The sequence below is a fragment of the Gossypium hirsutum genome, chromosome D06 (genome assembly GCF_007990345.1).
Source record: "Gossypium hirsutum isolate 1008001.06 chromosome D06, Gossypium_hirsutum_v2.1, whole genome shotgun sequence".
Lineage (NCBI taxonomy): Eukaryota > Viridiplantae > Streptophyta > Magnoliopsida > Malvales > Malvaceae > Gossypium > Gossypium hirsutum.
This window is the reverse complement of record NC_053442.1, coordinates 57,104,522-57,175,756: the sequence shown is the minus strand read 5'-3', so window position 1 is coordinate 57,175,756 and position 71,235 is coordinate 57,104,522. Positions and strand designations below refer to the sequence as shown.

Below are 71,235 nucleotides of genomic sequence, written 5' to 3'. Positions count from 1 at the left end.
AGAACAATCTAATAATATTAGAAAATGATGAATGATAAAAAGAATTTTCAAAACTTGTTGGTGTAATTTCCAAATGAATGTCTCTTCATAGAGACATCTTTCAATAAGTGTCTTTTCTAAATAATAACATATTTAAAAAGACATAATTATTCATCTAATATTATAACTATTCAAGTTGTAATACCCAATTTTAGCCCGGGCTCACAAAAAAAAACCCAAAGTAATATCATTTGGCCCGATCGGAATTGCCCATTACTTGAAAAGGTTGAAGGTCCATCTACAAGCTTATGGAAACATAATCTTCAGGGATATGCAATCTTAGATATGATATGCAATCTTAGATATCATATATAATCTTAGATATGATATATAATCTTAGATATGATATGCAATCTTAGAAGATATGATTTTGTAATCTTAGAGATTTAATTTGTAGATACCCGTTAATCTCAGTCGTTGATGTAATTGATCTGTACCGTTGGATTTGGGGAGGCTCAACTATAAATAGAGGCCTCTCCCTTCATTGTTGAAAAAAAGAAGAAGGGAGGAATAAAAAAAGAGAACGATTGGCAGTTTTTTAAAGGTGGCTTACTATTGTTTTCTTTTGATTATTTTTTACTTATTTACGATTTTAAAAAAGGGAGAAGGTGATACCACTGCAAATTTTATTTATTTTATTTAGCCCCTCTGCCTTTTAATGTTTTTGTAATTAAGTTTTTTTTTAATTTTTTTTAATTTACCCTTTTATTTATTTTTATTTCAATTTGGTCTAATTTGAACGGCGTCGTTTAGAGGAGAAGGGAAAATTGCCCTTCCAGCCCCTCTATGTAATTCGAGCGTTCAATTAAGTCCTCCAGGCTTTATTTATTTGCGAATTTACCCCGGATCTTTACTGGCGATCCAATTTAGTCCATTTTCATATTTTTTTTAAAAATCAATATTTTTGATAATGCAATTGTATTCTTTTAATTTTCATTTTATAATTCTCATATGCAATTACTATTATTTTTTATATGTATATTTAAGCATGTATTTATGTTTTTTTATACTAAAATTTTTGCATACTTATATTTTATATACACATGTTTAATTTATTTAATTAATTTTAATTTTATATTAATTGTTTAAAACTTATGTATTTTTTTATGTGTACAGGTATATTTTTTTATTCGCTTATTAATTAATGTTTGCATATTTTTATTATTATCTTGCCTATTTATTTGAAATTTTGCATGTCATTATTTTGTTTATTTATTTGTTTATTCATATTATTTCTATGAAATTGTTGTATTTATTATTGATATTTGTTTAAGGGGCATTCATTCACATATTCAACATAACATTACCCTATCTCTTATTTAATTTTAAAATAAAATGCTTCAAAATAGAGGTAATACTCGTATTTAGGATTTCTCAAGGAAATTGAGCCCTAACGTATTGGGTTTCGATTTTTTTGAAAATCTAACAATCGAGGATTTCTCTTTAATAAAAAAAATAAGAACTCATTATTGGGAATTCAACACGTTGTGTCCTAACGTATTGGATGTGACGCATTGATTTCTCGAAATGAATATTTTTTTAAAAAAATAATAAAGGAAATATTCCGAGTTTGGGATTTTAGAGGAATTGTGCCCTAACGTATTGGGCCGCGATTTCTTAAATCTTGAATGAATGAATATTCTTTTACATTTTTTATTGCACTAGTATTTTGCCCTAATTCATTTTTGGAGAAAATTAGAATGTCGTGCCCTAACGTATTGGGTGTGGTATTTTATTTCTCTGAAATGATAAGGGTCTTAATACGTAACGTTTTAAGTTTCTGCTAAGGATTACGATTTTCAAATTTTCGACATTAAGACATTAATTAATTAACTAGGTACCAATTTTTGGGCGTAATTAAGGGTGCTAATCCTTCCTCATACGTAACCGACTCCCGGACCCGTTTTTCTAAAATTTGTAGACCAAAGTCATTTTTAGGTGACCCAATCACACCTTAATAAAAGATTGGTGGCGACTCCCAATTTTCATTTTTTAAAGTCGACAACCTAAAATTTTTGTTTTTCAAAAAAATGGTTTCGACGGCTTAGCGACTCCACTAGGGAATTTTTTAAGAGAGTCGAGCCATAAAGTTGATTAATTCTTGTCTTATAGTCGAGAAAATATTTTTTATAAAAAACTCATGACATCCTTCATTATCTTCTTGTTTAAATATTGTTTGCATTATACATTTCATGAGTTGAACAATTTTACCCTTTTAAGTGGGAGTGAGAAGCTATGCCTTCGTGAGGTTTTCACCTCCGTGTAGGGTAGTGGATTGCTTCCGGGATACATCCGTACCTATGTCTTCATGAGATTTTCATCTCCGTGCAGCCATAGGGAAATGTATTCCCCTGAACTGAACTCGGTTCATATGAGCCTATAATGGGTGAAGATCGAGGAATCTGCTGGTTCGGGTACCTTTGCCCTAGAAGCCGAACTTCATATGGTGAACTTTAGGAATCCACCTTAGGTAGAACTATACTAAACCCTAGTAGATATCCTAGTAGGTGTTTTACTCTTTCTTGATTATATTCTATGTTTATATTCGATACTGACTTTTTGTGTTTTATTTTGATTGCATGACATGACATTTCATTTCATCATAAAAAAGGGGGTGTTGATTCACGTTCAGTTGCTAAATAGAGAGCTTGTCATAAGGAAATGGGTTTGTTGATAAAGCGGATGACAATATGATTGTCCGAATATGGTCCAAGAACACGTGATAAGAGAAGGATGATAATTTAATGGAACACTACACAACTATGGCTCCGTTGCCCAAGGATTCAAGATGACAAAGATTATTTGAGAGTTGCTGAACCTTCTTAAAGAGAAGCCAACGAGCATCACGAGGATGAGTGAGCAACAAGTTACAACCTGGATCGAGCAAAAAAGGAGATAGAAGAGACGTTTTTTTAAAGAGTTCATGAGATTTATCTTAATGCTCAAATGAAGAAGAGGATCGAATATCTCCACCTATGAGGGCAAGGCCATATAAATATCCATTTTATGTAAAGAGATTTGTTTTCTAGTAAAGTTTTCTAAATGGAATTGAATCAGAATCAACGTCTCTTTATGCATTCATTTCATGCATTCGCATTACATGATATCATAGCATTAAAATTCATCAAAAATTCTAATTAATTTAAATCACTGCTCAGTTAATCTGGAAACCAACCAGCCAACTAAACACCGCTACGGTACTCGATCGAAAACTAAGGATATGGATCAAAGGATGGAAAGACTAGAACAATCCCAAAAGGAAATGCAGGAGCAGCTTCAAAAGCAAATGAATGAGCAGCAAAAAATGATAGACAAAATGATGGAATCTCAAGGGAGTATGATGGCTCAGTTAACTCAATGGTTCAACAAAGGAACTGATAAAGGAAAAGGCTCTGTGCTCAATATTGAAGAAGGAGACAATGAGGGACCTGTTTATTCCCCAGAACTTACCTCTCAACAAGCGGAGGTATATCTGCGCAAATCCTCCATTACCATCAACCCTCAGGGCGGTGCTGTAACACCAATGAACTTTCAAGCTAGATCAGGCTCTAACCCTGGAGACAACCTTGCTAATCCCGCTATCCCTGACTTCGATGAGACAGTTGAGAAAATGAATGGTGAATTGTCGAAACAGCTCGAAGAAAAGTACAAATGGCTGGAGGAAAAACTTAGAGCGATGGAAAGTACTGAGGGCTACCATGGAATTGACGCTAAAGAATTGAGCTTGGTTTCGGATTTAGTACTCCCTTATAAATTCAAAATACCTGAGTTTGAGAAGTACAATGGAACTAGTAGCCCTGAAGCTCATGTTACCATGTTTTGTAGGCGAATGACTGGGTATGTTAATAATGACCAATTACTGATACATTGTTTCCAGGATAGCCTCGTAGGGGCAGCATCCAAGTGGTACAATCAATTGAGCCGTATCCAGATTAATTCATGGAGAGATCTAGCACAGGCGTTCTTAAAACAGTACAGCCATGTGACTGACATGGTACCTGATAGAATTACTCTTCAGAACATGGAGAAGAAGCCTGGTGAAAGTTTCAGGCAATACGCACAGAGATGGAGGGAGGTTGCCGTCCAAGTTCAGCCATCTCTTCTAGAAAGAGAGATGACGATGCTTTTCGTTAGTACATTGAATGCCCTATTCATCACACATATGTTAGGGAGTGCAACAAAAAGCTTTTCTGACATAATCATGAATGGTGAAATGATTGAAGCGCCATAAGGAGCGGAAAGATTGATGCTGGAGGAAATAACAAAAGGCAAGCCTCAAAAGAAAAGGAAAATATGGTGAACAACGTGAATACGTACGGAAAACCGATTGCTAATCAACAGAGTTCATCAAGACAAGAATTATGTGTGAAGCCATGTACTGAAAAGCTCCAGTTCACGCTAATTCTAATGTCGTACAAAGAGCTGTATCAAAGCTTATTCAATGCGCATGTTGTTTCTCTTTTACATGTGAAGCCTCCACAGCCCCCGTATCCCAAATGGTATGATGCAACTGCACAATGTGATTATCATGCAGGAATTATGAGGAATTCTATAGAAAATTGCATTACCTTTAAAAAAGTGGTTGAAAGGCTTATCGGTATGGGCGTTGTCAAATTTGGCGATTCATCCAGTGCAGAAAATCCGCTACCCAATCACCTTTGATAATGGGGGTGAATGAGATGTATGAAGAAAAGTTGAGAGGCGTTCACATCAATGCCATTTTTGAAGACACAATTTGCAAGGGTCCTTGAAGATATTTGTCCTTATCAACTTAGAAGTGTTCTAAGTAATTGAACTGCGGAAGAAATCTCTGTAGTTTTTTAGAGCTTATTTAGAGTAATGTTCAGAACAATTTTGTTATTTTTAGCCTAAAAATGATAAAAATTCCTTTGCGAAATAGGCTCATGTCTGAACGTCATTATTCTAATAAAATACATCTTTGCATTCATTTTTGAGCCAATATATTTTATAATCATTCTTTTGGATTTTCTTCCACATTCATAATTATATTGTACAAATAATCATTCTTAAATTCGTACATTCTTTGTATATTCTTTTGTACTTACTATAGGTTCTTGGATATCAACGACATGAGTGACGCTGCTACAGACTCAAAATCTCCTTTTGAGCGAGACATGTGTTTAGAGGGATCTCATGACTTTGAAGATGACATAGATTGTAGCCTATTTCCGGACCTGTTAAAGATGGTAGAACAAGTCGAGAAATGGATCTTACCCTACAAAGAATCATTGGGATACTTGACTTCTCCATATGTGGGGTATAAAGGTCATTTGGTCAATCTAGCCAAAAGAGTTTGACGATCATTGATTCATCTTTGTGGTCGTCAATTACTTTACTAAATGGGTGGAAGCTGCTTCATATGTCAATGCCACAAAGTCGACAGTTAGCAAATTCGTGAAGAATCAGTATGGAACGCCAAAAGGATCATATCTGACAATGTACTAAACAACAGCACAATATCAAAAGTTTGCAGTCTGTTCATGATTAATGCCATATCGCCAAAAAGGGGATGATAAAAAAAAAACAAAATCTACCAGGGCAATGTCTTTCTGTTGGGTCCATTGCGGTTTTGCCTATTGAAGACAAGATTCTTTCTTTCTGAGTTTTTGGATCCAATACCGATTGAGGAAGAATGTTCAAAGTTATCCGTCATGGTCAAATGCGCCAAAAGTAAATGATGCGAGCTCACAAAAAAGGTCCACCCTAAAGAATTCCTTGAGAGGGACCTGGTATTGAAGAAGATCCTTCCCATACAAAAAGAACTTCATCCCAAGCTAGGAAGGACCTTATGTGGAAGGCCTTATCCAGAAAAGCATCAACTTTGATCAGAAGGGATAACAAGGACATGCCTAATCTTACGAGTTCAGATTCAATAAAAAATATTTCAAAAAAAAGGGAGAGGCCAAGGTGAAAATTTGCAAAGGACGCCTTGAGACCAAAGGGGATTTGAGTTGAAAACCCGAAAAGGGCAGCTCAAATATTGATCAAAATGGGGCATGAGGTGATCAGAGAAACAAAAAACTTGATCAGATTGGGGCATGTGGTGATCTAGTTATATCTGAATCAACAGGAAAGAGTAGGCAAAATTTTGGGGCATTGGCAGAGTACTTTGGATCTCCTAAACACATGTCAAACTCAGAAGGATCTTCAAAAAGTTTGTACAGAGAAGTTCAAGCTGTGATATCTGGGGCACCCAATTTTCATACTATTGAATTTGTTATTCTTGGAATACTTCATTCTTTTCAAAGATACACATTCCCAATCAATTTCTTTGTTATCTTTTTTACTATAATTTATTCTTATACCTTGTTATGACCTTTTTGTAAGCATGTTGCATTGGAATAATGATCAATGGACTAATAAAACTTTCACAAGGAAAGTTTTGCATATTACTCTAGAAGTTTCTAAATAATACAGGAGCCTGAAACATGACTATTATTTAGAACGCACCAGGTTTAAAGGTTGGAAATCTGAAAAGGAAGAGTCTAAACTAGGACTTTTGCTTTGGATTTTGTTGTCAAAAACATTGGTTGAACAAAATAATAAGATGTCATGTTGATGACAAAGCCTAAATCAACAAGCAAGTAATGATCACTAGGCAATAGAAAGAGGTTGCCTCGGGAAGAGAGCCTTCATTTGCACATGAGCCTTTGGTACGACACCCTGGGAATGGTGTAAGAGACTAGAAAGATTTAGATCATGTATCCCTGAATTGTGATAGGAGAGGATTGAAGAAAAGCCATATACTCTTGGGTTACAGTGGGAGAACGATGGTATGAATTTTTGCGCCCCAATGGATTAAACTTGGAGGTTCATAGTGGGGGGCAACCTGGCTAAACGTTTCTTCAAAAAAGCCAGTCAAGCAAGAAGGCGTTGTAGCACGCCAGTCACAAAGCCTTAATAAACTTCGAGTAATGACAACCTAAGCGGAATCATTCTCGGAAAAATAAAATTTTGCGTTCATGCAAACACCATTCACACATGTCTAGTTAGGAGCATTTGATGCATTTTGATCATACCATCCTAATCATTAGGCATAATTAGGTTCATTATACAGGTCATGTTCCCCAGAGAATAGATCCGTGAAAATAGTAGATTTTGCATTCCTACATCGACAGCAAAGCAGATCGAAAACAAAGCTTTGCCCTCCTCGGTTGTAGTGGAGCAGGTTAAGGATAGCAGATCTTGCCTTCCTGCATTGACAACGAATCAGATCGAAGATGGCAGATTTTACCTCCCTGTGGTTACAATGGAGTACATTGAAGCCAGTAATTCTACTTCCCTGGACAACAGTGGAATAGATTGAAGATTTCATATCTTATCTCCCTAAGCAGTAGTGGAGCAGATCGAAGATGGCAGATTTTACCTCCCTGTGGTTATAGTGGAGTACATTGAAGCTAGTAATTCTACTTCCCTCGGCAATAGTGGAATAGATTAAAGATTTCAGATCTTATTTCCCTAAGCTGTAGTGGAGCAGATCGAAGATGGTGGATTTTACCTCCCTGTGGTTACAGTGGAGTACATTAAAGCCAGTAATTCTACTTTCCTGAACAACAGTGGAATAGATTGAAGATTTCAGATCTTATCTCCCTAAGCAATAGTGGATCAGATCGAAGATGGCGGATTTTACCTCCCTGTGGTTATAGTGGAGTACATTGAAGCCAGTAATTCTACTTCCCTGGACAACAGTGGAATAGATTGAAGATTTCAGGTCTTATCTCCCTAAGCAGTAGTGGAACAGATCGAAGATGGTGGATTTTACCTCCCTGTGGTTATAGTGGAGTACATTGAAGCCAGTAATTCTACTTCCCTGGGCAATAGTGGAATAGATTGAAGATTTCAGATCTTATCTCCCTAAGCTGTAGTGGAGCAGATCGAACATGGCGGATTTTACCTCCCTGTGGTTACAGTGGAGTACATTAAAGCCAGTAATTCTACTTCCCTGAACAACAGTGGAATAGATTGAAGATTTTAGATCTTATCTCCCTAAGCAGTAGTGGATCAGATCGAAGATGGCAGATTTTACCTCCCTGTGGTTATAGTGGAGTACATTGAAGCCAGTAATTCTACTTCCCTAGACAACAGTGGAATAGATTGAAGATTTCAGGTCTTATCTCCCTAAGCAGTAGTGGAGCAGATCGAAGATGGTGGATTTTACCTCCCTGTGGTTATAGTGGAGTACATTGAAGCCAGTAATTCTACTTCCTTGGACAACAATAGAATGGATTGAAGATTTCAGAGCTTATCTCCCTAAGCAGTAGTGAAGCAGATCGAAGATGGCAGATTTTACCTCCCTGTGGTTATAGTGGAGTACATTGAAGCCAGTAATTCTACTTCCCAGGACAACAGTGGAATAGATTGAAGATTTCAGATCTTATCTCCCTAAGCAGTAGTGGAGCAGATCGAAGATAGAGGATTTTACCTCCCTGTGGTTATAGTGGAGTATATTGAAGCCAGTAATTCTACTTTCCTGGACAACAGTGGAATAGATTGAAGATTTCAGGTCTTATCTCCCTAAGTAGTAGTGGAGCAGATCGAAGATGGCGGATTTTACCTCCCTGTGGTTACAGTGGAGTACATTGAAGTCAGTAATTCTACTTCCCTGGACAACAGTGGAATAGATTGAAGATTTCAGGTCTTATCTCCCTAAGCAGTAGTGGAGCAGATCGAAAATGGCGGATTTTACCTCCCTGTGGTTACAGTGGAGTACATTGAAGCCAGTAATTCTACTTCCCTGGACAATAGTGGAATAGATTGAAGATTTCAGATCTTATCTCCCTAAGCAGTAGTGGAACAGATCGAAGATGGTGGATTTTACCTCCCTGTGGTTATAGTGGAGTACATTGAAGCCAGTAATTCTACTTCCCTGGGCAATAGTGGAATAGATTGAAGATTTCAGATCTTATCTCCCTAAGCAGTAGTGGAACAGATCGAAGATGGTGGATTTTACCTCCCTGTGGTTATAGTGGAGTACATTGAAGCTAGTAATTCTACTTCCCTGGGCAATAGTGGAATAGATTGAAGATTTCAGATCTTATCTCCCTAAGCTGTAGTGGATCAGATCGAAGATGGCAGATTTTACCTTCCTGTGGTTATAGTGGAGTACATTGAAGCCAGTAATTCTACTTCCCTGGACAACAGTAGAATAGATTGAAGATTTCAGGTCTTATCTCCCTAAGCAGTAGTGGAACAGATCGAAGATGGTGGATTTTACCTCCCTGTGGTTATAGTGGAGTACATTGAAGCCAGTAATTCTACTTCCCTGGGCAATAGTGGAATAGATTGAAGATTTCAGATCTTATCTCCCTAAGCTGTAGTGGAGCAGATCGAACATGGCGGATTTTACCTCCCTGTGGTTATAGTGGAGTACATTAAAGCCAGTAATTCTACTTCCCTGAACAACAGTGGAATAGATTGAAGATTTTAGATCTTATCTCCCTAAGCAGTAGTGGATCAGATCGAAGATGGCAGATTTTACCTCCCTGTGGTTATAGTGGAGTACATTGAAGCCAGTAATTCTACTTCCCTAGACAACAGTGGAATAGATTGAAGATTTCAGGTCTTATCTCCCTAAGCAGTAGTGGAGCAGATCGAAGATGGTGGATTTTAGCTCCCTGTGGTTACAGTGGAGTACATTGAAGCCAGTAATTCTACTTCCCTGGACAACAATAGAATAGATTGAAGATTTTAGAGCTTATCTCCCTAAGCAGTAGTGAAGCAGATCGAAGATGGCGGATTTTACCTCCATGTGGTTATAGTAGAGTACATTGAAGCCAATAATTCTACTTCCTAGGACAACAGTGGAATAGATTGAAGATTTCAGATCTTATCTCCCTAAGCAGTAGTGGAGCAGATCGAAGATAGAGGATTTTACCTCCCTGTGGTTATAGTGGACTATATTGAAGCCAATAATTCTACTTCCCTGGACAACATTGGAATATATTGAAGATTTCAGGTCTTATCTCCCTAAGCAGTAGTGGAGCAGATCGAAGATGGCGGATTTTACCTCGCTGTGGTTACAGTGGAGTACATTGAAGCCAGTAATTCTACTTCCCTGGACAACAGTGGAATAGATTGAAGATTTCAGGTCTTATCTCCCTAAGCAGTAGTGGAGCAGATCGAAAATGGCGGATTTTACCTCCCTGTGGTTACAGTGGAGTACATTGAAGCCAGTAATTCTACTTCCCTGGACAATAGTGGAATAGATTGAAGATTTCAGATCTTATCTCCCTAAGCAGTAGTGGAGCAGATCGAAGATGGTAGATTTTACCTCCCTGTGGTTAAAGTGGAGTACATTGAAGCCAGTAATCATATCTCCCTGGACAGTAGTGGAATAGGTTGAAAATTGTAAGTCTTATCTCCGTGAAGTTGCAGTGGAATAGATTGAAGCACTAGCTCCTATACTTCTGAAGATGCAGTAGGATGGAATGTGGCTGCTTGAAGAAAAAGAGCACTAAGATCCAGCGTGACTGGGCAAAAATTGGCCATTTCTAAAGTCTTTGCTCCGTTCCTGTTACACGACAACGAGCAAAGAGGGGCAGCTGTAATACCCAATTTTAGCCCGGGCTCACAAAAAAAAACCCAAAGTAATATCATTTGGCCCGATCGGAATTGCCCATTACTTGAAAAGGTTGAAGGTCCATCTACAAGCTTATGGAAACATAATCTTCAGGGATATGCAATCTTAGATATGATATGCAATCTTAGAAGATATGATTTTGTAATCTTAGAGATTTAATTTGTAGATACCCGTTAATCTCAGTCGTTGATGTAATTTATCTGTACCGTTGGATTTGGGAAGGCTCAACTATAAATAGAGGCCTCTCCCTTCATTGTTGAAAAAAAAGAAGAGAGGAATAAAAAAAGAGAACGATTGGCAGTTTTTTAAAGATGGCTTACTATTTTTTTCTTTTGATTATTTTTTACTTATTTACGATTTTAAAAAAGGGAGAAGGTGATACCACTGCAAATTTTATTTATTTTATTTAGCCCCTCTGCCTTTTAATATTTTTGTAATTAAGTTTTTTTATTTTTTTTTAATTTACCCTTTTATTTATTTTTATTTCAATTTGGTCTAATTTGAACAGCGTCGTTTAGAGGAGAAGGGAAAATTGCACTTCCAGCCCCTCTATGTAATTCGAGCGTTCAATTAAGTCCTCCAGACTTTATTTATTTGCGAATTTACCCCGGATCTTTACTGGCGATGCAATTTAGTCCATTTTCATTCTTTAAAAATCAATATTTTTGATAATGCAATTGTATTCTTTTAATTTTCATTTTATAATTCTCATATGCAATTATTATTATTTTTTATATGTATATTTAAGCATGTATTTATGTTTTTTTATACTAAAATTTTCGCATACTTATATTTTATATACACATGTTTAATTTATTTAATTAATTTTAATTTTATATTAATTGTTTAAAACTTATGTATTTTTTTATGTGTACAGATATATTTTTTTATTCGCTTATTAATTAATGTTTGCATATTTTTATTATTATCTTGCCTATTTATTTGAAATTTTGCACTTCATTATTTTGTTTATTTATTTGTTTATTCATATTATTTCTATGAAATTATTGTATTTATTATTGATATTTGTTTAAGGGCCATTCATTCACATATTCAACATAACATTACCCTATCTCTTATTTAATTTTAAAATAAAACACTTCAAAATAGAGGTAATACTCGTATTTAGGATTTCTCAAGGAAATTGAGCCCTAACGTATTGGGTTCCGATTTTTTTGAAAATCTAACAATCGAGGATTTCTCTTTAATCAAAAAAATAAGAACTCATTATTGGGAATTCAACACGTTGTGTCCTAACGTATTGGATGTGATGCATTGATTTCTCGAAATGAATATTTTTTTAAAAAAATAATAAAGGAAATATTCCGAGTTTGGGATTTTAGAGGAATTGTGCCCTAACGTATTGGGCCGCGATTTCTTAAATCTTGAATAAATGGATATTCTTTTACATGTTTTATTGCACTAGTATTTTGCCCTAATTCATTTTTGGGGAAAATTAGAATGTCGTGCCCTAACGTAGTGGGTGTGGTATTTTATTTCTCTGAAATGATAAGGGTTTTAATACGTAACGTTTTAAGTTTCTGCTAAGGATTACGATTTTCAAATTTTCGACATTAAGACATTAATTAATTAACTAGGTACCAATTTTTGGGCGTAATGAGGGTGCTAATCCTTCCTCATACGTAACCGACTCCCGGGCCCGTTTTTCTAAAATTTGTAGACCAAAGTCATTTTTAGGTGACCCAATCACACCTTAATAAAAGATTGGTGGCGACTCCCAATTTTCATTTTTTAAAGTCGACAATCTAAAATTTTTGTTTTTCAAAAAAATGGTTTCGACACAAGTAATATTGTTTGAATAGTTATAATTCTTTTTTAAAAAAAATCAAGTGATATAACTCTTAACCAATGACCAAAAGATTTATCTTTTGATTAATTACACCCATTCATTTATAGTTATTGAAACACTATAAATATTTGAAAATGTTCCAGCAATCTCCCCCCATTCTTAAAATATTTTAGATTTTGATATTCTTGGAAGTCAATTTGCATAAATGAATATGTCTTATGATTGAACCTTCACTTAGTGAAAACATGTTAAAGTTATTCAAAATTGCATGGTAGACTAAGCTTTAAACCGACTATTCCATTTGATTAACCGAACACATCTCACACAATGATTTCAACATCGATCAATGCATAGTATCCAAAGACACTATTTTGGCCATGTGTCTGTGTCTTCTTTTCATAAGTGTTGTTAGAGCCAAGCCCTTGAGCTCCTAGAAGCGGCCGCACTTCCACTCACATAGGTAGATCCTATCAAAAGTGTTTATATAATTATAACACTCTAACATATTTATGTTATGGGTCCATTAAGAGTACATTACTCATCTTTCCTTTATCATTACGGGTGCCTAGAACTTTAATCTTAGGATGTATTTATTTATAGTGCTAACAATCACATGCTAATGATGTACTTTGTCTCATTGAACTCAAGGCTTGACGTTATACCAAGCACTGAGTCGAGTTTCTGTCATGGGTGACTATAATTAATAGGCTTGAGTCCCATCCTTTTTGAGGTATTGTTGACTATATCTCTAGCAATACTTTTTGTCAAAGGATCCGCCAAATTTTCACTTAACCTCACATAATTAATAGTAATCACTCCATCATAAATTAATTTTTGAAAATAACTATGTCTTAATCTAATGTGTCTAGACTTTACATTATATACTTGGCTATATGCCTTTGCTAGAGTAGCCTCACTACCACAAAGAATAGAAATAGATGAAATTGGTTTAGGCCATAGAGGTATATCATAAAGCAAATTTCTTAACCATTATGCTTCTTTAGATGCAACGACTAATGCAATAAATTCTGTTTCCATGGTGGAATCAGTAATAAATGTTTGTTTATTAGAACCCCAAGAAATGGCTCTTCCATCAAGAATGAAGATCCATCCACTAGTAGATGCGTGATCTTCCAAACTTGTAATCTTACTAGCATCTGAATACCCTTCTACACTATAGCAAAACAGGTTTTTAGTGGCGTTTTTTGGGCCTATAAGCGCCGCTAAAACAAGTTGCGGCATTTTTATAAGCATTGCAAAAAATGTCGCTATAGATAACACTACTAAATTTTGCGATGTTTATGTGTAAAAACACTGCTATAGAACATGACCTTTAGCTGTGCTTTTCCCACAAACGTCGCTATAGAACATGACCTTTAGCGGCACTTTTCCCACAAATGCGTTTTTGGTAAAAGCGCTACTAAAAGTCATGTTCTTTGGCAGCGTTTGTGGAAAAACGCCACTAACTTTAGCAGATTTTTAGCAACCCATTTTCATTCATATAGAACCCGAATTGTCAACATAATTTCCTGTAACATCAAATCCAATAAAAAACTAAAAATCTAAATGATACTTCAAATCCAACAAAAGAAATATGTATATGATCTAAATTAATAAATGAAATAACAAAAATATATTATGTTCAAAAGTTATATTGTTAAAATATTCTCACAATAAGAGAACAAATGTCTAAGATGACAGATTTTGCGACTGTTGAAATATCTTTATCATATTCTGAAGTTGTAGTTGGAGTTCGTCATATTTTCTGCTTGCCTCTGCTTCCCTAGCTGCTGCCTCCGTTTTAAGTTGTAGCTGAAGTTCTTTATTTTTGTTTGAGCCTCTGCTTCTCTCGATGCTGCCTCCGCTTTAAGTTGAGCAATTTGCTCAATTGTGTTCGTTTGCATCTGAGCCATCTGGTCTCTTCGCCTCTGAACTTCAGCTTGAGCCTGATTCCCCGAAGGCATGTATTGCTGCGAGCTGGATCCAAAATATTGGGTTGGGTTAACAAAAGATCTTTGAAATCGAACCCGACCATACCTTTTAGGACCCAAAACTTCAGTAATAATTCAATTATCAATGCCGTCAAGATTAACAAGACTATCACTTGAAACGATCACTTCATACTCCGCCCTTTTATCCTTTAGTTTCTCCTAATAAATCAATCAAAGAGTTAGCAACGAAATATATAATCAAAACAAATGTAACATAACTTAACATTATTTGCATTACAAATGACGAATTAAACCATTATAATTAAACATGATAAATATTTAAAATAATTCAAATTTTATTAAGTAAATATACCATAATTTCTGCAGTTTTAGTAGTCATAGGTGATCCATCTTTCTTTCTATGTGTAATGTCAAAAAGTTGAAGGCGTCTAACTTTTTGACCAGGCGACAGTTCCTACAATGTAGTAGGAAAAATATTATTTAGTAAAAAGTAATTAATATTTGACACAATTAATAAATTCAAAATACCTCGTCATCAGCTACACAAGCAAAACTTTTCGACCCAGCTGTATGCGTAAATTTTTATTTTTGCCTACTTGTAGTTCCAACTCGCTCACGATCCTATATTATGAAATTATTATTACGTATATAGTAAATACTATAAACCGAAATAATTATAAGAGTTTGGAAGTACATAATACCTCTCCTTTCTTTGAATTCGAAAATCTAACTACATCTTCCCATTGGTACCTCAGCTTATAATTATAAGAGTTTGGAAGCACGTAACACATTTCGCAATTTCTCTTCGAAGCTTATATTTTTCTTAAAATATTCCTTCTTTAAAGCACTTTTATGGTATCTCCATTTTTTTCCTAATGCCTTCTTCACATAATTATCCGAGACCTCTAAAGCAAATCTCTTATGCAAATAACACAAGTTTAGAAAGTAAATATAAATGAAACTTAAACCAGAGTATTATAAATTACATTCACGTTATTACATTAATATTATCGAGAGCTTGATTTTTGTTACTATCAGACATATGATGCCATGACTCGTAGTTGATAGGCAACAGATTGACATTTCGTGCTATAATGCCTAAGTATCCTGCTAAAAGTCGAGCTTTTGATCCAATAGGCTGGCCATGATTATTTCTAGCTACTTCGACACGCTCGACAGAATTTAACTCGTATAAATTTTTTAATAACGTACGTCCTCGAGTTTTGCGCCTCCCACCACTTTCAGCTAAAAAAATTGTATATTATAATATAAGAATTTGAAACAAAAATCAATAATAAAAGTCAACATGCATGTAAATTAAAGTTAACATTACTTTGAATTTCTGCAGGCTCGTCAGCTGTATTCGGAACATTTGAAGATCCAATAGTCTGTTCTTCACTATTTGTTTCTTCCGAATTTGGAGGATTTTGAATAATACTTAGATCTTGCAATCTTCTTCTAGGCATCTTATCTGCAATACATATAAAATAGTTGAAATATTAGTAACTAATTACAATAATAATAGTACATATAAAATAGTTGAAATATTTAACAAGCTCAAGATTTAAATTATAATATTACATATAATTAAAAAAATCGTAAAATCTTACTACATCATGATTCGTAAATATCTTTATCTATATCCTGGAGAACCCATTGAAATTGTGTACTAGTACTAGGGATAGTTTCATTTAAGTTTTGTTCTAGAAAAGGTTAAGTTTCTGATCTTTCGTCGATGTCATCTCTACTTCCATTGCCCATGTAAAACAAGTCTCTAGGGGTGTTACGGAGTACAATTTACCAACCCTCATTAGTTGGATCTTTCAAGTAAAAAACTTGTTTGACTTGAGAAGAAAATACAAACGGCTCGTCTATCAATTGTTGTCCAGTGTGAATTAATTGAGAGAAGTTCACCATTGTAAAACCAAATTGATCTTTTTTAATTCCCCGAGAAGTATTAATATCAACCTAATCACATCGAAATAAGATAACCTTCTGTTTGCCGTAGTAATCCAACTCAATAATGTCTGTAAGAAGTCCGTAATACTCCACATTTCCCTCAACAGGATTACTGTCCCTAGCACTAGCATAACCTGAATCCATTAATGAGGAAGGCCATATATATCTTTTTACTACTCTATTCAGACCTTGGGAAAACCATTTAACTTCGTCATTGACGTCCTTTCCACTCCAAACCTATTGAATTGAAAGTAAATTGATTAATTATAAATGTTATACAAAAACATTATTATTTGTCAATAAAAGCTTCAATTGCATACCTTTTCCCTAACTATTCATGAAAAGATTCTGTGAATAACTTATGAATCTCTCGGTGTTGTAATATTTGGGAGCGTGAATGGGATCTCAAGACTTGTTTGTACTCATTATGTTAAAAAGTGGATTACTTGGTTAGAAGACAAACAAATTAAAAGGATGAATATTTATCAAATTCTAAAATTTACTTGCGTAATGGTTCAATTGAATTGTGGTGAAAAAGAAGATATCGATGTGCTTGTACCCAAGATCTATCATCTAAGTGTGCAATTTCAACTTTACCGATTGGTTGTCCATAACTTTGTAATAGATAATTTTCGACTAAGTTATGATTAGTAAGCCCAACATTTCTACTTGGTCTATTTAGTATTGTTTCAACATCTTCTAAATATCTAAAGCAGAAAGTCATACACTCCTCTGCCAAGTAACCTTCAGCAATTGATCCTTCTGGATAACGTTTATTACGACAAGAATACTTCAATTTGCATAGGAACTTAAACATGATATAACACATTATCAAAAGTTGTAATTAAAGGTATATTCATGAATGGATGAAAACTTTGCAAATAAATTAGCACATCTCTATAGGATACATCCACCGATAGAAAACCAGTCCACCAAGTTTTGCTTTATGAGGGAGATGCATTAGTAAGTGCACCATAATAGTAAAGAACAAAGGTGGAAAATTCTTCTCCAAGTTGCATAAATTCAATGCAGCTCGATCTTATACTTTCTCAAGTTCTTCAACAATCAAAGCTTTGCCACAAATAGCTTTCTTTATATTAGATAGTTCAATTATACAAGACGTACAACTCTGTAAAGCAACTAGCAGTAAATCTTATATCAGATGTGATAATCATATGATTTTAGGGAATATAGTCTTTGATCTTTAAGACTCACACATCGAGATATATTTGATGCATACGAATCTGAGACCTTTATATCCTTCAACACCGTGCAAAACACTTCTTTTTCTTTCTTTGACATTGCAAAAATAGAAGATGGCAACTGAGATTTTCGATTCGAAAGTAATTGGGGATAAAGATCACGTCGAATTCCTATGTTAACTAGATCAAGTCGACTCTAAAGATTGTCTTTTGATTTTCTATCGACATTCAGAATTGTCCCGATGATGTTTTCGCAAACATTCTTTTCAATATGGATGACATCAAGATTGTGTCGCAAAATGTGATGCTCCCAATAAGGCAACTAAAAAAATACTTTTTTTCCACAAGTCCGCCTCATTACGATCATCCTCTTCATCAAATTCATCATCATTTTTCCAGTCAACATCGTCAACATACGCCTCCCTCGGTCTTCTTTTTGTTTGTATGTTGGGTGGTTGATTCATCTTCCCATAACTGGAATTATTATCTTTTAACATGAACAAGATTTCATATCCAATGGTTTGCTCAGGAGCTTCTCTGAACTCTTCAGTACCATCAAATAGAATCCTCTGAAATCCAAACCTATGATTTTCATCTAACCATCGACGATGCCCCATATAAGAGAACTAACCATTATATAACCACTTCAAACATGTTTGACCCGCACAACAAGGAAAAGCATAACGTCCTTTGGTACTCCAACCAGATAAATTGAAATAAGCTGGGAAATCATTAATAGTCCACAACAAAGCTGTATGTAAAAAAAATTCTCCTGTCTCAAGACATCATATGTTTCAACACTCGCCCATAACTGTTTCAACTTTTCAATAAGTGGCTGCATATAAATGTCAATATCATTCTTGGGACCTTTCTCTCTAGGGATAATGATAGATAAGATAAAAGAAGATTGTTTCATACAAATCCACGGAGGTAAATTGTAAGGAACAAGCACTACAGGCCAAGTACTGTACGAAGTACTCATGATCTTAAAAAGGATTAAATCCATCAGATGCTAGCCCAAGCCTCACATTCCGAGGATCGCTTGTAAAGCTTGAAAATTTATTGTCAAATGATTTCCAAGCTAAAGAATCCGTAAGATGCCTTAATAATCCATCATCGGTTCATTGATCATGATGTCACCTCATAGACCCGGCTGTCTTTGACGACATGAAAACCCATTGAAGCCTTGGTAATAGTGGAAAATATTGTAAAATCTTTACTGACTTCTTTCTTGAATGTGTTTCACCTTCATCCTCATTCACATCTTCTGCATTCTTATTCATCCAACGAGATTTACTGCAAACATGACAAGACTGTTGGTTTTTTCGATCACCCCAATACAACATGCAGTCACTTGGGCAACTATGAATTTTGTCGTACCCAAGGCCTAAATCCTTTATCAGTTTCTTCATATCTTTGCATGAATGAGAGATTTTTGCAAACAAAAACATATCTCTCAAAAACTCCAATAGCAGTGTGAAAGAGTTTTCTGTCCACCCTCTTAAACATTTTAAGTGAAAAAGACGAATGTAGAAGGACAGTTTTGAAAATTTTGATCCCTCATAAAGTTCTTTATTCATTTCATTAAGTAACTTGTAGAAATTTGTTGCTTCTCCATTTGGCTCTTTATTAGGTGCACTTCTTCCCGTTTCGGTAAAAGCATTTCCACCAAGATCACAATCATCGAATGCAATAATTTCAGGTGGAAACAATTGCAAACCATGACTGTGCATATTAAATGCATCCCGCAACATAACTTTCATGTTATCTTCTCTAACAGACTGATAGCAAGCATTATGAGGATAAGCCGGATTAATCGTTGAAGAGGTTCTACGAGGTGTACACTTTCCATGGAAAATCCATTTTTTATACCCCCAAATAAAACCATCAACAATTAGATGTTCGTAGACAACTTCACGAAAATGCCAATTGATGTTGCCACACTTCTTACAAGGGCAAAGAATCATATTCTCTTGGCTTGCATTTGAAATGCAAAATTTAGAAAAGTTTGTACTCCATTTCGATAGTCGTTGCTTACCCTTGACAAACCTATTCAACTCTTATCCATTTCTTAGTTCTTGAAATCTAAAGTTGGCAATAAATTACGGTCCCCAAATCAAAAAATATATATTAGTGACAACATTTTACGCTTGGATACTCCAAATTCACTATAAAAAACTTTACGTTGAAGATTTAATGCATTGTATTTTAATGGGTGCAAACTAATTCAGGTAAATTGTTTATTTATAAGAATAATTATTTCCCAATAGTGTTGCCCTAATTTATGTGCTTATTATATATTTTCATCCAAAGTTTTATGTAAGTTATGATATGATATATAATTTTTTATAATCTCTAAATATTAGAAATTATATATTTTTTATATTCTTTAAATGTTTATGTAAGTTATGATAATCATTAACTTTAAATGTTTAAATGTTTATGTAAGTTATGATAATCATTATGAAATATGATTATTTATTTAATTAATCAAAAATAAATAAATTATTCATAGAATTATTATGAAATATGAATATTTATTTAATTAATCGACAATTAATTAATTATTCATAGAATTATTATTAAATATGATTATTTATTTAATTAATCAAAAATAAATTAATTATTCCTACAATTATTATAAAATATGATTATTTATTTAATTAATCAAAAATAAATTAATTATTCATAGAATTATTATGAGATATGGTTATTTAATTAATTAATCAAAAATAAATTAATTATTCATAAAATTATTATAAAATATGATTATTTATTTAATTAATAAAAAATAATTAATTATTCGTATAATTATTATGAATTATGAATATTTATTTAATTAATCTAAAATAAATTAATTATTCATAGAATTATTATGAAATATGATTATTTATTTAACTAATCTAAAATAAATCAATTATTCATAAAATTATTATAAAATATGATTATTTATTTAATTAATTGAAAATAAATTAATTATTCATATAATTATTATGAAATATGATTACTTATTTAATTAATCTAAAATAAATTAATTATTCTTAAAATTATTATAAAAATGATTATTTATTTAATTAATCAAAAATTAATTAATTATTCATATAATTATTATGAAATATGAATATTTATTTAATTAATCTAAAATAAATTAATTATTCATAGAATTATTATGAAATATGATTATTTATTTAATTGATCTAAAATGAATTAATTATTCATAAAACTATTATAAAATATGATTATTTATTTAATTAATAAAAAATTAATTAATTATTCGTATAATTATTATGAAATATGAATATTTATTTAATTAATCTAAAATAAATTAATTATTCATAGAATTATTATGAAATATGATTATTTATTTAATTAATCAAAAATAAATTAATTATTTGTAGAATTATTATGAAATTTGATTATTTATTTAATTAATCAAAAATAAATTAATTATTTGTAGAATTATTATGAAATTTGATTATTTATTTAATTAATCAAAAATTAATTAATTATTCCTAAAATTATTATAAAATATGATTATTTATTTAATTAATTGAAAATTAATTAATTACTCATATAATTATTATGAAATATGGCCCATCTTTTTCGGTCAACCCACATGATCTTATCATCTCTACAAGATACGCACACAATTAACTTGGTTTCATTATATAATAAGGCAATGGATTATCACTATCATTAGGAATGATTGAATTTGAGAAAAACATAGAATATTTTTTGTCCTTATGGCAAAGTACAATTCCCTCAACTATCAATGCACATCAGACATTATCAATTCACAAGTCATTGAACCAAAATTGACATTTATCATTACTCATACAAAAAAGAAATAACATCCGAACATTCTCCCAACTTCCATTGAACCAAAATCTAAAGTTTAGGTCCAATGCCACCTAACATTAAAGTACTGTTTCCATTACTTTCAATCAGCAAGATGATTGCACAAGTTCTTTTTTACTAATCATCAAATTTGCCTATTTTATTCAACAACGGCTTTGACATGATAAAACTATACTCTTAACACTGCTTGTTAATAATACACTTTTTTAAACAAAAAACGACACTTTGAATTGAAAAAAAGAAGGAAAAGTAATCGTTTTGTTGTGTTTACTCAACAAAGAAAAAAAAATCAAGTGAAACTAGAAAACCAGATGGAAAACCAAGAAAAAGGAGGAAATTACTCATAGTGCATTGTCATTCTAAATGGAACTTAGAAACTTACTTGGCAAATCAAATCTCCAACACAAGTCAAAAGTGCAGATGTCGCTGCATTTGTCAACACGAGATGTTTTGCTAGAAGGGCCAAATACCTGTTAAATAAGCAACATAAATACTTTGGAACCAAGCCAGAGTAGTAGTTTAGAGTACTAGTCCTGCGAAAGTTCCATAACACCATAACAAACACTCCTCAACCAGCATTCACATGAAGAAGTAAATTTTCTAAGTTTCATAAATGAAAAAGTATTATACCTTTAAGCAATCAGCATAATCCAGTCAAGGAAAATACAAAGCTTAAAAGTTTCTTATGCTCATGTTATTCAATTTTAAGCAACACCTTTAAGAACAAAAATCGGACAGAATGTAAAATCTACATGCCAAGTGTCCTACATCATATACATAGGTAACTAGAGTCTTGTTTATGTATGTGTACGTGTATATAGGCAACTACATCATATACATCATATATATATATATAGGCAAACTAAATGATGGCTTTAAACACTGATGATTGGCAGTCAATAATGTAAATTACTAATTAAACAAAATTTGTAACTTTTTATCTAAAATCTTCCAATCATCTACCTCCTTAACATCCCATTGTAGAACTATTCTCAATTCAACAAATAAACAAGTATGTTTATCAAACTAACTTTACGCAGCCTATCAATAGCCCTCTGTCCCTCTTCTTCAGGTTATAATACTGCATTTTTTTCTTTTTTCTTTTTATTCTTAGCTACTACTCATTCCCATTATCTGCATCTCGATTACATCAAGTGAAAATAATTACCTTTCTAAAGCAGATAAAACAAATCTTAAAACACAGATTTACGATTGCTAATTAAACATATTTATGATCCAACTACAAATAATTTTTTCTTCCTCATGCCTTTCTTCTTACAAACAAATCTTAAACATCAAATGAAAATAATTAACTTTCTAAAGCAGATAAAACACAGAAATGCAATAGGAAAAAGGGAAAAATCTCATACACATAGCCCAGAGACAAAATCCTATACCACTCAATGGATAAATTCCTAAATAAAGTGCATGCAATACATCCACAGTCCCAAAATCCTATACCACCCTGTCAAAACCATTTTTTTAACAAAAATTTGTTTCGATTTAAAAACAAAAATTGGGAATCGCTACCAATCTTTTATTGGGGTGTGATTGGGTCACCTAAAAACGGTTTTGATCTACGAGTTTTAGAAAAATAGGTTCGGAAGTCAGTTACATATGAGGAAGGATTAGCACCCTCGTAACGCCTAAAATTGATACCGAATTAATTATTTAATGTCTTAAGGTCGAATGAAAAATATTAAAAAAAAACGATTCTCCTTTTAAAATCTTTATTGAGATTTATTAATTTGAAAACTAAAAAGTTTGGTCATCTTATTTCTATGAAGAAATCAAAACCTTGTAAGTTAAGGTACGATTCTTTGAAATTTTGACGACCACACACTAATTTGCTTTGGTTTTAAAAAAGACACGTCTCGCAATAACAAAATGTCGTATCCTGTGAGTTAGAACACAACCCTTTGAATTCCCGAGAGTAAGTTTTAATCTTGAAATGTTTACGATTTTATTGAAAAAAAAAGATATTCAGCTATTTAAATTCAACGAAAAAAACTGAAGCCCAGTAAGTTGGGGCACAATCTCCTCGAGAATCTTGAACGCCGAATATTTTGAAAACTTATGTATAAAACAATTTCAGTAGTTTAAACAAATCAATAATATATCTAAAGAATAAAAGTATTTTAATATAAATTGCACATGTACATATAAAACAATATTATATAAAAAATACTTTCATATAAATCTTTAAAACATAAAAATATATATAAAATGAATTTTAAAAAAAAACATATACTACAAAATAAAAAGCATCAAAATATATTTATTATACTGAATTTTAAAAAGAAATAAAATAATACATTATAAGATAAAATAGTAATATATGACAGTGATATAAATAGAATAAAATTATGCATACAAAGAGGTTAGATAAATTGTAATAAAAATATAATAACAATAGTAATAATAATAATATTATTATTAATAATAGTAATAGTAATAATGAAGATAAGAATGATAATAATAACAACGGATATTTCAAAGCTTTAAATATATATATTAAAAAATATAAACAAATAAAATAATGCAATAATAAATGTATTAATAATATTTAAATCAATAAATAAACAAGATGACATAATGGAAAAAATATAAAACCGCACCATGAGTGTATAAAAAAAATGTTTTAAAGTTTACTTTTAAATGCAAAGATTAATGAAGGAATAATAATAAATAAATAATAAATGAAAATAAGTAAGGTAAATAAATAAAATAATAGATAAATAAAAAAATGCCTTGGATTAAATTGCAATTTAAATAATACTTATGGGCCAATTTAGAAAAATAAATAAATGATAGGGTCAATTGGGGGATTAAAATAAATCACGCACAAAAGTGCGGGGATTGAAAAGAAAATTATTCCCATCACCCATGAGCACTGTTTCACGCAGGGATCTGATAAAAAACCAAACGAAATTCTGGGGCCAAATTTAAAAAAAATAAAAAATAAGGAGGGAGTAAATTTAAAAAACGAATAAACGTGAAAGGGCCAAGGTTGTAAATAACCCATTTAAGGAAGACGCGCGGATCCCCTTGGAGCGGGTCGGGTCGGACGGGCTATTAATAAAACGACGCCGTTTTATGAGTTTACCCTTTGGCCCAAAACGGCGCCGTTTTGGGTAAGCTATAAATACAAAAAAAATTTAAAATCCCACTTCTCTTTTTTTTTTTTAAAAAAAAACCCAAAAAGTTTCTCTCAAACTCTCTCCCTCTTCCCAAGATCCGGCCATGGCTCCGGCCGCTGGCCACCGTGGCGGTCTCTGGTCGCCGGCGACGGCGCCACTGTCCGCGGTGGCCGAAAAATTTTAAATTTTTTTTTATTTTTTCAACTTCCGGCCTTAAACAACACCGATTTTCATCGGAATCAGCACCTCTCTTGCAATCAAGGTACGATTGTTACCTTTTTTACTTTCGATTTCTTTGAAACAAACAAAAATAAAATAAATAAAATAAAATAAAAATAAATAAGTAGATAAGTAAACCAAAAAAAAGCTATCTTTGACAAAGATCGATATTTGAAATGATTTTTTTCCGATATCTTTTGATTCATTCGTGTTTTTTCTTTCAATATACATAGATTTAGGGTTTTTATAGCCCAAAATTTCCTATTTTCTCTATTTTTTTACATTTTTTGAGTTGTTATTGGACTCTCCTAGTCCTTTTGCAGGTACACACGTGGCGGCTCGTGCCGAGAGGCCGCGCGCGCGGAGGCCGGCTCCGAGTTGTGCGGCAGCTGGAGTTGGGGGAGGCGGCTGCTGATTTCTTTAGGGTTTCTTGCTTTTCTTTTTTTGTTTCTTTTTGGGCTAGGGTTTAGTTAGGTTAGTTGGGCTATTTGGGTTGTTTGGGTATTGGGTCGGCTGATGTAATTTGGGTTTATTAATTGGGTTTGTAAAAAAAACTGGACTGAGCATTTATTTTATTTTGGTCTTTGTATTTTAATTGGGTTTAGGCAAAATAGGCCTATTACAGTTGCCTCTCTTTGATCTTTGTCGTGTAACGGGAACAGAGCAAAGAAGGAAAGGCCAATTTTGCCTGGTCTAGCTGACTCTTGACTTTTTTATGCTTCTTCAAGTAGCTTCTTTCTGACTCAAGGCTCACTTCTTTCAACCTACTCCACTATAACTTCAGGGAGATAAGACTTGGCTTTGGTCAATTTTAAATGCCAGGGAGATGAGATTCGTTGCCTTCAACTTTAATTTGTTCCGTTACAACGCCAGGGAAATAAGATTTGCTGCCTTCAGCTTTAATCCGTTCCATTGAAACGTCAGGGAAATAAAATTTGCTATCTTCGACCCGCTCTACTACTGCTCAAGGAGACATGATCTGCAATCTTCAACCTACTCCACAACTGCTTAGGGAGATAGGATTAGTGACTTAAATCTGCTTCCCTACTACCTTGGGAAGATAAGATTCGCCATTTTTTTTATTACTCCACTACTGCTTAGGGAGACAAGATCTACATTCTTCAACCTACTCCACTGCTGCTCAGGGAGATGAGATTAGTAGCCTAAATCTGTTTCCCTACTACCTTGAGAAGATAAGATTCACCGTCTTCGATCTGCTCCGCTACTACTTAGGGAGACTAGATCTACCTACTCCACTACTGCTAAGGGAGATGAGATTAGTAGCCTAAATCTGCTTCCCTACTACCTTGGGAAGATAGGATTCACTGTCTTCGATCTGCTCCGCTACTGCTTAGGGAGACCAAATCTACATTCTTCAACCTACTCCACTACTGCTCAGGGAGATAGGATTAGTGGCTTAAATCTGCTTCCCTACTACCTTGGGAAAATAAGATTCTCCATCTTTGATCTGCTCCGCTACTGCTTAGGGAGACCAGATCTACATTCTTCAACCTACTCCACTGCTGATCAGGGAGATAAGATTAGTGGCTTAAATCTGCTTCCCTACTACCTTGGGAAGATAAGATTCACCGTCTTCGATCTGCTCCACTGCTACTTAGGGAAACAAGATCTACATTCTTCAACCTACTCTCAGCTGCTGCTCAGGGAGATAGGATTGGTGGCTTAAATCTGCTTCCCTACTACTTTGGGAAGATAAGACTCAACATCTTCGATCTGCTCCGCTACTGCTTAGAGAGACATGATCTACAATATTCAACCTACTCCACTGCTAATCAAGGGGAAAAGACTTTTTATCCTCACTAATCTGTTCTCTGGGGAACATGACATGTATGATCCATTTTATGAACCTAATTATGCCTAATGATTGGGATTCCATGATCAAAATGAATCAAATGCTCCTAACTAGCCATGTATGAGTGATGTTTGCATGAATGCAGAATGTTATCTTTTTTTTTTTGAGAATGATCCTTCTTTATCGCTTGTGTTGCCATTACTCAAAGTTTATTAAGGTCTTATCACTGACATGCTATAACGCCTTCTTGCTCAGCCATCATCTAAAAACTTACAAATTGCCCCATTATAAACTTCAGAGTTCAATCCACTGGGACACAAAATTTGTACCATCTTTCTCCCGCTGTAACCCAATGATAGAAAAAAATCTGGTTTTTCAATCTCCTCCTATCACAATCCAAGGATATGGAATGTGAAACTCTTTGACCCCTTTATACCATTCCCAGGGTGTCAAACCAGATGCCTATACACAAATGAATGATTCTCTTCTCCAAAGAAACCACTTTTTATTGCTTGTTGATTGAAGCTTTATAACATCTTGTCATTTTGTTCAATCAATACCTTTGACAAGAAAATCTGAAGGGATATCTGAAGGGATAGTCTCAATTTAGACTTTTCCTTCTTAGATATTTCAACATTTAAGCTTGGTGTATTTTAAACAATAGTCCTGTTTCAGATTATTGTATTATTTAGAAACTTCCAGAGTAATATGCAAAACTTCCCTTGTGAAAGTTTGATTAGTCCATTAATCATTATTCTAATGCAACATGCTTGCAAAAGATTATAACACTGGATAAGAATAGGATAGCTCGAAGTGAATAAATTATCAAGAAGTATGTATATATATAAAAAAAACTGATTGAGAACAAATTTCTTAAAAAGAATAAAGCATTCCAAGAATAGCAAAGAATAAAGTATTCCAGGGATAACAAGTTCAATATAAATAGTATTAAGACTAGGTGCCCCAGATATCGCAGCTTGAGCTTCTCTGTACAAACTTTCTGAAGACATGTGTTTAGAAGATCTACAGTACTCTGTCGATGCCCTAAACGTCGCATACCCTTTTCCTATTAATTCAGGTATAGCAAGATCACCACATGCCCCAATAAAAAATTTGGGTTGCTCTAATCGCCTCATGTCCCCTTTTGATCAAAATTTGAGCCGCCCTTTTCAGGTTTTCAACTCAAATCCCCTTTGGCCTCAAAGCGCCCTTTGCGGGTTTTCACCTTGGCCTGTCCTTTGGTCTTTTTTTTAAAGGACTCAAAGCGCCCTTTGCGGGTTTTCACCTTGATTCCTTCTCCTTTTAGGTAAAGTACCTCTTGACTGCATCTGATTTTACAGGGTTTGGCAAGTTTTTACCATCCATCTCACCCAAGATTAAAGCTCCTCCGGAAAAAGGCCTTCTTTACAACATATGGGCCTTCCCAATTTGGCATTCATTTCCCTCTAAAATCCTTTTGTATAGGAAAGATCTTTTTCAATACTAGGTCTCCTTCATGGAATTCTCTTGGATGAACCTTTTTGTTGTAGGCCCGCATCATTCGCCTTTAATACATCTAACCATGTTGGATAGCTTTTAGCCTTTTTCCCTCTATTAAGTTCAACTGATCGTACCGACACTGGACCCATTCTGCCTCTTCCAACTTTAGCTCAGCCAACACCCGGAGAGAAGGAATTTCAACTTCAATGGGTAAAACTGCCTCTATACCATAAACCAAGGAGAAAGGCGTTGCCCCAGTGGAAGTCCTGATTGATGTTCGATAAGCAAGGAGGGAAAATGGTAGTTTCTCATGCCAGCCCTTGTAAGTCTCAACCATTTTCCCCACAATTTTCTTGATATTCTTATTGGCAGCTTCCACTGCACCATTCATTTTTGGGCGATACGGTGACGAATTATGGTGCTTAATCTTAAATTAACTGCAGGCCTCCGCTATTGAACTGTTGTTCAAGTTCAATGCATTGTCAGATATGATTCTCTCGGGCATTCCATATCGACATATGATCTCCTTTTTCAAGAACTTGCTGACTGCTGACTTTGTGACTTTAGCATACGAAGCAGCTTCTACCAATTTGGTAAAGTAATAGATAACCACAAATATGAAACGATGCCCATTAGAAGCCTTTGGTGATATTGGCCCAATGACATTCATGCCCCGCATGAAGAAAGGCCATGGAGAAGTCATAACATGAAGAGGCGAAGGAGGTGCATGCACTTTATCACCGTAAATTTGGCATTTATGGCACTTCTTAGCATAATTGATGCAATCTCCTTCTATGGTGGACCAGTAATACCCGAATATCATAATCTGTCTAGCCATGGTGAACCCCCTGGCATGCGTTTCGCAAATACCCTCATGGACCTCCTCTAAGATTTTCTTAGCCTCCACAACATCCACACATCTTAATAGTACCTGATCCTTTCCTTTTTTATATAAGATTTCCCCATCTAGGACATAATCAATGGCTGATCAGGGTACTCACAATTCTTCACATATCACAACATGTCTTAATACCAAGGGCTATCATCCTTTTCTCGTTCTTCGATATTGTAACACTGAGCTGGGGTTTCATAGATGCTCATTTGGATAGGCTTCATGTCCTCTTGGCTGTTCACTTTAATCATGGAGGCTAGAGTAGCTAACGCGTCAGCCATCTGGTTTTCATCTCGTGGGAGATAGCAGAAAGTAATGTCATCAAACTCTTCAATCAATTCGAGAACCAAATTTCAATAACTGATTAATTTGGGATCTCTCGTTTCCCATTCACCTTTGAGTTGGTATATCACCAATGCAGAATCCCCATATACCTCTAGTACTTTGATTTCACGCTCTATAGCTGCACGAATGCCCATGATGCATGCTTCATATTCTTCCATATTATTTGTGTAATCAAAATCCAACTTGCAAGTAAAGGGATAATGATCCCCATCTGGGGATACTAAGACTGCCCCAATTCCATTGCCCACAGCGTTCGAGGCTCCATCAAAGTTTAGCTTCCAAATGTGACCCACTTGGGAATTTTCTTCAGTGATTGCTACATATATCAAGTCCTCATTCAGGAAATCAAAATTCAAGGGCTCGTAATCCTCCAATGCTCTACTAGTTAGAAAGTTAGTTATTGCACTCCCTTTTACGGCCTTCTGACTCACATAGACTATGTCAAATTCAAAAAGCAAAATCTGCCATCTGGCCGTCCTCCCATTCAAAGCAATCGCCTCCATCATATACTTTAGAGGATCTAATTTTGAAATTAGCCAAGTCGTATGGTATAACATGTAATGCCTCAGTCTCCGAGTCGTCCAGATCAAAGCACAACACAATTTCTCATCAGGCGAGTATCTCATTTCACAATCAATGAATTTTTTACTAAGATAGTAAATCACCCTTTCTTTCTTTCTTTCTTGTCTCATCATGTTGGCCTAGCACACATCCCATGGAATTGTCAAACACTGTTAAATACAGTATCAGTAGCTTATCGGGGCTAGGTGGTAATAGTACTGGAGTATTGGACAAGTACTATTTTACCCTGTCAAAAGCTTTTTGGCATTCCTCATCCCATTCACCTGGATTGTGTTTCTTCAAAAGACGGAATATGGGGTCACATTTCTCAGTTAGTTGTGAAATGAACCGAGCAATGTAATTCAATCTCCCTAAGAAACCTCGAACTTCCTTCTGAGTACGTGGCGGAGGTAAATCTCGTATCGCCTTGACCTTATCTAGGTCGATCTCGATTCCTTTTTCACTGACTACAAAACCCAACAGTTTTCCTGACCTAGCTCCGAAAGGGCATTTCGTTGGGTTAAGTTTGAGTTGGAATTTTCTCAGTCTTAAGAATAACTTTCTCAGGTCCTGCACATGTTGTTCTTCCGTCCTGGATTTTGCAATCATATCGTCAACGTAAACCTCAATTTCTTTATGTATCATGTCATGGAACAAGGTTACCATGACTCTTTAATATGTTGCCCCAGCATTCTTTAAACCAAACGGCATCACTTTATAGCAAAACGTTCCCCACAAGATGATGAATGTGGTCTTTCCCATATCTTCAGGATGCATCTTTATCTGATTGTATCCAGAGAAGTCGTCCATAAAGGAAAACAGAGAGTAGCCTGCTGTATTATCCACCAGAGTGTCAACATGAGGCAATGGGAAATTATCTTTTGGGCTGGCCTTGTTCAGGTCCATGTAACCCACGCATGTTCTTACTTTCCCATCTTTTTTAGGGACTGGGACAATATTGGCTACCCATTCAAAGTACTTGATCGCCTGTAAGAACCCAGCATCAAACTGCTTTTTGATTTCCTCTTTTATTTTTAGCACAGTATCAGACCTTATCCTTCGAAGTTTTTGTTGAACTGGCTTGCAATCCTCTCTTATAGGAAGGCGGTGCACTACAATGTTAGTGCTTAATCCTGGCATATCCTGGTATGACCATGCGAAGACATCTTTGTATTCCTGAAGTAACTCAATGAGGTCTCACCTCGTATTTGTGGTAATGTCAGTTCCAATATTCACCACTTTTCCCTCCTCCAATCTCACAATTTCTATTGACTCCTTGTGAGGTAAGATTTGTTTCTCTTCCTATTCTACCATCCTCAACAAGTCCGGAGATACACCACAGTCTACGTCATCTTCAAAGTCATGTGATCCCTCTAAACACATGTCTTGTTCGAAAGGAAATTCTAAGTTTGTAGTAGCGTCACTCATGTCATTGATATCTGGGGACCTACGGCGGGTACCAAGGAATATACAAAGAATATATAAATTTATGAATAATCGTTTGTACAATATGATTATAAATGTAATGAAAGAATGATTTGGAAGACAATCTCAAACAAATGAAAGAATAAAGGAATACTTGCTTAAAATGAGTGCAAGGATGTATTTAGAATAATAACGTTCAGACATTAGCCTATTTCACAAAGGATTTCCTATTATTTTTAGGCTAAAAGCAATAAGAATGTTCTGAATATTACTCTTAATAAGTTCTAAAGACTACAGGGACTTCTTCCGCAGTCTAATTATTTAGCTCACTCCCCGGTTCGTAAAGGCGAATTTCTAACAAGGTCTTTCTTTCAGCCAGGTTTATGGCATTGATGTGAACACTTCCCAATATTTCTTCATACATCACATTCATCCCATTATCAATGTGATTGGGTAGTGGATTTTTTGCACTGGATGAATCGTCAAACTTAACAATGCCCATATTGATGAATCTTTCAACTAGCTTTTTGAAGGCAGTGCAATTTTCTATAGAATGCCCCGTGATTCCTGCATGATATTTGCATTGGGCATTTGCATCGTATCCTTTAGGAAATGAGGGCTGCATTGGTTTCAAGTAGAAAGGGGATACCACATGTGCATCAAATAAGCCTCAATATAGCTCTCTATACGACATCGGTATAGGCTTGAACTGAAGCCTTCCTATATTTGTCCTTATGTAAGATTCTTGCTTTAAAGGGGCCTGATGTCTGGTGGTTTTTGTCTTTGGTTGCCCCACAGTGATTGGTTTTGAGTAGCCCCTGTTGTACCTACTTGCATTATCCACCTTATTCCCTTTCTTCCTTGGGGCTTTTACAATATCTGGGTGCTCTATTCTCGCCTGTTTTGTTTCTACTAGATCATCAAGGGCAACAGGATTAGTTAGATTACCTCTTAGATTAGAATTTGGGCCTGTCGAGTAATTCGTCGGTGCCAATGTACTAGTCTGATATTGTTGGGGCCTGATAGTAAAGAGTGCCCCTTGTGGACGTGCATCTGGCTCAACCTGGACACTTATTGGAGTACAACCTAGGGAATAGGCAAGATCCTCATTATCAACCCCACAGTGGACCACCGAGTTTTTTCCTTTTTCTAACTCTCCAGCAAGTCACCGGTTTAACTGGCTCGTCCTAGTTCTCTGTAATTTTATCATCATATCTCTCATTTCCTGTTGAAATTTGGTCAGTTGTTCCTGCATCTGTATTTACATTCGCTCTAATTGCTCCAATCTTTGTTCCATTTCTCTAGTCTTTGCTTAGATACTGTAAGGGTGTTGGTTTTCCAAATTAACTGAAATAATTTTACTTAATTAGACTCTTTCAATGGATTTTAATGCATATGATGTCATGTAAAGCAAATGCAAGAAATGAATGCCTAAAGAGACATTGATTCAGATTCAATTACATTTAGAAAACTTTACTAGAAGACAAATTTCTTTACATAAAGTGGATATATATACGACTTTGCCCTCATACTCTAGGCAAATACATATTCTCTTTATTCATCCGGATTCTAAGATAAACCTAGCGAATTCTTCAAAATGGGTGCCTCCTCTATCTCTTTTTGCTTGATTTTGGTTGAGATCCATTGTCTGCCTATCCTTGTAATGCCCATCGGCTTCTTTAAGGAAGTTGGAATATCAAAAAATCTTGAATAATCGGCTTGAATCTTCAAGCCACGAAGTAAAGTCATATATTCCTCCATCACCCTTCTTGTGTTTTTCGGAATACATTCAAGCAACCATATTATTTTGCACTTTATCAAGAAATTCGTTTTCTATGACAAGCTCTCTAATTTAGTAATCAAACTTGAATCAACACCTCTTTTCTAAGATGCAAATGTAATGCAATTAGAACAAGACGAAACAAGTTAGTACAAAGCCAAAATAAATAGAACGCCTATTTGGGTGACCACTAAAAGCTTGGTGTGGTTCTACCTAGGGTAAGTTCTTATGGTTCACTATATGTGGTTTTGGTTCTAGAGAAAAGGTACCTGAACCAGTAGATTCCTCGATCCTCACCCATTATAGGCTCATATAGATCGAGTTCGGTTCAGGGGAATACATTTCCCTATGGCTGCACGGAGATGAAAATCTCATGAAAACATAGGTACGGATGTATCCCGAAAGCAGTCCACTATCCTGCATGGAGGTGAAAACCTCATGAAGGACTAGTTTCTCGCTCCCACATAGAGAGGTAAAATCATCCAAATCATGTAATGCAATGCAAATACATTAACAAACTTAAACCAACCACGCAAGCACACTATAATGGAAATGAAATTGAATGCAAATGAGAAATTATGAATTTTAACACAAATTTTAATTTTTTGACCATAAGACAAAAATTAATCAATTTATGGCTCGACTCTCGAGGGTCCCCAGCGGAGTCGCCAAGCTGTCCAAACCTTTTTTTTTTTAAAAAAAATTGTTTCGATTTAAAAACGAAAATTGGGAGTCGCCACCAATCTTTTATTGGGGTGTGATTGGGTCACCTAAAAATGATTTTGGTCTACGAGTTTTAAAAAAATAGGTTCGGGAGTCAGTTACGTACGAGGAAGGATTAACACCCTCGTAACGCCCAAAATTGGTACCGAATTAATTATTTAATGTCTTAAGGTCGAATGAAAAATATTAAAAAAAACGATTCTCCTTTTAAAATCTTTATTGAGATTTATTAATTTGAAAACTAAAAAGTTTGGTCATCTTGTTTCTATGAAGAAATCAAAACCTCGTAAGTTAAGGTACGATTCTTTGAAATTTTGACGACCACGCACTAATTTGCTTTGGTTTTTAAAAAAACACGTCTCGCGATAACAAAATATCGTATCCTGTGAGTTAGGACATAACCCTTTGAATTCCCGAGAGTAAGTTTTAATCTTGAAATGTTTATGATTTTATTGAAAAAAAAAGGATATTCAGCTATTTAAATTCAACGAAAAAAACTGAAGCCCAGTAAGTTAGGGCACAATCTCCTCGAGAATCTTGAAAACCGAATATTTTGAAAACTTATGTATAAAACAATTTCAGTAGTTTAAACAAATCAATAATATATCTAAAGAATAAAAGTATTTTAATAAAAATTGCACATGTACATATAAAACAATATTATATAAAAAATACTTTCATATAAATCTTTAAAACATAAAAATATATATAAAATGAATTTTTTTAAAAAACATATACTACAAAATAAAAAGCATCAAAATATATGCATTATACTGGATTTTAAAAAGAAATAAAATAATACATTATAAGATAAAATAGTAATATATGACAGCTGTAATACTCAATTGTTGCCCGGGGCCCAAAACTGTTTACACAGCCCAAATACATTTGGCCCAATAAGGCCCAAGTCACTACCCCAAACCCAAATCTAACTCTAGCCTAACCCTAAGCAGTAGTTAGCAGCAGCCACCCCACGTCGCAGCAACCTCCAGCCCCGTGCACGCCCCACGTCGCAGCAACCCCCACCCGCGTACGTACCTGCAACAAATAAACCACGAACAGCAAGCAAAACGAAAGGGGGAGAAAATATTAAAAAAAAAGTATTATTTGAGTTGTAAGGATTCAACTATAAAAGGGCCAATCGGTTTTTGTAAAAAAGAAGGATTGAAGGAAAAAAAACCTTTTCTGAAAAGAAATCGAAGAAAAAGGAAAAGTTTTGGCAGAAGGTGATCTCTTATTAAGTTTTTTTCATTTTTTTTCTTTTTTGATTTACTGCTTTGTGCATAAAACGGAAAGGAAAGGGAAAAGAGAACTTACCATTGTGAGTGTGGCCGGAGGACCTCTTCGTTTCGTAATAATCGGAGCGAGAGGGGTCTGAAATGGCAGAGAGGAAAGGCCATGACGCAACTTCAAATGGCAGAGAGGGGAAAATGATTTAGGGTTTTTTAAAATTGGGATTTTATAGGGCTTAAAACGACGTCGTTTGGGGCCTGTTTCAATGACCCCAAAACGGTGCCGTATAGGCCATGCCCGTGTGCAACCCGATCCGACCCGGTGGGATCAGCGCATTTCTTCAAAAATGGGCCATTTGCGCAATTGGTCCCCTTATTTTTACAGTGTTTTAAATTATTTTTTATTTCTTTTAAATTTCGCAACATATCTTATTACTGTTTCAATTTAATCCGTGTTGCTGCGCAGCGTTTTGGAGGGAGCGACTAATTTCCTTTTTGGTCCTCCACTGTTAATTGCGTGTTCTATTTGATCTATTGGTGTTTTACTTATTTCAGATTTGCCCCTAAAATTTTGGTTATTTCCAATTTAATCCTTAATTTTCATTTTAGGCTTTTTAGTTTATTTTTTAATATTGTTATTGCATCATTATTATTGCATTATTTATTATTATTATTCATATTAATAATTATTCTTATATTATTTATTATTATACTTACATATATACACACATATGTATTTTATAATAGATGTGTATATATTTCAAATGTTTTTTTATTACATATACATATTTTATATATTATTATTTTATTTTCATAGTGTTTATATATATATATGTATATACATTTATATTTTATAATATTTATACATTTTCCATATTTTATAATGTATATATATGTTTATACATTCTTTATAATATATATATTCTTACACTATTCAAAACTATTATAAATATATTTTTCGCATTTTTTATATATATACATATATATCCATATTTTCATAATTTACTAATATATTATACTTATATATATATTAAAATGCATGTATATATTTTATTATTGTTTTAGTTTCATGATTTTTGAATACTTATATATATACATATTTTGTAAATACATATACATGTAATTTAAAATAAAGTATTTGTTTCATATTGTACATTAACTTTTTAACATACCTCTTAAAAAATATATATTTTGGTTTCGTCAAAACATTAAAATCATTTCCTTTTGATTCAAAGGCTTTTAAAATAATGCAATATTCGATATTTGGGATTTTCGAGAAAATTGAGTCGTAACGTATTGGGTTTCGATTTTCTTTGTTAGTCCTAAATAACTGGGAATATTCTTTATTCAAAATGCATAAGCATAAAAATCATTTTCGGGAACTTAATTTGGTGTGTCCTAATGTATTGGGCATGACATATTGCTTTCTCAAAATGAAGATTTTCTTATAAAATAAAAGCGATATTCAAAGTTTGGGGATTTTGAGTAATTGTACCCTAACGTATTGGGTCTCGATTTATTCGTCTGACTTAAACAATTGATTATCCTTTTCAGATTTCATCATTTGAGTTTTTTATAAATCTTTTTAACCTTCGACACCAAGACATTAAACAATCAATTTGGTACCGATTTTGGGCGTTACGAGGGTGCTAATCCTTTCTCGTGCGCAACTGTCTCCCAAACTTGTTTTCTCAAATTTCGCAGACCAAAATCGCTTTTAAGGTGAGCTGATCACACCTCAATCAAGGATCGGTGGCGACTCCAATTTTTGTTTTTAAAGTCGATAACTTTTTTTGTTTTCAAAAAAATTGTTTCGACAGCTTGGCGACTCCACTGGGGACTGGTTAGAGAGTCGAGCTGTAAATTGATTACTTTTTGTCTTTTAGTCGAAAAAATAAATTTTGTTTTAAATCATGGTTTCCCCTTTTCATTTATTGGCTTTCATTGTCATACGTTTGTTTGATTGGCTTAAGTCTGTTAGTTTATTTGCATTTCGCATTTCATAAGTCGGTCATTTCTACCCCTTTAAGTGGGAGTGAGAAGCTTCTCCTTCGTGAGGTTGTCACCTCCGTGCAGGATAGTGGATAACTTTCAGGATACATCCGTAATGGGTGAGGATTGAGGAATCTGCTAGTTCGAGTACCTTTACTCTAGAAGTCAAACTTCATATAGTGAACCTTAGGAACTCACCTTAGGTAGAATTACTCTGAACTTTAGGAGATACCTGACTAGGATTTTTTATTACTTCTTGATTGTATTGGTTTTAATTTTTATACCTGATACTAACTTGTTGTGTTTTGTTTTGACTGCATGACATTTCATTATAGAAAAGAGGTTTTGATTCACGTTTGGCTGCTAAATAGAGAGCTTGTCATAGAAAACGAATTTCTTGATAAAGTGAGACAATACGATTGCCCGAATATAGCCCAAGAAAACGTGATGCAAAAAGGGAAATAGTCTAACAAAGGAGTACACGTCCTGGTTTCATTGCCAAATGAGTCAAGTAGACGAAGATTATTCAAGAGTCATCAAACGTCCCAACTTTTCTAAAAGAAGCTAATGAGCATAAGTGAACAAGGAGTTGTGACCCGGATCAAGCAAAAAGGAGCTAGCAGTGGCATCCATTGGAAATTTATGAGATTTATCTTAAAAATACGAATGAAGAAAAAGATCGATGTTTCTTGGAGTATAAGGGCGATGCCGTATATATTTTCGCTTTATGTAAATAAATTTGTCTTCTAGTAAAGTTTTCTAACCGGGATTGAATAAGAATGAACGTCTCTTTTTTGCATTTATCTCATGCATTTTCATTACACTACATCATATACATTAAAGACCACCAAAAGATCCTAATTGATTAAAATTATCTCAGTTAACCTGGAAACCAACCAGCCAACCAAACACCATTACGGTACAAGAGCGAAATCAAAATATGGACCAAAGGTTGGAAAAGCTCGAGCAGTTCCAAAAAGAAATGCAGGATCAACTTCAGCAGCAGATGCAGGAACAGCTCGAGAAGATTCAGCAGAAAATGAGGGACAAAATGGTAGAATCTCAAGGGAGTATGATGACACAGTTAACGCGATTGTTGACTGAAGGAAAAGATAAAAGAAAGGGCATTATGGCTAATGTTGAGGAGGGAGGTGATGATGGACCTCTCTCTCCTCCAGGCGTTACTCCTCCACATGTACAAGTTCAGGCTGAAGTATACCCGCACAAATCTTCTATCACAATCAGGCCTCCGCAGTTTCAGGCTGAGGCTTCGAGGTTAGTAATTTTCCAAATTGGATCAGGCTCTAGCCCCGAGAATAATCCTGCTAATCCTGTTTTTGATGAGGTGGTCAGAAAAGAAAAAAAAGAGGAATTACCAAGGCAATGAGAGGAAAGATGGAAATAGATGAAGAGAAGTTCAGAGCGATGGAAATCACTGAGAGATATGGTAGGATTGATGCTAAAGATTTGAGTTTGGTTCCAGATTTGGTGCTCCCTTACAAGTTTAAGATGCCAGAGTTCGAGAAGTATAATGGGACCAGTTGCCCTGAAGCCCACATCATCATGTTTTGTAGGCGAATGACTGGATATGTCAGTAATGACCAACTATTGATACATTGCTTTCAAGATAGCCTCACAGGGGTAGCATCTAAGTGGTACAATCAATTGAGCTATACCCAGATTAGTTCTTGGAGGGATTTGGCACAAGCATTCATGAAGTAATACAGTCATGTGACAGATATGGTTCCTGATAGAATCACTTTACAAAACATGGAAAAGAAGCCAAATGAAAGTTTTAGGCAATATGCTCAGAGATGGAGGGAAGTTGCTATACAAGTTCAATCGTCGCTCCTAGAGAAAGAAATCATGATACTTTTCATCAACACATTGAAAGCCCCGTTCATTACACACATGCTAGGAAGTGCCATAAAAATTTTCTCAGACATAGTTATGAATGGTGAAATGATTGAGAATGCCATAAAGAGTGGAAAGATAGATGCGGGAGAAAACACCAAAAGGTCAAATTCGAGGGAAAATGGAAATGAAATGAATAATGTAAGTAGAAGATATTCCAAGTTGGTCACTATAGGCTAGCCGAGGGCCGTGACCACTAGCTAACAAGGCTTGAGACAAAATACTGAAAGACTCCAGTTCACACCCATCCCAACGACATATGGGGAGTTGTACCAGAAGCTATTTAATGCATATGTGGTATCTCCGTTCTAGTCAGAACCTGTGCAGCCTCCATTCTTAAAATGGTATGATGCAAACACCCAATGTGAATACCATGTAGGAATTGTAGGACACTCCATAGAAAATTGCACTACTTTCAAGAAATTGGTTGAAAGACTCATCAATATGGGCATTTTCAAATTTGATGATTCATCTAGTGTAGAAAATCTGTTACTCAATCACATTGATAATGGGGTGAATGCGATATATGAAGAAGTGTCGGGAAGCATTCACATCAATGCTGTACGTGAAGACACGATTGAAAAGGGACCTTGTTAGGTATTTACCCTTATAAATTTAGGAGTGTTCTAAATAATCAGATTGTAGAAGAAATCTCTGAAGTATCTAGAGCTTACTTAGAGTAATGTTCAGAACACACTTGTTGCTTTTAGCCTAGAGGCAATAAGAATTCATTTGTGAAATAGGCTCATGTCTGAACGTCATTATTTTAATACATCCTTGTGATCATTTTTGAGCTAATATTTTTTCATTCTTTACGATTATTTCATTTTTCTTCCAAATCATTCTTTCATTCATAATCATATTGTACAAATAATTATTCATAAATTCATTCATAATCATTCTTTCATTCTTTGGTACCTACAATAGGTCCCTGGATATCAATGACATGAATGACACTGCTACAGATTTAGAATCTCCTTTTGAGCGAGACATGTGTTTAGTGGGATCTCATGACTTTGAAGATGACATAGATCGTGGCCTATCTTTAGACTTGTTGAGGATGGTAGAATAAGAAGAGAATCAAATTTTACCTCCTGAGGAGGCAATGTAGATTGTGACCTTAAGGGGATGTGCATAACCAGAGGAACAAAGAAAGACCTTGTTGAGTTAAATTTAGGGTTTAAAGATGTCTTCGCATGGTCATACCAGGACATTCCCGGGTTAAGCACTGATATTGTAATCTGAGCAACAGCACGACGTCAAAAATTTATAGTATGTTCAAGATTAACATCATGAACGATGCAGTTAGAATTCTTTACCGGGGCAATGCCTTCTTCTCTGGCTTATCATAGTTTTGCCCGTTGAAGTCAAGTTACCATTTCTTCATATTTTTGTTAGATTTCATCCTAATTGAAGAGGAAGATCCAAAGTTTTTTTCGTCATAGTTAAATTTCTCCCCATAAGGTTTTATAAGAGAAACCTGATACCAAAGATGATCTTTTGCATACAAAGTGAAAGTAGAAGATCTTGTGTGGAAGACTTTATCTAAAAAAACATTGATTCTGATCGAAAAGGATAACCAAGACTTGCCTAATCCTATGAGTTCAAATTCAATCAAAGAAAAATTTGAAAAAAATCAGATAAAAAAGTCAAAAAAATAAAAGATCAGAAAAAAATTAGAATCAAAATAAAAAAGCAAAATCGAAAAAAGAAAAATGATGAAAAAGAAAAAGAAAAATAAAAAAGGGAGAGGCCAAGGCGAAAACCCGCAAAGGGTACTTTGTGACCAAATGTGGATTTGAGTTGAAAACCCGAAAAGGGCGGCTAAAATATTGATCAAAATGGGGCATGAGGCGATTAGAGCAGCTCAAATAGTGATTAGAATGAGGCATGCAGTGTTCTTTCTATACCTGAATCAGCAGGAAAGGGTACGCGACGTCTTGGGGCATCGACAGAGTACTGTAGATCTCCTAAACACATGTCAAACTCAGAATGGTTTTCAGGAAGTTTGTACAGAGAAGTTCAAGCTGCGATATCTGCGGCACCTAATCTTCATACTATTTATTTTGAATTTGTTGTTCTTGGAATACTTCATTCTTTTTCAAGATATGCGTTTCCAATCAATTCCTCTTTTATTCTTAATATTCTTGATAATTTATTCATTTCAAGATATGCTCTCAAATTAATTCTATTTTATCTATCGTTATAATCTTTTTGCAAGCATGTTGCATTAGAATAATGATTAATGGACTAATAAAACTTTAGAATAATGATTAATGGACTAATAAAACTTTCACAAGGGAAGTTTTGCATATTACTCTAGAAGTTTCTAAATAATACATGAATCTAAAACAGGACTATTGTTTAGAACGCATCAAGTTTAAAGGTTGAAATATCTAAGAAGGAAAAGTTTAAATTGAGACTATCCCTTCAGATTTTGTTGTCATAGCCTTGATTGACCAAAATGACAAGATGTCATGTTGGTGATAAGGCTTCAATGAACAGGCAGGCAATGATCACCAAGCAATAGAAAGAGGTTTCATTGGAGAAGAAAGCATTTATTTGTGCATGAGCATTTGGTATGACACATTGGGAATGGTGTAAAGAACCAAAGAGTTTCACATTCTATATCCATGAGTTGTGATAGGAAAGGATTGAGAAAAGACCAGATTTTTCTACCATTGGGTTACAGCGGGAGAAAGATGGTACAAATTTTGCGTCCTAATGGAGAGAACTTTGAGGTTTACAGTGGGGAGCAATCTGATGAAGCGTTTCTTTGGATATGCGAGCCGAGCAAAAATGCGTTGTAGCACGTCAGTGATAAAGCCTTAATAAACTTCGAGTATTGATAACCTAACTGATAAAGAGGGATCATTCTCGAAAAAATGACATTCTGCATTCATTCAAAAGTCATTCATACACATCTAGTTAGGAGCATTTGATTCATTCTGATCATGACATCCTAATCACTAGGTATAATTAGGTTCATAAATTGAATTATACAGGTCATGTTCCCCAGAGAACAAACCGGTGAAACTTTAGCCTTATCTCCCTGAGCAGCAGTGGAGTAGGTTGAAAATAGCAGATATTGTCTTCCTGTGTTGACAGCGAAGTAGATCGAGGATACCAGCCTTGTCTTCCTGAGCAGTAGTGGAGTAGGTTGAAAATGGCAGATCTTGCCTTCCTGTACTGGCAGCAAAGCAGATCGAAGACATCAGTCTTATCGCCTTGACGTTGCAATGGAAAAGATTGAAGCCACGACGACGAATCTTACTTCCCTGGCATTGTAGCGGAGCAGATTGAAGCCACGACAGCGAATCTTATCTCCCTGGCGTTAAGACTTGGATTAGCTGAAGTGGAGCAGATTAAGGCTGTGGGCAGCGAATCCTATCTCTTTGGCATTACAGTGGAACGGATTGAAGCCACAACGGCGAATCTTGCTTCCCTGGCGGTGTAGTGGAACAGATTGAAGCTACGACGGCGGATCTGGTTTCCCCGACATTGCAATTTAAAGATTAAAGCCACAACGACGAATCTTACTTCCTTAGCGATGCAGTGGAATAGATTGAAGCTACAACGGTGGATCTGGTTTCCCTGACATTGCAATTAAAAAGATTGAAGCCACAATGACGGATCTTACTTCCCTGGCGGTACAGTAGAACAGATTGAAGCTACGACGGCGGATCTGGTTTCCCCAACATTACAATTAAAAAGATTGAAGCCACAACGGCAGATCTTACTTCCCTGGCGGTGCAGTGGAACAGATTGAAGTTACGATGGTGGATCTGGTTTCCCTGACATTGCAATTAAAAAGATTGAAGCCACAACGGCAGATCTTACTTCCCTGATGGTGCAGTGGAACAGATTGAAGCTACGATGGAGGATCTGGTTTCCCTGACATTGCAATTAAAAAGATTGAAGCCACAATGGTGGATCTTACTTCCCTGGCGGTGTAGTGGAATAGATTGAAGTCACAACGGCGAATCTTGTTTCCCCAACATTGCAGTTAAACAAATTGAAGAAAATAATCCTATCTCCCTGAAGTTGCAGTGGAGCGGATCAAAATGATAGATCTCATTTCTCTGAGGTTGCAGTAGAGCAGATCGTATCAGACTTATCTTTAAAGTTGCAGCAGAATAAATTGAAGTTACAAGTCTTATCTCCTGAAGTTGCAGTGGAGCAGACTAAAGATAGAAAATTTTGTTCTTTCGAGAAGCTATAAGGTACAAATCCTATCTCCCTGATGTTGCAGTGTAGTGGATCGAAGCACCAATTCCTATACCTCTGAAGATGCAGTAGGATGGAATGAGGCTACTTGAAGAAGAGGAGCACCAAGGTCCAGTATGATCGAGCAAAATTGGTTATTTTTAGAGTCTTTGCTATGTTCCCATTAGATGACAACGAGCAAAGAGGGGCAGCTGTAATACCCAATTGTTGCCCGGGGCCCAAAACTATTTACACAACCCAACTACATTTGGCCCAATAAGGCCCAAGTCACTACCCCAAACCCAAATCTAACCCTAGCCTAACCCTAAGCAGCAGTTAGCAGCAACCACCCCATGTCGCAGCAACCTCTAGCGCCGTGCACGCCCCACGTCGCAGCAACCCCCACACGTGTACGTACCTGAAACAAATAAACCACGAACAACAAGGAAAATGAAAGGGGAAGAAAATATTTTAAAAAAAATTATTATTTGAGTTGTAAGGATTTAGCTATAGAAGGGCCAATCGGTTTTTGTAAAAAAGAAGAATTGAAGGAAAAAAAAACATTTTTTGAAAAGAAATAGAAGAAAAAGGAAAAGTTTTGGCAGAAGGTGATCTCTTATTTAGTTTTGTTTCATTTTTTTCTTTTTTGATTTACTGCTTTGTGCATAAAATGGAAAGGAAAGGGAAAAGTGAACTTACCATTGTGAGTGTGGCCGGAGGACCTCTTCGTTTCGTCGTCATTGGAGTAAGAGGGGTCTGAAATGGCAGAGAGGAAAGGCCACGGCGCAACTTCAAATGGCAGAGAAGGGAAAATGATTTAGGGTTTTTTTAAATTGGGATTTTATAGGGCTTAAAACGACGTCGTTTGGGGCCTTTTTCAGTGACCCCAAAACGGTGCCGTATAGGCCATGCCCGTGTGCAACCCGATCTGACCCGGGGGGATCAGCGTATTTCTTCAAAATGGGCCATTTGCGCAATTGGTCCCCCTATTTTTATAGTGTTTTTAAATTATTTTTTTAATTTCTTTTAAATTTCGCAACATATTTTATTACTGTTTCAATTTAATCCGTGTTGCTGTGCAGCGTTTTGGAAGGAGGGACTAATTTCTTTTTTGGTCCTCGACTATTAATTGCGTGTTCTATTTGATCCATTGTTGTTTTATTTATTTCAGATTTGCCCCTAAAATTTTAGTTATTTCTAATTTAATCCTTAATTTTTCGTTTTATGCTTTTTTAGTTTATTTTATTAATATTGTTATTGCATCATTATTATTGCATTATTTGTTATTATTATTATTATTATTAATTATATTATTTATTATTATTATACTTACCTATATACACGCATATGTATTTTATAATAGATGTGTATATATTTCAAATGTTTTTTTATTACATATACATATTTTATATATGATTATTATTATTTTATTTTCATAGTGTTTATATATATATATGTATATAGATTTATATTTTATAATATTTATACATTTTCCATATTTTATAATCTATATATATGTTTATACATTCTTTATAATATATATATTCTTACACTATTCAAAACTATTATAAATATATTTTCCGCATTTTTTTTATATATACATATATATCCATAATTTCATAATTTACTAATATATTATACTTATATATATTAAAATGCATGTATATATTTTATTATAGTTTTATTTTCATGATTTTTGTATACTTATATAAACATATTTTGTAAATACATATACATGTAATTTAATTTAAAGTATTTGTTTCATATTGTACATTAACTTTTTAACATACCTCTTAAAAAATATATATTTTGGTTTCGTCAAAACATTAAAATCATTTTCTTTTGATTCAAAGGATTTTAAAATAATGCAATATTCGATATTTGGGATTTTCAAGGAAATTGAGCCCTAACGTATTGGGTTTCGATTTTCTTTGTTAGTGTCGAAATCATTTTTTATTTAAAAAAACAAAAATTACAAAAATTAGTTGTCGATAAAAGTTTAGAGTCGCCACCAATCTTTTATTAAGAAGTGATTGGGTCACCTAAAAACGACTTTGGTCTACGAATTTTAGAAAATCGGGTCCGGGAGTCGATTACGTATGAGGAAGGATTAGCACCCTCATAACGCCCAAAAATTGGTACCTAGTTAATTAATTAATGTCTTAATGTCGAAAATTTGAAAAATATAATCCTTAGCAAAAACTTAAAAACGTTACGTATTAAGACCCTTATCACTTCAGAGAAAGAAAATGTCACGCCCAATGCGTTAGGGCACAACATTCTAATTTCCTCAAAAATGAATTAGGCCAGAATACTCGTGTAATAAAAATTTAAAAGAATATCCATTTATTCAAGATTTAAGAAATCGCGGCCCAATACGTTAGGACACAATTCCTCCAAAATCCCAAACTTGGAATATTTCCTTTATTAATTTTTAGAAAAACTCTTCATTTCGAGAAATCAATGCGTCACATCCAATACGTTAGGACACAGCGTGTTGAATTCCCAATAATGAGTTCTTATTTTTTGATTAAAGAGAAATGCTCGATTGTTAGATTTAATGAAGAAAATCGGAACCCAATACGTTAGGACTCAATTTCCTTGAAAATCCTAAATACAAGCATTATCTCAATTTTGAAAAGTTTGAAATCGAGTAAAAAAATATGATGTGATGCTACATTAAATATACAATGCAATAATAAATATTACAATGGCATAGAAATAAAATGAATAAATGAATAAACAAAATCAATAACATGCAAAGTATCAAATAAATAAAAATATGAAAACATAAATAAACAAAAAACAAAAAAAATGAATAAAAAAAGAGCGCGTAACATATGCATTGGAATTATGAGAAATAAAATACATGATTTACATATAAAATTTGAATTATAAAATTTATATAATGCATTTATGAAAATAAAAAAAAATATAAATATACATATATAAAATTTTTAAATATATGTGTTAAAGATATAAATATCCATTTAAGCATTTTCGAAAATATAAAGAAATGCGCGTATGTATATGAAAAAATAATAGAATATTCGAGAAAAAAATAAATATATATATACATGTAAAATATATTAAAAATAATATCTACCTTAAAAAAATATATGTATTTATAAATATGAAAAATATTAGTTAAAAATAAATATGTACATGTATAAAAAATAAATATCAATGTATATATATAGATTTAAAAAAATAATAATACTTACTTTATTAAAGTTAATTAAATTTAAGAAAAAAATATTAAAAGAGACTAAATTGAACTACAAATATAAAAATTTGGGGTATATTCGCAAATAAATAAAACCCAAAGGATTAAATTAAACACGTGAATTACATAAAGGGGCTGGAAGGGAAATTTTCCCTTCTCCTCTAAAACGGCGTAGTTCAGGTAGGGTTAAATTGTCTAACAAGAACGGAGAAAAGACTTTAAAAATGCCAAATTTTGCCCGGTCGTGCTGGACCTAGTACTTCAATCTACTCCTCTGCAACTTCCGGGAGATAAGACTTGTAGCTTCAGCTTGATCTGCTGCAACTTGAAAATGATGTTCATGCGATCTGCTCTACTTAGTCTGCTCCATTGCAACTTCAGGGAGATAGGATTATCAACTTTTAATCTGCTCCACTGCAACTTCAAGGAGATAAGATTTGCCATCTTCAATCTGCCCCACTGCAACTTCAGGAGGATAAGACTTGCTTACTTAGTCTGCTCCACTGCAACTTCAGAGAGACAAGACTAGATGTGATCTGCTCTCTGCAACTTCAGAGAGATAAGATCCAAGGATTTAATCCACTCCACTACAACTTCAGGGGGATAGGATTATCGGCTTTAACCTACTCCACTGCATCCTCATGGAGATAAGGTTTGCCATATTTAGTCTGCACCACTGCAACTTCAGGAGGATAAGACTTGCTTACTTAGTCTGCTCCTCTACACCTTCAGGGAGATAGGATTATCGGCTTTAACCTGCTCCACTGTAACTTCAGGAAGTAAGGTTTGCCATCTTCAGTCTGCCCCACTGTAACTTCAAGAGGATAAGACTTGCTTACTTAGTCTGCTCCACTGCAACTTCAGGGAGATAAGACTAGATGCAATCTGCTCTCTGCAACTTCAGAAGGATAAGATCCAAAGATTTAATTCGCTCCACTGCAACTTTAGGGAGATAGGATTATCGGCTTTAACCTGCTCCACTGCAACTTCAGGGAGATAAGGTTTGCCATCTTCAGTCTGCCCCACTGTAACTTCAGGAGGATAAGACTTGCTTACTTAGTCTGCTCCACTGCAACTTCAGGGAGATAACACTAGATGGGATCTGCTCTCTGTAACTTCAAAGAGATAAGATCCAAGGTTTTAATCCGCTCCACTGCAACTTCAGGGAGATAGGATTATCTGCTCTAATCTGCTCCACTGCAACTTCAGGGAGATAAGATTTGCCATCTTCAGTCTACCTCACTGCAACTTCAGGAGGATAAGACTTGCTTGCTTAGTCTACTCTACTGCAACTTTAGGGAGATAAGACTAGATGCAATCTGCTCTTTGCAACTTCAGAGAGATAAGATCTGTGGTTTTAGTCCGCTCCACTGCAACTTCAGGGAGATAGGATCATTGGCTTTCGATCTGTTCTCTAGGGAACATGACTTGTAAAAATCTATTCTATGAACTTAATTATGCCTAGTGATTAGGATGTTATGATCAAAATGAATTCAATGCTCCTAACTAGATATGTATGAATGACATTTGAATGCATGTAGAATGTCATTTTTCGAGAATTATCAGTCAAGTTATTATTTAAAGTTTATTAAGGTTTTGTCGCTGACACCTTTTGCTTGGCTGACATCACCAAAGAAACACTCAATCAAATTGCCCTCCATTGTGAACTTCAAAGCTCAATCCACTAGGACGCAGAACTTGTACCATCCTCCTTCCACTGTAACCCAATGGTAGGAAAGTTTGACTCTTCTCAATACTCTCCTATCGTAATTCAAGGATGCAGATCATGAAACTCTTTTACACCATTCCCCGGGTGTCCTACCAAATGCTCATGCATAAATGAAGAGTTTTCCTTCTAGAGGGAATTTCTTCCTACTCCTTGGTGATTGAAGCTTTGTCACCAATCAAGACTTGTCATCTCATTCAATATTTAGACAACAAAGTCTGGAAGAACAGTCTTAATTCAGTCTTTTTCCTTCTTAGACTTTTAAACCTGGCTCGTCCTGAACAAATAGTCCTGCTTCAGGTTTCTAAACTATTTAGAAATTCCAAGAGTAATATGCAAAACTTCTTTTGTGAAAGTTTTTTTAGTCCATTAATCATTATTCTAATGCAACATGCTTGCTCAAAGATCAAAATACTGACTAAGAAATAAATTAATTCAAGGGATAACTCGAGCAATAGAAAAGAAATTTATTGATAGCAAGTGTCTTGAAAAGAAAAAGTATTCAAGAACATCGAAAAATGAAGTATTTACAAGAAAAAACAAACTCGGTTCAAGTTATATGAAGACTAGGTGCCTTGGATATCGCTGCTTGGACTTCTCCGCGCAAACCAAGAACCATCTTGAATTTAACATGTGTTTAGGGGATTTACAGCACTTTGTCGATGCCCCAAAACGTCGTATATCCTTTCCTTGTTGACTTAAGTGTAGCAAGATCACCATATACCCCAATCTAACAGTGTTTGAGCCACCCTTTTCGGGTTTTCAACTCAAACCCCCTTTGGTCTCAAGGCGCCCTTTTCGAGTTTTCACCTTGGCCTCTCCATCTTTTTTTTTTCTTTTTAGGAAATCAGAGTGCCCTTCGCGGGTTTTCACTTTGACTCCTTCATTCCTTCAAGTGAAATATTTCTTGACCGAATCAAAATGTACAGGATTCGGAAGATTTCTGCCATCCATTTCACTCAAAATCAAAGCGCCTCCAGAAAAAGCCTTTTTCAAAACATAAGGACCTTCCCAGTTTGGCATCCATTTCCCTCTGAAATCTTTTTGTAAAGGGAGGATCTTTTTCAAAACCAAATCCCCCTCATGAAATTCTCTGGGACGAACCTTCTTATTATAAGCTCGCATCATTCGCTTCTGATACATTTGACCATGACGAATAGCTTTTAGTCTTTACTCTAAAATCAGGTTCAACTGATCATACCGAGATTGGATCCATTCAGCCTCATCCAAATTTAGCTCAGCAAATACCCAGAGAGAAGGAATTTCAACCTCAATAGGTAAAACTGCTTCTATTCCATAAACCAAAGAAAAAGGTGTTGCCCCAATAGAAGTCCTGGCAGATGTTCGGTAAGCCAGAAGAGCGAATGGTAACTTCTCATGCCAATCCTTGTAAGTTTCAACCATTTTCGCCAAAATCTTCTTAATATTTTTGTTGGCCGCGTCTACTGCACCATTCATTTTTGGACGATACAGTGACGAATTATGGTGTCTGATGTTGAACTGACTGCAGACTTCTGTTATTGTACTGTTATTCAGATTCAGCACATTGTTAGATATGATTCTTTCAGGCATTCCATATCGACATATGATCTCTTTCTTCAAAAACTTATTGACTACTGACTTCGTGACATTAGCATATGAGGCTGCTTCTACCTACTTAGTGAAATAGTCAATAACCACAAAAATGAAACGATGTCCATTAGAAGCCTTCGGTGATATTGGTCCAATGATATCCATACCCCTCATGGAGAAAGGCCATGGAGAAGTCAAAACATGAAGAGGTGAATGAGGCACCTGCATTTTATCCCCGTAAATTTGGCATTTATGGCATTTCTTGGCATGATTGATGCAATCTCTTTCCATGGTGTACCGGTAATATCTAAATCTCATGATCTATCTAGCCATTGTGAATCCATTGACATACGTTCCACAAACACCCTCATGGACTTCTTCTAAAATTTACTTAGCCTCTACAGCGTCCACGCATCTCAACAGTACTCGATCCTTTCCCCTTTTGTATAGGATCTTTCTATCTAGGACATAGTCAATAGCTAATCTCCTCAATGTCCTATTATCATTCTCCGTTGCCTGATCAGGATATTCGTGATTTTTCACATATAGTAATATATCTTGGTACTAGGGACGATTATCATTCTCTATTTCTTCAATGTTGTAACAGTGGGCCGAGATCTCATAAATACTAATTTGAATGAGCTTCATGTCCTCTAATCTGTTCACTTTAATCATGGAGGCTAAAGTGGCCAAAGCATCAGCCATCTGATTTTCTTCCCGTGGGAGATAACAGAATGTAATGTTGTCAAATTCTTCGATCAATTCCAGAACCAATCTCCGATAATGGATCAACTTAGGGTCTCTTGTCTCTCATTCCCCTCTTAGTTGGTATATTACCAATCCTGAGTCTCTGTATACTTCTAGTGTTTTAATGTTCTTGGGGATCCTCTTTAGCATTTGCCACATACATCAAATCTTTATTCGGGAAATCAAAGTCTAAAGGCCCGTAATCTTCTAAAGCTCTGCTAGCCAAGAAATCTGCTATCGCACTCCCCTTGATGGCCTTCTGACTTACATATACGATATCAAACTCAGAGAGCAAGATTTGCCATCTAGCCATTCTTCCATTCAATGCCGTTGATTCCATCATATACTTTAAAGGGTCTAATTTTGAAATTAGCCAAGTCGTGTGATAGAGTAAGTATTGCCTCAACCTCTTGGTTGTCTAAATCAAGGCGCAACATAGTTTTTCAATAGGCGATATCTCATTTCACAATCAATTTATTTCTTACTAAGATAGTATATCGCCTTTTCATTCTTTCCAGTCGCGTCATGTTGACCCAGCACGCATCCCATGGAGTTATTGAACACTGTCAAATTCGAAATCAAGGGTCTATCTGGGCTAGGTGGTAACAGCACTGGAGTATTGGATAAGTATTGCTTTATCTTTTCAAAGGCTTTTTGGCATTCTTCATTCCAGACATCAGGATTATGTTTTTTAAAAGGCGAAATATGAGATCACATTTCTCGGTCAACTGTGAAATGAACCGAGCAATGTAATTCAGTCTTCCTAAGAAACCTCAAACTTCTTTCTGAGTACGTGGTAGTGGTAAATCTCGTATTGCCTTGACTTTGTCTTGGTCAATATTGATTCCTCTTTCACTGACTATGAAGCCCAACAACTTTCCTGACCTGGTTCCAAAAGTGCATTTCGTCGGATTGAGCTTGAGCTGAAACTTCCTTAGTCTTAAGAACAATTTTCTTAGGACCTGTACATACTTCTCCTCTGTTCTGGATTTGACGATCATATCATCAACATACACCTCAATTTCTTTGTGCATCATATCATGAAACAAGTCTACCATGGCTCTCTGATATGTTGCTCCCGCATTCTTCAATCCGAATGACATTACTTTATAGCAAAATGTTCCCCACAAAGTAATGAATGTAGTTTTTCCCATATCTTCCGGATGCATCTTTATCTGATTATATCCTGAGAACTCATCAATGAAAGAAAACAGCGAATATCCCGCTGTATTATCGACCAGAGTATCAATATGTGGCAATGGGAAATTGTCCTTTGGCTTGCTTTGTTCAAATCTCTGTAGTCCACGCACATTCGTACCTTTTCATCTTTTTTGGGAATTGGAACGATGTTGGCTACCCATTCAGAATATTTGACCTCCTGTAAAAACCCAGCATCAAACTGCTTCTTGACCTCCTTTTTTATTTTAAGCACAATATCAGGCCGCATTCTTCTGAGCTTCTGTTGAACTGACTTGCAATCCTCCCTTATAGGTAAGCGATGCACTACAATGTCAATACTCAATCCGGGCATATCCTGGTATGACCACGCGAAGACATCTTTGAATTCTTAGAGTAATTCAATGAGGTATCGTCTTGTCTTTGCAGAAATCTCAGTTCCAATTTTCACCTCTTTTCTTTCTTCCAAGCACACAATTTCTACTGATTCTTTGTGATGTAGGATTTCTTTTTCTTCTTGTTCTACCATCCTCAACAAGTCCAGAGATAAACCATAATCTTCATCACCTTCAAATTCGTGCGATCCCTCTAAACACATGTTTCATTCAAAAGGACACTCTGAGTTCGTAGCTGCGTCATTCACGTCGTTGATATACAGAGACCTAATACGGTTACAGAAGAATGTATGAATTTATGTACAATTACTTGTGCAATGATTATAAATGAAATAATATATTTACTTGTATGGAAAGAATGAAAGAATATTTGCTCGAAACAATTGCATAAATGTTTTATTAAAATAATGATATTCAAACATAAGCCTATTTCACAAAAGAGTTCTTGTTATTTCTAGGATAAAACAACAAGTTTGCTCTGAATATTACTCTGAGACAGTTCTAAAGACTTTAGGTATTTCTTCCGCAGTCCAAGTGTCTAGAACACTCCCAGGCTCATAAGGACGAATATCTAACCAGCTCCTCTCCTCATTCACATGCTCATGAATGGCATTGATGTGCATATTTCCCAAAGTTTCTTCAATGCTTCCCTCAACCGGTATCTTTCTCTCAGCATGAATAACTCTTCCAGATACAAATGTTTTGGATACGTGTGGAATTATCATTGGTTCCCATTTGGTTTCCTCCCCACTTATACGCGTCCTTCTTCTTTCGTGTCTTTTTTCTAGCTCCTTCTTTCTCTGTCCTCTGTCTGACTTGTATCCTAAGCCAAAGTGATCTTGCTTTCCTTTTAGTACTGGCACCTCAATCCTCTCTTGAAGATATCTCCCCAGCCATTTTCCAGGTAAAGCTCTTTTTTCCTACCAACAACTGCAAACCCATCTCTGTAGTTTTGGATAATTTAGGCACCAAAATTTTGCTTCCTTCAAGAAAAAATACCGTATTTACAAACTCCAAAGATCGAAATGAGCATTCTACTGACTCATCATTAGTCTCCACGTACGACATCTTATTGGATACAGCTGCTATTATATCCTCTTCGGCATTTATTGTCACTAGCTGACCTTCTGACACTAACTTCAGCTTCTGATGTAATGATGATGGTACTGCCCTGCCGAATGTATCCATGGTCTTCCTAATAAAAAATTGTAGGAAGGTTTGATATCCATCATAATAAAATCTACCTCATAAACTGTTGGGCCAATTAGTAGGGGTATCTCAATTCTTCCCATGACCTTTCTTTCTGTACCGTCAAACGCCCTCACCATATTTTGGCATGTTTTCATGTGCGAACTGCCTATGGGAAGCCTGTTGAGTGTGAATAATGGAAACACGTTCAAAGCTGATCCATTGTCAATCAATACTCCTAGCAAAATATGCCCCTTGCATCGTGCGGTGATATGCAAAGCTTTAGTAGATCCCACACCCCCAGAAGGTATTTCATCATCATTGAAGAATATGAAATTATCAACACTGATATTATTGACCAACTGATCTAACTTGCCGACAGAAATATCATTGGACACATATGTCTCATTTAACATCTTTATCAACGCACTTCGATGTACTTCTGAATTCAAGAGCAAGGTTAGTACGGATATGTGAGCCGGTTGTTTATGCAACTATTCGACAATATTATACTCGCTGTGCTTCAAGAATTTAAGGAATTCCACGGCTTCTTCCTCCTTTACTGGCTCGTTGATAGACAACACAGGCTTAGCTATTTTCCCCTATTGTTCCACTATTATGGCCCTTCCTTTCACATGTTCTGGATCAGCACTCACATCCTGGTCCTTTGTAGTCTCCATTCCAGGGACAGTTGTATTGCACTCATAGTTCCACGGAACCTTCCTACTATCTTAGTAAGAAAAGGTTGCAGGTTTCTTTATTATGATCCTTGGCATTACTGGCGCTCTCACTTCATCATTCCTTGGTCGCGAGATGATGACCACAGGCTGAGTTACTCTTGGAACCTTTGTGGATTCGGATGTGCAAATACTCCCCTCCTCCTTAGCTTCTTCATAAAACTCCATTTCCTTGTTATCCATCAGGCCTTCAACCAAGGCTCTGAATTCTGTGCATTCTTGAATTTCATGTCCTTCCTCATGATGGAACTCACAGTAATTTTCCATCCCTTCAAAGCTTCCTTCTGAATTCAATACAAGCAACCCTCTTTCTACCATCTTCTTCTAGATCCATCTCAAAGGAATCTTTACTTCTACAATATTTCTCTTGATTTTCCTACCCGTGCTACCTCCTATCATGTTCACTCCATTTTCATTTTGATTAGGTAACGAATTCTCTATACTGGGTGAATCATCCACTTTAACGACACCCATGCTTATAAGTCTTTCTACCAGCTTCTTGAGCGCCGTACAATATTCTATAAAATGCTCCACGATTCCTGCGTGATAATCGCATTGTGCGTTTGTATCATACCACTTTGGGTATGGAGGCTGTAGAGGTTTCAAGTGGTAAGGGGAAACCACATGTGTATTGAATAGATTCTGATATAATTCCATATACGATATCGAAATCGGCGTAAATTGAAGCTTCTCCGTATTTTTCCTTGTGTCGGATCCTCGTTTTGATAATCTTTGTTGGTTAAGAGCCACTTTTCTCGGTTAATTCACCGTAATCGTCTTTAAATATGAACTTGTATTATTGACCTCATTTTCTTTCTTCTTCGAAGCCGACCTTTTGCTACTTTCTCCCGCATCTATCTTCCCGCTTCTGATAGCATTTTCTATCATTTTGCCATTCATAACTATGTCAGAAAAGCTTTTAGTAGCACTTCCTAACATATGTGTAATAAATGGGGCCTTCAATGTGTTAAGAAAAGCATCGTCATCTCTCTTTCTAGAAGAGATGGCTGAACCTGTACGGTAACTTTCCTCCATCTCTGTGCGTATTGCCTAAAACTTTCACCAGGTTTCTTTTCCATATTCTGCAGAGTGATCCTATCAGGTACTATGTCAGTCACATGGCTGTACTGCTTTATGAATGCCTGTGCTAGATCTCTCCATTATTTAATCTGGGTACGGTTCAATCGATTGTACCACTTGGATGCTGCCCCTGTGAGGCTATCCTGGAAGTAATGTATCAGGAGTTGGTCATTATTGACATAACCAGTCATTCTTCTGTAGAACATGGTAATATGAGCTTCGGGGCTACTAGTTCCGTTGTACTTCTCAAACTCTGGCATTTTGAACTTGTAAGGGAGTACTAAATCCGGAACCAGGCTCAATTCTTTAGCATCCATCCCATAGTAGCTCTCCGTACATTCCATCGCTCTAAATTTCTCTTCCAACCATTTGTACTTTTCCTCTAACTGTTTTGGCAACTCATCATTCATTTTCTCCTTTCCAGCCGTCTCATCGAAATCAAGGATAGCAGGATTAACAAGGTTGGCTCCGGGGTAAGAGCCTAATCCTGCCTGAAGATTCATTAGCGTTGCAGCGTTGCCCTGAAATTGCTGAGGATTAATGGTAACAGAGGACGTACGCGGGTATATCTCAACTTGTTGGGAGGTAAAGTCTAGAGGATAGACAGGTCCCTCATTGTCTCTTTCTTCAACATTGACCACAGAGCCTTTTCCTTTATCAGTTCCCTTGTTCAACCATTGAGCTAACTGAGCCATCATACTCCCTTGAGATTCCATCATTTTGTCTATATTTTTTGCTGCTCATTCATTTGTTATTGAAGTTGCTCCTGCATTTCCTTTTGGAACTGTTCTAGCTTTTCCGTCCTTTGATCCATGTCCCTAGTTTTTAATCGAGTTCCGTAGCAGAGTTTAGTAGGCTGGTTGGTTTCCAGATTAACTGAGGAGTGATTTAAATTAATTAGAATATTTTAATATTTTAAATGCATATAAAGTAATGCAATGCATGAAATGAATGCAAAAAAGGCATCAATCTTGATTCAATTCCATTTAAGAAAACTTTACTAGAAATTAAATTTCTTTACATAAAGTGAATTACAAATAAGACTTTGCCTTAGTACCAAGAACTCTAATCTTTCTAAGTAACAAAGCTAATTCTTGCCCCCGATCCGATTCTAATTCATACTTCACACTCAGCATGTCAGCCTGTACTGTTAAAGTCTATATGTGATCAGCTACTTCTCAAATCTGGACCACGGCTTCTTCCATAAGATGATCTCTGTTCCTAACTTGACTCTGAAAGTAGCGGAGCTGTTCATTATTACGACTTTCATTTGCTTTCAAGTGCTTGATCTGGATCTCACCATTTTGCAGTGCCGTTTCTAGCTCTTCGATTCTTTTCTTCATTTCTTCAATCTTGCTCAAGCTTGCTTTCAACTCTATTGCAGAATTTCAATTTTGATACTGACGAAGAGATCCTTCCAACACGATCACCCTATCCTTTAACTCGCATTTTTCCTTTTGGCTTTCTGACAAACTCTTTTCTAAAGCCTCGTTTCACCTCTGCATCTCTTGGAATTTCTGTTCCCATTTATCGACTTTGTCCTTTTCTTCTCGAATTTCTGCTCGCCACTATTCTGACATTTTTTCCAGCCCGGTAATTCTCATTGCCAGACGCAACTTTTTATAATCCGTCTTCAGACTACCCAACTCCTCCTCAGCCTTATTTTTCTCTTTCCTTAATTTTTCAGTTTCAAGCATCTGAACATCTATGTCCAATCTCTAGTTCATCTTTTCCTCCTCCATTTGCTCTATCTTCTTTTCTAAAGTCACATTTCTTCTCTCAAAATCTTGTCTTATGATTTCCAACTCAGAAGGGATAACTCGCAAATGTTCCTTTATTAGCTGGCGACCTTCCTGACTTACCTTGGGTATATTGTTGTTGATTCTCTTACCCCACCATTCATTATACTCAGGAGTTGTCATCGGACCTACAGCTAACCCTTTTCATTCAGCGAATCTGTTTCCACGCACTAGACATCTCTTGAATCTTCTTTCTATAACCATCATCTTTGTACGAAAATTCACAATCAGCTATCCCTTGGGTCGCAGGTATAAATTGTCTTGACCTATACTATCTCAGCACCAATAATGGGGCATATCCAATAGCTCCCCAAATCCCAAGTAGTGGAACCCAATCGAAATTACCACACCTATATAGGATCTCATTTGGAAGCAACCAATGAGCTCTCCACTCAACGTCTTCTTCCTGAAGATTTTGAAGAATTTCCATCCACTTCTCCTCTGAAATGTCGTCTCTCCTCGGCGTAGCTACTATCTCCTTTAGTGGTGAATAATTTTCAGAGAAAACCCGATACGAAACCTTATCCACCTTCTAAAAGTGACTGTGAAACCATACAAGTAGAAGCTGTGCACATCCAATAAATCTGCCCTCACCTATTTTCCGGCATGCACTCAATGACCTGAAGGTTTCTGCCAAAATTGCCGGAATCGGTGTAACCTTCTTATCAAGCCGGTCAAATAAATCAGTGACTGCTTCATCCACATGCCCTAAGGCCTTGGGGAAGACAACCAAGCCATATATACTTAAAGCAAAGACATCTAACCTCTTTCTCACGCCTGGGTGCGTTAGAATTGCATCTTTCAAACTTCTCCAAGGAACACATTTACTATCCCTCTTTTGCTTAATCCGTACAGCAACCCACTGCTCACTCATCCCTGTTATACCCATCAGCTTCTTTGAAAAGTTTGGCACATTTACCGTTCTCGAGTAAACCCTGTCCACTTGAAACTTTGAACATCGGAGTAAAGCCACATATTCTTCTATCGTAGTCACCAAATCGACCTTCCAAAACGTGAAGCAGCTGTAAGCAGGATTCCAAAATTGGGCGAGGGCTCGAAACAAATGCTTGTCTACCTTCACATCAAGCAAATAAGGCAAATCCCCATAATTATTATAAAATAACAGTCTAACCTCATTATTCCACTGATCTCAGATTTCCTTCAACTCCTGCAAATTGTTTTGAGTTACACTGATACGAGTAAAATCCCATAAGTCCGATACATACCCATCGGCCAAGCTATCGCCTTTCTCTCGCTTCGTTGTTTCAGACCAAGTTCGGACAGCCGCATTGTCCTCCACTTTATCAAGAAACCCTTTTTCCATGACAAGCTTTCTATCTAGCAACTGAATATGGACTGACGCCTTTTATGATGAAATGAAATGCAATGTCATGCAATCAAAATAAAACATGAAATTCAGTATCAAATATAAGCATATAATCAAAGAAGAATAAAACGTTTATTAGGACATCTACTAGGGTTTAGCGTGGTTCTACCTAAGACAAGTTCCTAAGGCTCATTATATGCGGTTCGACTCTAAAGTAAAGGTACCTAAACCAGCGGATTCCTCGATCTTCACCCATTATAGGCTCATATAGATCAAGTTCAGTTCAGGGGGACACATTTTCCATATGACTATACGGAGCTGAAAATCTCACGAAGGCATAGGTACCGATGTATCTCGAAAGCGATCCACTATCCTATACGAATGTGAAAATCTCACGAAGAAATAGTTTCTCACTCCCACTTAGAGGGTAAAATTATCCAGTACATGTAATGTACAATGCAAAATAATTTAAAGTACTTAAAATTATCCTGTTGTATTTCGGGTTTTAGGCCATATAGGCCTGTTTGTAAAAATGGACTGTTTGTTTATTGTGGGCCGGGTAAAAATTTGGGTATTACAGTTAGTCCTAAATAACTGAGAATATTCTTATTCAAAATGCATAAGCATAAAAATCATTTTCGGGAACTTAATTTGGTGTGTCCTAATATATTGGGCATGACATATTGCTTTCTTGAAATGAAGATTTTCTTATAAAATAAAAACGATATTCTAATTTTGGGGATTTTGAGAAATTGTACCCTAACGTATTGGGTCTCGATTTCTTCGTCTGACTTAAACAATTGATTATTCTTTTCAGATTTCATCATTTGAGTTTTTTAGAAATCTTTTTAACCTTCGACACCAAGACATTAAACAATCAATTTGGTACCGATTTTGGGCATTACGATGGTGCTAATCCTTCCTCGTGCGTAACTGACTCCCGAACCTGTTTTCTCAAATTTCGCAGACCAAAATCGCTTTTAAGGTGGGCTGATCACACCTCAATCAAGGATCGGTGGTGACTCCAATTTTTGTTTTTAAAGTCGATAACTTATTTATGTTTTCAAAAAAAATAGTTTCGACAACACTGATATAAATAGAATAAAATTATGCATGCAAAGAGGTTAGATAAATTGTAATAAAAATATAATAACAATAGTAATAATAATAATATTTATAATAGTAATAGTAATATGAAGATAAGAATGATAATAATAACAGCGAATATTTCAAAGCTTTAAATATATATATTAAATAATATAAACAAATAAAATAATGCAATAATAAATGTATTAATAATATTTAAATCAATAAATAAACAAGATGACATAAGGGAAAAAATATAAAACCGCACCATGAGTATAAAAAAATGTTTTAAAGTTTACTTTTAAATGCAAAGATTGAAGGAATAATAATAAATAAATAATAAATGAAAATAAGTATAGGTAAATAAATAAAATAATAGATAAATAAAAAAATGCCTTGGATTAAATTGCAATTTAAATAATACTTAGGGGCCAATTTAGAAAAATAAATAAATGATAGGGTCGATTGGGGGATTAAAATAAATTACGCGCAAAAGTGCGGGGACTGAAAAGAAAATTATTCCCATCACCATGAGCACCGTTTCACGCAGGGATCTGATAAAAAACCAAACGAAATTCTGGGGCCAAATTTAACAAAAATAAAAAAATAAGGAGGGAGTAAATTTAAAAAACGAATAAACGCGGAAGGGCCAAGGTTGTAAATAACCCATTTAAGGAAGACGCGCGGATCCCCCTGGAGCGGGTCGGGTCAGACGGGCTATTAATAAAATGACGCCGTTTTATGAGCTTACCCTTTGGCCTAAAACGGCGTCGTTTTGGGTAAGCTATAAATACAAAAAAAAAAATTAAAATCACACTGCTCCTTCATTTTTTAAAAAAACCCAAAAATTTTCTCTCAAACTCTCTCCCTCTTCCCAAGATCCGGCCATGGCTCCGGCCGCTGGCCACTGTGGCGGCCGCCGATCGCCAGTGGCCCGAAAATTTTAAATTTTTTTGTTTTTTCAACTCCCGGCCTTAAACAACACCGATTTTCATCAAAATCGTCACCTCTCTTGCAATAAAGGTACGATTTTTACCCTTTTTTACTTTCAATTTCTTTGAAACAAACAAGAATAAATAAAATAAAATAAAATAAAAATAAATAAGTAGATAAGTAAACCGAAAAAAATAAAAAAAGCTACCTTTGAGAAAGATCGATATTTGAAATGATTTTTTTCGAGCTCTTTTGATTCATTCGTGTTTTTTCTTTCAATATACATAGATTCGGGGTTTTTATAGCCCAAAATTTCCTATTTTATCTATTTTTTACATTGTTGGAGTTATTGTTGGACTCTCCTAGTCCTTTTGCAGGTACACACGTGGCGGCTCGTACGGAAAGGCGGCGTGCGCGGAGGCCGGCTCCGAGTTGTGCTGCGGCTGCTGATTTCTTTAGGGTTTCTTGCTTTTCTTTTTTTTTTGTTTCTTTTTGGGCTAGGGTTTAGTTAGGTTAGTTGGGTTGTTTGGGTATTGGGCCTGTTGATGTAATTTGGATTTATTAATTGGGTTTGTAAAAAAAATGGACTGGGCATTTATTTTATTTTGGTCTTTGTATTTTAATTGGGTTTAGGCAAAATAGGCCTATTACACACCCAATGGATGGATGGCCTCAAATTTGAACCAAAAGAATCCATCAAATGATATCTAACAATAAGCTAAAATAGTATACTATAGAAAGTTGAACCAAAAGAATCCATCAAAGATAATAGCATGAACGAAATTTCGTTTAAAATATGTAGATTATTTCCAAAAAAGAAAAATGCCCAAGATAATAAAAAACTATTTTATTTTTAAAGTAATAAATCAAGTGGAAAATCCATCTTACACGGTGATGCAGCAGACTATCGACGACGATGAAGCAGAGGACTTTCGACGGCGACGGTGATGCAGTAGACGGGGAGAAAAGTTAGGGATTTCGGGGAGGGGGACTAATTGCGGGAAAAGAAGTTGGGGAATAAAGAAAGGGATTTAGTGAAAATTTTGGGGATTTAGGGGAGGGGGAATTATTTTCGACATTCAGAAATTAGGGAAAAAAAGAAAGCGATTTAGGAAAAAATTAGGGATTTTAGGAAGGGGAAATTGTTTTGGGGGAAAAAGAAAGGGTTCTGAGAATAAAACAATTAGGGATTTGGGGAGGGGGAATTGATTCGGGGAAAATGATTAAGGGGTTTCGGGGCTAACAAAATGGCGTCGTTTTGAAAAATTTTAATACATATTCACTTCAAAAACGCCGTTATTGCTTCCTTTTGCAGTGTTTATAATAAAAACGCCGCTATAGCTCTAACATTTTGCGGTATTTATGAAAAAAATGCCTCTATAGATCTAACCTTTTGCGACGTTTATGAAGAAACGCCACTATAGCTCTAACCTTTTGCAGTGTTTTTTGATTAGCGACACTAATGTATAACTTTTGCGGCGTTTTGTCTAAATGCCACTAAAAATGCTGCTAAAAGCTTAGTTTCCTATAGTGCTTAAACTGAAGGATATCCATTATAACACAATCAATAGTTAATAGTTTTCTTTAAGTACCTAAGTACTTTATACAAAACTTGTCAATGCAAACTACTTGGATTACTTGTGTACCTACTCAATTTCACAACAACATATGCGATACCTGGTCTTGTACAAGTCATTATGTACATAAGACAACCAATTAGATTTGCATATTTTAATTGATCAAATTTCCTACCTGTATTAGATACTAATTTTATTTAAGGATCCATTATTTAAATGTTGGTATACAATTGAAAATATTAAAATTTTTAAGCACTTTTTCAATGTAATGTGATTGTGATAAAACTATAATGCTTTCCTCTAGTGTTATTTTAATCCCAAGAATAACATTTGCTACACCCATATCCTTCATAACAAAGTTGTTTGACAAGAATTTCTTTGTGCTTTCTATTTGTTTCAAATCCGTGCCAAATATGAGCATGTCATCTACATATAAGCAAATTATGACACCTTTTCGATTTTCAAATTTACTAAATATGCACTTATCAGATTCATTTATCTTATAGCCATTAGCTAGAACAACCTTGTGAAAATTTTGGTGCCATTGTTTTGGTGCTTGTTTAAGTCCATATAGAGATTTAACAAGCTTACATACCTTATACTCCTGTCCTGGAACAGCAAATCTTTCTGGTTGTTTCATGTACACTTCTTCTTCCAATTCACAATTTAAAAATATAGTTTTAACATCCATTTAGTGAACAAACAAATTATACATTGAGGTAAGTGATATTAAGAGTCTAATCGTAGCAATTCTTGCTACTAGAGCATATGTATCAAAGTAATCAATACCTTGTATTTGTGTAAAACCTTTAGCTACCAACCTTGCTTTAAATTTATCAATGGTTCCATTAACCTTCATTTTCTTTTTGAAGATCCATTTACAGCCTATTGGTTTGGAACCCGATGGAAGATCAACTATGATCCATGTTTGATTTCCCATTATTGAATCCATCTAATCATTTATTACTTCTGTCCAAAAAGTAGAGTCTTAAGATTTCATTTCCTCTTCAAATGTAATAACACTAGATTCTGTATTATAACAATAAAATATCTTATTGCATATACTTTCACATTTTCCTTCTATAAGGAACATAACGAAATCTGGTCTAAAATATTTGACCTTTTTAATCATTTTACTTCTTCTTAATTCTTGACAAGATTCATCATTATTATCAACTTGTTCCAATGGAATCTCATTCTGATTTGAAGAATTAATCAATTGTTGTGGCTGTAATTGTCTTGAAATAGAATTAAATCTATTTTCATAAAAAAATCTCTTAATTCAATAACAATATTAATTGAAATTGAATCATTTGGTTCAATTACCATGAGCCTATATGCGTTGCTATTATGTGCATATCCTATAAATATGCATTCAATTCCTCTTTCACCTAACTTTTTACGTTTAGCTATTGAAACTTTAACAATAGTTCTACAATCCCAAACCTTCAAATAAATAAGGTTTGGTTTTCTTTTCTTCCATTGTTCATAGGGGGCTATTTTAGTTTCTTTATTAGGAACTCTATTCAATATATGACAAGCTGTTAGAATAGCTTCTCCCAAAAACCTTGTCCAAGACCTGAATGTGATAACATTGAATTTACCATTTCAGTCAAGACTCTATTTTTCCTTTCAGCTACATCATTTTGTTGTGGTGTGTAAGGGGTTGAAACTTGATGGATAATCCTAGTGGATTCAAAATAACTTGGATTATAGTATTCTCCACCTCTATCCGATCTTAAGCACTTGATAAATGATTCACACTGAAGTTCAACTCTAGATTTATAAACTTTAAATTTATCAATTACTTCATCTTTTGAATGCAATAAATATACATATCAATATCTAGAATAATCATCAATAAAAGTAAAAAAATATTTCTTTCCACCTAATGTAGGAGTATTATGCATGCCACATAAACCATTATGTATCAAATCAATCAAATTTGTTTTCGTTTTAACCTTAGGGAAATAGTTTATTGTAATTTCAGTCAACATATATGTATTGCAATTTTCAATATTATTATTAAAAACATGAATTAAATCTAACTTAAGCATGTCATTCAATTTTCTATAATTCAAATGACCTAATCTATAATGCCATAAACAAGAAGATTCAACCATATAAGCATAAATATTAATTTTATTCTTATAAATAATACTGAGTTTAAACATGCTCTCATACATATACCCTTCCCTACAAAAATTCCTCCCTTAGACAGAATTAACTTATCTGCCTCAAAAACAAGTTTGAAACCAAACTTATTCAACAAACTTATAGACACTAAATTCTTCCTAACTTCTGATACATAAAGTACATCATTCAAAGTTAAAACCTTTCCAGAAGTGAATTGTAGTTCAATAGGCCTTTTGCCTTTGATTGCTGCAGTGGAAGAATGTCTCATGTACAAGACATTGTCATTTTCACATTGTATGAACTTTGTGAACATGCTTTTGTCTTTGCACACATGTTTGGTTGCTCTAGCATCAATTTACCATGCATTATCATCTTGTTCCATATTAATTTCAGATATCATTGCAACGAACTTTTTGTTATTATCAACCTTAGAAGATGATTTCTTCTTTAAAAATTGACATTCATTCTTGAAATGTCCGGGCTTACCACAATGATAGCATGAGCCCTTTTGTTTTCGTTTGAACTTAGGTGCTCTATTAGTCTATTTGAGCTTTTTCTTGGATGATTTAGTAGTTTGTACTTCCTCCATAACACACACTTTGGCATTTTCAAAATCTAGGTTCTAATCTTGCTTTCAATATTCTTCTTCAATACGAAGATGATTTGCCAAAACCTCAAGAGATATTTCTTCTTTCTTATGTTTTAGACTTCTTTTAAAGTCTTTCCAAGATGGAAGAAGTTTGTTTATTATGAAGGATACAACAATCATTTCATCCATTTTCATATCATATTGCTTAAATTGATTCAACATTTTTTCAATATCACGAAAATTTTCCATAACAGAATGATCATCAACCATTTGATAGTTATTGAAACAACTGACAAGAAATTTCTTACTTGTAGCATCTTCAGTCATGTATCTTGTCTCCAATTTGTCCCATAATTCCTTAGCGATGACTTTGTTTTGGTAAGTGTTGAGCAAACCATTGGATAAACCATTCAATATATGTCGTATGCACATGTAATCATCATTGTCCCATTGTTTCCTTTCTCGGGTTGCAGCAACAGATTCATTTTCATTCTTTTCCTATTTTGGAGTATCCAAAACATAGACAATCTTCAAAGTTAATAATAAGAAGTGCATCTTTTTCTGCCATCATCGGAAATTACCATTGTCAAATCGATCAAGTTTGACAAAGTTGAAAACCAACTCCCTTAGTGTTCCACTTTCATTTGTTGTGGTAGTCATCATGAAGTATAACTTTAAAATTGTTAGTACAAACCTCCGGTGAGGAAAATCTCAAACACTCGAACAGAAAATGAAGAAATAGGACAATACTCCAAGGTGTGTATCAATCCACTATCTTTAAGGTTATATTCGCCCCCACCTATATTCGGTGTGTAATAGAGTTTCAAGCAAATTAACCTCGAGGATACAATTAAGCCAATGACTATTTGCGTTTTGTACTGATGAGAATAGTCCACTAAGCACTGAGCAATGTATAACAAGGAACTCAATTTTTGCAAAGAATTTCTGTAGTAACTCTTTATAGAATAATTTAATAATATTAGAAAATGAAGAATGATAAAAAGAATTTTTAGAACTTGTTGGTGTAATTTCCAAATGAAATCTCATTCCTATTTATAGGAATTTTCATGTCTCTTCATAGAGGCATCTTTCAATATGTGTCTTTTTTAAATAATATCATCTTTAAAAAGACACATAATTATTCATCTAATATTGTAACTATTCAAGTAAAATTGTTTGAATAATTATAATTCTTTTTAAAAAAATTAAGTGATATAACTCTTGACCAATGACCAAAAGATTTATTTTTTGATTAATTAGACCCATTCATTTATAGTTATTGGAACACTATAAATATTTGCAAATGTTCCAACAATCTTGGTCTAACTGATTCAAAGCCACTCTCCGGACTAGTATTCTTGATCTAACCGATTCAAAGCCACTCTTTGGACTGGTACCTCAGTCGATTCCTAATCCAACTGGTCCGACCAGCTTGTCCTATCTAGTTCAAACCACTTTGTAAAAAACTTGAAAATAACATGTTTATTAATTAAAAACATTAATTAATGAAAATGCTAACTTTTAACCAATTGACCAAGGTGGCAAGTTAATAGAAAGCGCTTTTTGTATGAAGTGTTTTTCAAAAGTGTGTCCCATGGGACGCGCTTTTGCCCTGTCAACAAGAATAACCTATTTCCCTCAATGATAAAAAAGTTGGCTTAATTGTAATTTTTTTCTTTTAAAATCATTATATATCAATAATTTTACCAACAAATATTACTATGAGGGTGCTTTGTCTTTTATATATTTATAAGAACTATAAAAAGAAGTTTAAACCATAATACATTTTTAAAACAAATACACCAATGGTAATGCTTGAATCTAGGACATCATAATCTTTAAAATCTCAAGTTCACAATTTTAACTAAAGTATCAATTGTACTTATATCAAATGGATGTCTGACCCCTCAAAAATATACTAAAGCATCATTTAGTTTTAGTTCATTTTTTTATAAATATTTTTTTACACAAATTTTCACCCACATGGGTGTGCTATAATTTAGTATCCTATAAGCTAGTCCATAATGAGTGAAACTAATTAACTAATTAGTTTAATATTTATAAAATAAACTTTAAAAAAATATTTATAAGATACAGAATGAAGGTTAATTTATACAGATGTATCTGAATTTGGCTATTTATATCTACTAAATTTTTTTTGAACCTAATTGGTACCTAAAATTGAAAACTGTAAGCCAAGTTAGTACTTTTTATTGGTACATGACTAACATCGTTAGATTTTGGAATGACAACTAATAGAATGTTGACAAGTCATAAAAATAATAAAAGAATATTTTTTAAAAACAATTAAAAAAATTAAAAAAAATTAAAAAAAATTAAAATTAAAAAATAAGAAATTTATTTTTTATTTTCTTATTTTACATGCATAATAAACTTGGACAGATGATTGTCCCGATTCATTTAAACATTGACAACAAATTGTCTAAGTTCATTTTTTTAATAATTTTATATTTTTAAAATTTTAAAAATAAAAATATAATTTTTTTAGAAAATAAACTCTTGTATTTTATAAAATTATTAGTTTTTCTATTTTTAGAATTTTTCTTGAATTTTAGGATATATTTTTTATTTCACGTACACAATGAATTTGTACAAATGGTTGTTCGAATGTAAATGAATCTACACAACCATTTATCCAAATTCATTCTAAATGTGGATTTCTATACTAATTATATATATTTTATAATTTTAAAAATAATAAAATACAAATATTTTTAAAATGTATCCAAATTTAAAATAAATTTAATTTTTTATTCCAGATTTTAAAAAATAATAATGATTATAAATCATTTTAAAGAAACTCTAAAGCATCATTTTATATTACTTAAATTATTTATAATCATTTTAAAATTCTAATCTTCTCTCAATCTCTCTCATTCCCATTTTATCTTCATCATCTTCATCTTCTCTATAAATTTTTTTATACATATTGTGAGATAAATTCTACAATTTTCTTCGATTAAAATAATTCCTCTTCGTCTTTTCCATTAAAATAAATTCACATTTTTAATATTAAAAAAAAAGCAGACAAGAAACCCCCATTTCCTTGATTTTGAGGTTATGAGAAATTTTTTTATGGGGGCTCTTGCTTTCAAACATGGCTTAGAAGACGAAGAAGGAAGGGGAGGGAGAGGGGAAAAGAGATGAATTTTTTATTTTTAATTTATTTTTTTACTTAATGTTAATTTTAAATATTTTTATGTTAATTTTAAATATTTTTATTTAATTAAAAATGTCACATGTTATAATTTAATTGATTTAGATTTTTTAATGGTAGCTAATTGTTGGTACCTAAAATGGTAACAAAAAAAAATTAAGTACCTAAATGAAAAAAAATTACATAATTTAGGTACCTATTTTTCACATAAACTTAAATTTTTAAAAGTATTATTATAGTACACATATATGAACAAGTTTTAAAATTTTTTTGAACAAATAGGAATACCATTTATTATTTATTATGTTACAAAATTGACGTTAAAAGTAATTTTTTATTTTATAAAAAAATTTTGGATTTAAAGTTATGCTCTCTTAAATCAGTTTGTGAATCTATGAACTAATCACTTTAAATATATTATTTAAAAATAAAATAAACAAATAGATGAAAATAGATCCAATCATGATTTGAAAGGGGTGAATCCATAGGAACTGGAAGCAACAGATATTGATATTTCATTCAACTAAACTTGATGTTTTCCTAGCTTTGATTGATTTTATTTGGAAGAGAAGGCTTAAAAAGGGGAACTTATATAAAATTAAGAAATGTCATCCAACACCGGTTGGTAGATGAAATTCGGATAATCCAAATCGAATTAAAATACATCATATCCATCCATCAACCTGTTAAAAAAAATTGTAATTTTTTGAAAACTTTGAGGCATATTCTTGATTAGTAAAGGTGAAGAGTTCAATCATAAAATTATGGTTTTATATTCTACTCCATGAGACCTTTATAACGGTACATCATATGCTCAAAATGGTTGAGTGATGAGTGAAAAATTAATACTCAAAGTAATCTACTTGTGAATATTTGTTGAGTAAAAGAAAAACTTAGATCCTTCATTAGTTAAATATCAAGTGTAAGATGTGTATATATATGAGGACCCACCTAAAAAATAATTGAATAACTAAGTCTGAAATTTTACCTTGCGCGCAGCAAGGGTGCAGATCAAAACCCATTAGGGTTGAGGTGAGGCACACCCGCTCAACGTGAGTGATGCAAAATGTCTCAGCAAATATATATACAAAATCTAATTTGAAAAGACATATCTAATTTCGTACACACCGAGTTTATTTTGCTCGAATCCGTCTTAAGAAAACTATGTAAAACATGCCTCAACATCTAGTAAGACTCAATTCTTTATTCGATTTCTTGTTTTCATAATCTTATTTATTGGTTTTTCGTATCGGATATTTTAAATAAAAATTATTTAATTTAATTTAATTTATATAAATAGTTGTTTATTTATATTTATATTTGTTCATTAACGTGTTTTGTCCAACACAACCAACATACAAAATAGTGAGCAATACAATTGACTAATCTATGAGCAAAAGAAAAGCTAACAGCATCAAATGAGTAAACAATCATCTAAGGTCTTTCTAACAATCCGACCATAAAGAGATAAATAAAGAGTCCGATTATTAAACTTATTAATAACAAAAGTCTAATTAAACTCTAAGACAACTCTGGAAAAACCCTTTTCAAGGGCCTTTTGAGTAGCACAAGCTAAAGTGAGAGTCTCAACCGAAGGAGCATGAAAGGCCTCAACAATCAAGCAGGTGAAACCAGCTAGCACCATTCCATCATGGTCACAAACAATGGCACCACAAGCAACAAATCTCATCTCTGCATTCCATGCCGCGTCAACATTAACTATGAGTGCATCTTCACAAGGCGAAGTCCACAGTGCCACGTACGGACGTCTAGGTACCAATGTAGCATAAAGGAGGTTATGCACCCAAAACTCATGATGGAAGACCGAGCTCTCAACACCACATCTTGCGAGAAAACATCTCGCCCTTGATCACGTTCCTCGCCCCCTGTACAGCCCAATTTATGCCCGGGCCCAACAAGCAGAGACCCAAAAATCAAATTAATTAAACCCAAACTAAATCTACCCAAACAGCCCCATTACAAGCCCAAATGCCAAACCCAAATAAAACAAAGCCCAAATCCAAACAAGCCCATTACAGCAAGGCCCAACAAAAGTCAAACTAGGGTTTCAGCTTTTCTGAAACCCTAGCTAAGGCGCCGCACGTCCCTAGGGGCTCCTAACGTCTACCGCCGCTCTAGCTTCTGCCACCGACGCCACCAGCTCTCTGCCACCAACTACTCCCATCAATTACCTGCAAGGACAACACGCAAAGCAGAGGCAAAAACAGTGCAAAATAATAGAAATAGATAAAAATGTATTGTAATCGGCTATATAAAGACACAAAGAAAATGTAACCGGGCTCTTCTTCCGATTTTCGGTAAAAAAAACAACTTAATAAAAAGAAGAAAAATTGAAAAGGTTGATTCCATTTTTTCTTTTCTGTTCTGGCGTTTTCTATTTTCCTTTTTTTTCTTTTATTTATTTTTGTTTGTTTCACTACTCTTTTAAACAAAAGAAAAAAGGGAAAAGAAAAGTACCTATTTGTTTCGAAGGCCGGCGTCGGAGCCCGTCTTCGTCGTCGCCGGTGGAGGAGGAGACGAGCGGTCTCTCCTCATTTTCGGATCTTGGGCTCATCTTTCTCGACGTTCCACCATGGATCTGTGGTCTAGAGGCAATCGGCTTCAAAAGGGACTGAAAAGATCCGATTTTGTGCCTCCGACCACCGTGCGCGGTGGCCGATGGACGGTGGCCCGATGATCGATCAAAAAGGGACCGAGAGAGAGAGAGATGAAGAGCTCCTTTTTTTTTGAGAAAATGTTTTTAAAATTTTTTTTGTTCATTTTGTTATTTATATAAGAAATGAAACGGCGCCGTTTTAGTCCTACATGACCCGCGCGCGATCCGACCCGCTCCAGTGGGGATCCGCGCGTTTTCATGAAGTAGGCTATTTGAGTCCTTGGTCCCTCCCTGTTGTTGTTTGTTTTAATTTAGTCCTCTTGCTTATTTATTTATTTTTTAATTTGGCCTCAAAATTTTATTTCGTTTTCAATCGGGTCCCTGGCTCACTGACACGCTGGAAAGTGGACACGTGTCCAGGGATTGGTTTATTTCCTTTTTGGTCCTTTCCTTTTGACGCGCGTTTTACTCTAGTCCTTTTACTTTTTTATGTTTCAAATTTACCCAATATTTTCGTTTTTATTTCAATTTAGCCCGTTTTTCAGCAGCTTATTGTTTAATTAATTATTTTAAATATATTAATATTATCATTACTATTTATTATTATTACCAGTTTTATTTTCATTTTATTTATTCATTATTATTGTTAATATGTTTTTTTATTTTAGCTTTATATATATAGATGTTTATATACTCTTATATTTTATAAGCTTAAAGTATATACACATGTGTTTTTTTTATATAATTTATTTATATATATGTACATACCTATATATATATTTGTATCATATTTTATAGTTCATACACATATTTTTAATGCATATATCAATATACGTTTTTAATTTTTATAAGTATACATATACCTTTTTACTTTTTTATAATCTTATTCATTTTTTATTTCATTTTCTTTATTGATTTGAATGAATGTTTTAATTTTGTTTGCTTGTATATATTGCTATTTCGTATGTTATTGATTTGTACTTATCTTATTTTTATTGCAATTGC

The 71,235-nt window shown here is 34.6% G+C and overlaps 1 pseudogene; it reads right to left on the bottom strand.

The window, feature by feature from the left end:
• Positions 1 to 31,607: 31,607 nt before the first annotated feature.
• LOC121218425 (uncharacterized) lies at positions 31,608 to 56,493 on the bottom strand (annotated as a pseudogene).
• Between the last annotated feature and the right edge of the window lie 14,742 nt (positions 56,494 to 71,235).